The sequence below is a fragment of the Telmatherina bonti genome (genome assembly GCF_933228915.1).
Source record: "Telmatherina bonti genome assembly, chromosome: 19".
In the NCBI taxonomy this organism is placed as follows: domain Eukaryota; kingdom Metazoa; phylum Chordata; class Actinopteri; order Atheriniformes; family Telmatherinidae; genus Telmatherina; species Telmatherina bonti.
The window spans coordinates 18,813,537-18,885,625 of NC_136617.1; the positions used below are offsets into that span (position 1 = coordinate 18,813,537).

Genomic DNA, 72,089 nt, shown 5'->3' on the forward strand with positions numbered 1-72,089 from the left:
AAACGTGCATCTAGTAATTTTACCTTACCCATAAGCATGCATTTGAATACCAAAAAAATACATATTGTGCTCTTTTCTGTGAGGATGGCAGCATGCTTTAGGTGAGCTGTAACGCAGATGTCTCAATGCTCCTGCATGATGTTGCCGGCAGGCTCATCTCTTTTTGGAGACATCTAGAAGCAGAGGTCAAGAAAAAGTATGGATAGTTTGACTTCTGTCATATCATTTATTATGTTGGACAAAAAAAAAAGGGTGTAAATCAAATGAAATCAGAATCAAACTAAACTGTATTTGACACACAGGGAAATCTGCATCTCAGACAGTGTGAGTCAGAACAACACAAAAGGATGCTGCTCTACTACACTTCTCTTTTTTCCCTTGATGCTGGTGTGCTTCTTTGCATCAGCGTCTCCATATGAACAACGAGGGGCTGTGTGTTATGTGTGTATGCAGCAAGCAGTGCATGTGTCTGTGCGCAGGTGGCAGATACCCTCGGTAAATCATTTCAGATCCATTTATTCAGAAGCCTGTGTGCAGACGACACCTGCACAACGCTGCCAAAGAAGTGCCACAATGTCAGCGACTTCGTTTGCAGCTTTGACCCCCCCACCCCCTGGCTGATGTGTCTTTGTGAAAGTGCATCTGTTTGTGTGCAAGACTATGTGCCGTATAATGTGTCTTTATTTGTGTCTAGTGGTATTCCGTGTCTGTTTATGTTAGGCGGCTCAGTCAAATGTGTCTTACTCAGAGGCAGATAACAACAAGACGAGATATTCTTGCTGTGTTGCCTTCAGTGATTCCTCTTTGAATCTCGCTTCACTGCTGAGTGATGAGTAGATAATTAAATTACTTAAATGAACAAACTGATGCTAAAAAGGAAGAATTTCCACTTCTTAAATAGCAAATTAATTTTTAAAAGGCCTCAGATCAAATTAATGGTATTTTTAGTCCGGATTCATATTTTTTTATATGACAGCTGTCTCACTGTGTTCAAAATGAGCTCGTTTGCGTGTGTCATTTGCACGCTGACAGTCAGTTGTGACAGTTGTAAAGTGTTCTTGAAAAAAGCGCCCGACGCGGACACTCAAGGCAGCCAGACGAAAGATTTTGCAAGCTGTGATGTCTGTGTGTCAAATTACTTATCTCGCTAAGCATATGCTGGCACTTCAGAATCATATACTTCAAACCCGGATCCTTCAAAAGCGTCAAAAAAGGACTGTCTCATTCAACACATCAGTCATGTAGCCACTAGCAAAATGAGTGAGATGTCATTTGCACTCAACCAAAAGCTTCCGCAGACATTTAAAGACACTTTTGATGACTGTTTCAATTTGGAAAGACTGTTAATGATCTCGTCTCAGCTGCCTTTTGTGCTTCTTTTTTTATTTTCTGAAGATACAAGTGAATGACAAAGAGGACTTAGATGTGCACTTCAGCTAAAGCTTTGCCAATTATTGATTTGAGTCCTGAAGACAATTAGTAAATCTCTGCAGCACACATTATCTGGTTGTTGCCTGGGATTTAAGATTTTTTTTTTGAAGCAGAAGCCAATCTCAGGGTCAGCTCAGCCTCCCACTAATGACAAAACATGAAATAACGGTCACCACTGTCACACACTTTGATGTGAAAAACATGCCCACGCTTTCTTTGATTAATCTGAAAAGAAAATTAGACAAATAATGTTGACCTACTAAAAGCAAAGTAAAAAAAAGAGAAGATTTTCACTAAACACCTATTTAGCCGCTTCATCCATTTTCTTTTTTGATTTCCTCACACCCAAAAAACGCGCACTCTAAAGCCCAGATGCAACACACTTGTCCTATAACTCCAGGCAAATATCCCACTTGCTTTGTATCATTCTGAGTGTTACAGAAGGCTAAACTTTTTCATTGCGTTAATTGGCCAGTGTCATTCCTGACATTTGAATAAACAGAGGAAAAGAGGGAAAGCTGGGACAAATGGCGGCTAATTAAATTTGGCAAATGTGTGAGTGAGAGTGTTGCAAAGGGAGAAACCAGCTGCCAAAAAAAAAAAAAAGAGGAGTGACGAAACACCCAGTCTGACAAAAGCAACAACTACTTCTTGCGATGGAAAGTTAACATTAAAGAAAAGAGGGAAAAAAAATGTTCCTTGATATCTTCAATGGCACTAATTGGGTTTTATTCAGTGTTGGCTGTTGGGGAAAGAGAAGCAATGATTGGTTGTGTTTGACTTTAAGGCTTTAAGTGCAAGACATTTATCAAGTCAGAGGTTTTCATTTGGCAATATCCTTATCCAAATAAGAAATATTATTAAAGGGACCTACCATCTCATATCTGTCACTGTCACTGCTGCAAGAAGCATTATAAGACAAAAAAAAAACCAGATGAAATACTTATTTAGAGAAAAGTTAGACATTGAAACCTGTTTGAACCTTGACCTAGAGGTAGCGTTATGGCCAGGGCCGGATTAAAAGTGCACAGGCACCTGGGCCCAGAGTGTTCCAGGGGACCCCTTCCCTACCTCAACATTGTGAAAATTGTGAATGATACACTGTGAAACAACATTTATAACATCTCTCAGCCAACGGTACCAATAGCAATAAACTAGACACTGTGGTGTAATGATCTGGCTTATATGTACATTTTGTTTCATGTCCAAACTGCTGGTGTTTGCCCTCGGTGGGCCCTGAGTGGGCGTGGGCCCCTGGACCTGTGCCCATAATGCCCGTTGGATAATCTGACCTTGGTTATGGACCAGCACATCATACACCAGGGAGTTATCTTCCTCACTATTTCTGCTACACACAACTGTCTCGCCTTGTGTTACAGTTGTTCTCTGACCCACTGACTAATACTTCCACATGCGAACACTCATCCATGCAACCCAACCCCCCACCTTGCCTTTCTCGCTTTTGACCACTTGTCAGGGGATGTTTATGGGCCATTGTTTGCAGTGCTGATGATCATTGTCACTGGTTGATTCCATTACACATGGCTCTCTGATTGATGGGGCCCACCCTGATGTCCACTGATATGGGTGTCCTTGACCACCCGGGGCAGATGCAGGGGAGGGGCTAGTGGTGTGGTGAGTCTTTTATTTTTAGAAAGGATGTAGGTTAAAGTTATACTGGCTTGCTTGGTATGCAGGTGTGATGTAAAAGAAACTGTGGAGTAAAAATACCTCTATGACCTGAGTAAGCAAATTTTCATAAATTTGAGCTATCATGTGACTTTCTTTGCGGATCTGACAGCTTTAGGCCAAAATAACCCATTTGTAGATAGAATCATTGCTTAGTACCACCCAAGTTATTATCATTTTCTTTTCAAAGCAATGTGAGTTATTTTAGATTTTTATGACTAATAGTGATGTTGGTATTGAATAGAATAAGCTAGCTGAGTTTGGCTCCAGGTTAGGTTCATATTCAAGATTTCCACACAATTATAAGTGCTTATTTATTTATTTATTTAATTATTTATTTATTTCCTGTCCCCTAATTTCTGTATTTGTCTCTACAGGCGTCCCCCACTTATTCAAAATCAGTCATTTGAATGTTTTGTGTTTTCAGCTTTGTATGATAGAAAACATATCCTCAAATCAGATTTTTTTCTTTTAATGGCAGCTAATTAAATTTAAAAAAGTGAGTACAGGCTGGAATTGTGAGCAGAGAGTTGTCAAAGTTTACAAAGTGAAATAGTATCTTTGGATCTACCTTCTCAGATACCGTCCAGTACCTTAACTGAGTCCCAATCATTTATTTCTAATTCTAAGCAATGATTCCTTCTAAATTGAATTAATTGTTTCCACATCCCATAACGAGAACTGATTTTGACACTTTCATCATGGCCAGCAGACATGTGCAGGGTTCCATTTTCACCCGTCAACCCAGCCGGAGGAGCTGTTGTGGTCGAGAAACAGTTGAGATTCAGTTTTCTCACTATGTAGAGGAATTGATGGCTTTCAGCTCCTTTGCATAATTTTATTGTTAAAAATGTTAAACAATAGCAGTTCTACCAGAATAAAAACGATAACTTTTAAACTTATCCAAGAGGAAACTATAATTACAGCAGCTGTTTGATGCTGCTGTAATGACGATAATGTTATCAATAATCTGTGAATCAGAAACAGGACATGAAACTCTCTCAAGAAACTCTTAAGTCAAAGTTCAGTACTTTGCAACTTTGTCACATAAATATGGTTGGCACCGAGCAAAAGAGCTAGAATTACTACATGTGAAAATCAACAGAATGTTTCTCAAACTGGGGCTAAATCACTGACTCGACTGCAAGACCATAAACATAATAAGATTTGATATCATACATACAACGTGTCTCTGATGCTATAAAAAGAATATATATTATTTGACCAAAAATGTAAAATCATGTTAGTCATACTGAGGTCACATAAAAACTTAAACATCAAGTAATATAGTAGGGGATCATGTAAACCAATAAATATATTTAAGTTAACCCCAATAGGTCTTGGTGCTTAGTATATTCACTAAAAGTCCATATCTTTTAATTTTTTTAAAACAGTATGCCTAATCTCCAGAAAACCTGCTCTTACTCATACATTTTTTCTTGTTCTTTTTTTTTTTTTTCCATAAAGCATTCCCAGATGGTTTCCATGCTCTAATAGAATCTTGATATAATAACCCGAGCATCATCTGACCAGACCATTCAAGTAACTTAAAAGCAACATCTCTGGAGGATTTGGCCACTATACAGTTGTACAATGATCAAACACAGGGAAATGTATAATGAGCATAATGTGTTGAACAGTTTCTTACTATGCAGAATTATACTGAGGTCTATAATTCAGCTACCAGTAAATGTATACATGGACAGTGACAGTGGTACATTTAAATGACCAGGTGAAAGTACCATAGCTTAACTCAAGTCAGCATGTAAACCTATTGAAGGAAACAAAATAATTATCATCCACAATAAAGCATGCACCATCTAGTTAGGTTCCGAAAAAGCATTTACTAACAGGGTTCGTTTAAGATTATTAGCATTTATGAGCATGTTTCAAAGCATCTAATTCCAAAAGGTGTGATGCAGTTTGTACTATTATGGCTTATACAACTTAGAACATGTGTCATTGCAAAACATTTTAGGCTTATTGCTTTATTATTTATAGCAGTGAGAAAGGGGAAATTAATGTAAAAGTCCAAGGCAGGGAGTGAAATGTCACCTACACTATAAAATCCAACAAGTTAACCTTAATTTAGAAAATGCAAGCAAAGTCACAATTTAAATAACAGTTCTTGGAAATGTCATTCATGTACTTTCTCTTGAGTCCCGGCCCTAAAGAATAGTGCACATACACAGTCATGATAGTCATAAACTTTATTTATAAAGCACTTTAAAAATAAAGTTTATTTAAAAAAAAGGAAATAGAGTTTACCGTACAGTTCATATGAATATTTACATGAAATAAAACATTGATGCATGAGACACAGTAAAAAGATATACTCTGCCATTAAATAATAATATAAATTCTTTCAACGAGCCAAAAGAAAAGAAAAGTGCATATCAAAAACAGTCATTTATAATAAGTTAGTTTCTACACACAACAGTGAATTGTTTAAGATGCTCCTTGTATAGTCTTAGGTCTGAGCCAGTTAGAACAAGTCTCAAAGTGTCATTTTATTAATCAATCAATCAATCTTCAGTGTTTCTGTGGTGGTTTATGATTGCATTGCCTCCACCTGCCCACTTTTCAGTTAAACCGTTTTTGTGTGTGTGTGTGTGTGTGTGTGTGTGTGTGTGTGTGTGTGTGTGTGTGTTTTTGGGTTTTTGTGTGTGTGTGTGTGTGTGTGTGTGTGTGTGTGTGTGTGTGTGTGTGTGTGTGTGTGTGTGTGTGTGTGTGTGTGTGAAATTCAACAAAGCATATATCTCAAAATATATGAAAATTGAACAAATCCATCATTAAATTTTGTTTCTTAACTTTTTTTTTTACTTAATTTGCTCAATTTTAATTTAATAATTCAGCCTTTTTTTATAGAGCAAAGACAAAATAATGGATTTTTCTGACAGAACAGAAAAGCTGTTCTTACTGTATTTGTAGTACTCTAAAAAAAGAACTGAATCAGTGACTGAACATACATTGGATTTATATTACCTGTGAAGCATGTGAGGTTTTTTTTATGTTTATGTTTGGTAAGTTATTTTATTATTTACTTGTTTGTTTGTTTGTTTTTTGGTTGCCATAAAGCCATCAACTTGGCTGATTCAACCGGTGTTTTATCCAAACAGATTTGTATTCTTTCCAGAAGTTAAAAGTCTAAAACACAAGTGTAATTTTAAAGTTTAATATGTGATCAAGCACTGTAAATTTAGTCGAGAGTCATCTAATTGGCGAGCCTTATTCACAACATAACTCATAGCAGTTTCTGCAAAATGACTCTGGTCTTAATTATAATAACAAGTTGTGAGTGAGCAGGCTGTGTTTCGACCTTTCGTAGTGCTTGAGTTTCAAATTATTAAAATATCTCCTCTCCATCTTATTGAATTAGCACACTTAAGTCACTGCAACAGATGAGTTTGTAGTGAAGGAATCATTCAGAAGTGACACATCACCGGCAGTCAGCTGCAATTACCGCTGGGAAGAGATGGGTTTGGCTTTAACCAGGCTGAGGCCTGGATGCAATGTCGGTGACGGATTGGCCGTGATGTTGGGTGACGGAGGATGAAGCAGCATTGATAGCTAAAACATTTACCTCGGAAACAGTTATCTCCGTTTTTCACACCGCCAAGGCGTCATTGATCAGGATGATGTCTGGCGATGGGGGAACGTCGACTTGTTTAACAAGCTTCTCCAGCATTTCCCAAAAGTTGTCACTTAAAGACTCTCCATTATGAGTCTGAACAAAAACACAGTCATTTCACTCCTCAGATCTGTCTTTTGTCTGACTACTTTTTCTAAGGAAATAAGTTTTCCCAGATCAGACAAAATAATGTTCTAAGAACGAAATGCCGACACATTACGCTCTTTGATGAAAAAAATTAGCTCCGCTTTGCGAAATGTCTTGACGATAGTTGAGTCAGACTATTTCGAAAACTATCATCTGGACTGGATGAGATTTAGCCATGTTTCTTTAAAGGCAATCTACACAAAACAAAGCAGGAAAAGCTGCAGCCTCTAATAAAACTAACATTAATACTATTGCAAATATGCAAAGCTATGCAAATTGTATGCACACTGTCAGCTCACATAGTAGCTGTTCTTCATTCATTTCAAAAGCTACGACTGCAATTAGATGACAGCTGATTGAAATCATGTGCGTTTTATGATACAGTTACTTTTGAGAGCTGACAGGGTGTCGTACGATTCAATGACAGTATATTTTCGCTGCATGCAGAGATTAACTGCTGTTATTGACCCTAATGCAAACCAGCGGGTGATACATTTCAGACAAACTGCTTGCCATCTCGGTAATTTGCATGCGGTGTGTCATTTACCATATTCCCTGATTACCTAATGATTTATGCTTTAATATAATGCACAGAGCACTTTCAAAGCAGTGTGCGTGCCATACCTTTATAGTGACTTAACATGTCGGAGACAGAGAATTCAAAATGATAGTTTAAGGGCTGCAGGGAAAAGAGAAGTCTTATCAGTTAGGACTTGCTTTGTATGTTGGATTTTTTTTCCCTGTTCTTCTGGGAAGACAGGGGTGCAGTTGATGAATTCTTAAGCAGATCTAGCTGATAATTGTATTTCATAACTGTCATGCGAAGAGGGACTGTCCGCTGAGAAGCTATTTGTGTCACTGCATCCCCCCCCCATGCCTCTCTTTCTCCGCAGCCTCTCAAATAAAACTCAAATCACGACAGGGATTGTTAAGTCTACCTCCAAGATTATTAAATCCAAATGGAGAATTTATGGGTGACACTTCATAACAATTAATCCAAGATGCTTGATTAATAAAGTTCGCTCACCTCCCCCCCCTCACCCCCCACCCCCACCCACCCCCGTCTTGTTCTCCTCTTCTTCGCCCTCGCCGTCACTAAAGTTGTCCTGTTTGAGTGGGATGGAGATGGAGGAGGAGGAGGAGGAGGAAGAGGAGGAGGGGGAACAGACGAATGGGTGGCAGGATGGTTGTCAGGGACGGCATGAGTGTCATTCTTTTTGATTAATGGAGCATTGTGACCCCGCCCCTAACCCCCCCCCCCTCCTCCTTTCTCCCAGCATGCCCACTCTCACCTCTGCAAAGCCCCCACCTTCCCAGCCACCCCCAATAACAGGTAAAAATAGATGTGGGCCAAGTTACATTCTCCATTTGGATTCATACATGATCTGATAGGAGGGAATAACAGAGATGGAGATGAAGAAAGAAACAGGGGAGAGAAAAGGAAGTGGAAAGAGAAGGATGGAGATGACAAGAAAGATAGAAAGAAAAGAAGATGTAATATAAGAGGTTAGAAAAAAAGAGAGGAAGCAGAAATAAAGGATTTTTGGAGAATGTCACCTACATAACCTTGTCACCATGTTAAATCAGCTGAGATTAATTAGTTGAGTGAGACTGAGCAATTAGGTCAGTAGTTTGGGTGTGTATGAGTGTGTGTGCACAGTTGTGTGTGTGTCTATGCATGACTTTTTTTTCTAAATGAAAATTCTTTCATTTCCTATGAGTTAAAATACCTATAGATGGGGAGAAAAACTCCCCTTTTCCTCTTGATTTGCATCTTTTATTTTTTGACTCAACAAGAATGAATCAGACAAACAGAAACACAAACATGACTAAATGCATTCAGAGGAGCTGTTCGCTCTTCTATGAGGATGAAGAGATCAGAGGCTTTTTTTTTTTTTTTTATCCATAAAGTTGTGTTAAACCTATTGAAAGTGTGAACCTTTATTGCCTTTCAGTGAGCCCGTTTACAACATCATGTGACAGTATGGTCGACCGTATGCTTTCCACTGCTGCTTGAAACGGAGATCTGGACTGTGGTCCCTTATCGCAAAGTTGTGGCTCTAGGTTCATTTAAAGGAGTGCGAGAAAAAGAAACTCCTCAGACAAATCCTTGAACCAGTAAAGGCTTACAAAAGATCATATTTAACAATGATGGCTATATATTTTCCTTTTTGCAATTAAAGAGTCCCTCTGTGTAATTTAATGCTTCTTTTCAAGTGTCGGGTCCCCTGAGACTCGGCCTGTAGCTATGCCATCGCTCTTGGTGATTATCATTAATGAATGTCGGCGAGGACCATCCCTCAATGTGACTAGGGAGGAAACACAAGCCCTAATTAAAGGTTCCTATTCATAAATATATGCCTGGAACTACACAGATCGAGCGGCGCTATGCACACAAGTCATGTTAATGTCAGAAAATCACCTTTTTAAGAGCATTTTCTCCTTTAATGTACGGCACACCAGCAGCTGTGACAGATTTTAGAAGCAGAAGCCTGCAGCGAGGGATCTGTGCAACTTGGAGATCTGCAGATTTAAATTGTAAAGTGTGGAGCTGAAGATTAGGATGCTCTAATTTGACACACAAGAAAACTGATGACAATAAGACTTGACTTCCAGCTGCAGTCGTGCTGTTTAACTAAGCATTATGATACAGCTTGGGTGTGTTATCCTTAAGAGACCGGTGTGTTTTTGTTGCAAAAGGTTCAAGGGAGCTATTTGTTTTGAGGAGTCATAAGATTTAGAGAATGAAAACGTTTAACAGGTTCACCGGAAATCACAAGAGATTAAAACATTCTTTAGTGCTTTTGTTCTGGCATATATTTTAATCATTTAAATTACTCTAAATGCAGAGTGTCAGCTGCTCCCACAAACACAACTGGTTATAGTGTCACATCACTGCCCTTGATAAAGCTATCGGTAATTGTTACGCGGCGAAGACCGGGTTTGTATTAAAGATAATATTACACTTTTTAAAAAGGACTTTTAGAAACTCTTGTCGGAAGAAAGAGCTCAGAATGGTAAACATTTGGCTGCTTCTCTTTCCTCCTTAATGGCAGAAAAATGCTAATTGGAGTGCATGTGTCAGAGAAAACAAAAGACAAGGAGGAGGAGGAGAGGGAAGCATGTGTGAAGTTAGAGAGGCTGGTATTTTTTAAATGTGAAAAATGTCACTTGACTCTGCCCAGCTGGATTTTTTTTTTTTAGCAAGGTTGCTCCAGGAAGCAGGAAATTTGTCTTGATAAAATTTTGGCCTGCGTTGTTTTACAGTGTAGCTCGTGCTAAAAAGAAGCGGAAACTCAAATAGATTTTTTATTTTGGTCTACTGAGTTGACTTCTGATGCTCTGCAAATACTCTGCTAAATAATTTGCCCAGAGTACATGTAAACAAGCTAAAGTTTCACACTTCAAGCCCCTCCGAGACTCCAGTCCTTTAATAAACTTGAACTGTCACTGCTGTGCAGCATTTCATCACGTTCTTCATCCAAACTGGCAGAATAAAAATATATATATATATATATCTCAGTAGGGATTACAGACCTTTAATTGCATTGTCAAAACTACGGCAACATATCGTCCTTAAGTCACATTAAACAAGTGGTGTAAAAGCAAATCTCTATAAAATATCAAAACCCCTCTTTCTCTCCATCTCCATACTCAAACTTGGCACTTTAATTATGCAGTCTTATCTGATAGATGTGGAGATATAGCTCGTGTCAAAGTTTGAGCCTCTTCTTTATTAATTTCTTACTATATATTCTTATATTCAGCCTGTCAATGAGTGTCTGGAATCTGATAGGACCCATCATTGATTGAAGATTACTTTTAGATTATAAAGTGAAGTATTATCATAAAGGGGAAGCTTCTCATCATTGCAAGTGTTAACTTATTTGAAAGAGTCTCTAGGAAAAGATGACACTCTGTCTTTGTCTTCCAAGAGAAAGAAAAGGATGTGAGACCGCTGACAGCAAAAATTTGTGGTGCACAAATCGTACTGCACGCCACAACAACCCAAACTGGTTCACATCAGAGTTTTAGGGGCTGCAGCTCTTGGGTGGCAAGCCACAAGTCAATATATGCAACGCTACAGTAAATTTTTTTTATGACTATTAAGAAGAAAGCATTTAAACTTTAACCTTGATTTAAAGGGAAATGTTGCTGTTTTACTGACTAAATCAATCTGGGAAAATGTGGTAAAAGCAAACGAGTATAAAACGTATTTTCAACCTGCACTGAAACTAGTTTTTTAACCCATTACCAGCTGTCAGACAAAGACTTAAATTAATTAAATGCGGATGCAGCAGTGTGGCTCTGACACACATTAATTTTACCACAAAATAAAAGGTTTTTGTTAAAAAAAACAAAACATATAATGAAATTGAACCGTGTGACACTCTTTCAGGTGCTGATGATGCTGATGATAATTGAGGAAATGAGATTGTGAAGATGATGAAAAGATAGCAAAGATGAAGAGAAAGAAACAGAAGAACTGGATTAACAGGAATTTTAGGACTGTCTTTACAGCAGAATTTGTGTGTGTGTGTGTGTGTGTGTGTGTGTGTGTGTGTGTGTGTGTTGTGTGTTTGTCTACTTACTGAAACACACAGTGCCATGTATAAGAATATGAGTCATAGCATTATTTTTATTCTCGTGTTTTATTTGCTTTGTAGACATTACCATTTACAGTATAGTCTCGGCATACTTCCTCACCTGATTTGGCAACCCGCAGGACTTTTCTCTGAAATAAGTCGGCACAAACACCTCCTTACGTGGTCGTGTCAAACCTGGAAAGAAGGAGAAAAGGGACAAAAGAGAGACGAGTGTAATGTATATAGATACACACGAGGACTACACTGATGTTCTCTCCGCTTCAAGGGGAGTATTTTCACACAACAGGACGACGTGTCAGCATGCTGTCACCAGCCACAGTTAGGAAGAAGATGGGCTTCGTGTGCACAAGTTAGGGTTGGTGGGGTGACAACTGTTTGTGCGTTTGGCTTCAACAGACTGTTACGAATCAGCTCTGAGGGCCCAAATATAAAATCAAAATGTGTGTAAATTAGGTGGAGAGACGGAAAAGTAACAATGAGGGAGAGAGAAAGGTGCATCGGGTCCAGGATCACATCTTACACAAGTGCTTCCAGTGTAATTCCACACTAAAAGCCTGTAACCTTCAGAGGAGCAAATGCCATTTTACCGACTCATCTATATAAATATAAATCCTATATTCCAGCAAGGTTGAAATAACTGAAATGTATTTTCCACATCCAATTTCTCCACAGCTTCTACAATAATTAACCTTTAATCCAGCAGATCATTCTTTGACACTGAAATGAGGAACAAGTCAATCTTAACTTTGCTCAGATGCTCCTGCATTCATGGTGTAATTGCGTCCAATCTTTTATCTTCTAATTTTGTGGTTTATAAAGAACAAATATTTCTCTGAGCACAACTCTGGTGTGTGTAGATCCAGAAAAACAAGAAAAAAAAAAAGGGGGGGGGGGGGGGGGGAGATTTGGTTTAAAAAAAAAAAAAGAAGAAAAAAAGAAAAATTAACATTGAAGAAAATTTAGCTTTTCAGACAAACATATAGTCACATTTAAAACTGTTAACCTACAAGAAAGAAAAAATGTCAAGCCGGATGACACTGATTTATAATTAAAATGTAACTCCTCCAGTTTCTCTGCAGGAAAAGCAGGAAGAAAAAAAAACCGTCTGCAGCTCTTGTTTGTCTGGACATTTTGGATGGATACATTAGTGACGTAAGACGGCTCCGTCAATCAGCGGGCAGGCCGCTCTGACAGACAGGGACAGACAGATGTTGGGGCGGTACTTTGCTATCTCTTTGACCAAATAATAAGCCACCTCAGACATATTCGCCAGCGTAGATCATCTGTTAGTGCTGAAAGGCAGTGGCTCAGAACCACAAAGAGAAGCTTTTTAAGAGCGATAAGTACAAAAACTCACCAGAAGTCGCTTTAACAAGGAGGATTCGCATAAAGTTTAGAAAATCCACTTTCTTCTCTACTTACAGCCCAGTCTGGAGCTGTCGAAGCTGGATCAATAAAAAGAAATGAAAAGAACAAAAAGTGCTGGAAAACGTCCGATCGCTCTTTGGAAACAGGAGAAGAGCGCGCAGTTTTATGCCATCCGAGTTGTATCGTGTTTATTACCCCTTATATTCAGAAATAAATGTGGAAAAATCAAGCCATTCCCCCCTCTCTTTCCTCCTGAACATCCTTCCCAAGGCAGATTCTGTGGGATCAAGCTGCTTCATTTGAGATAACATTAGCGCAGTTGTGTGCTCTTTATAAACACTTTATGCTGGATAATAGTTAGGATGGAGAGTAGGCTATTAATGGAGTCTCTTGTGGATTCAGAGCCCCTCCCCTTCACCAGAAGCCTCGCTAAAAAAAAAAAGAAAAGTGTAACGAATCGATCTACAGCCTCCTTTTGTCCCACTAAAAGGGGTCACCGAAAATTGTTGACAATTTTGTGCAAACTTTGGAGACAGCAATGAACAACAGGGAAGAAATAAGTTTATGTTGAGCCTGAATTCCAGTGTAGAAACAAAAAGTTTTTGTTTAAAAATCACTGTTTGCTTAAATTGTAGTGGTAAACATATCAAGATGTAGGATAATACGTTTAATCAGTCAGACACAGATAAATGTGTGATTAGAAAGCTACCAATGTGAAGCGAACTTCAGTTCCAATGACCACAGTCTCTTTTATCAGACAGTGTTTTTAGTTGAAGCATCTCCTTCCAATATGTAATTAAAACTTTTCTTTTTCAAGTGGCACCTCTCAGTCTTTTGTCGGGAGAGCCCCCCTCCCCTCTTACAACACACCTTTAACCGGAATTGTGCGCGTGCGGCGGGCGCGGGCAGAAAAGGCACAGAAATTAGAAACATCCTGGTGAACAATCCGAGCGGTAGATTGACAGGTGGGCTCTGACTGTCAGGGTGACGCTTGTGGAGGGGTGGAGTAAAGGAGAGGCCGGAAAGGCAGCTGGATGTGTCTGTCTATCAGTGGGAGCTGTCTGAACGCACCGCGCATCACCAATGTGCGCACATTTCACTGCGGAGAAAACCCGCGGACGCTCCCGATCGCGTTTATTAATGTAATTATTACTTCTCTGCACCAAACTGTGATAAATCCAAGAAAAACAACAGGAAAACAGCAACAAGAAGGATCGCGAGTGAGTGTTTGCTCCTCAGCGGACGGGCCTGCTCGGTGTCTTTTGTGATGAGTTTCAGAGAAAATATCAAGTCTCCGTGTTGACAGTCGGAAGGTAAGCGTTTCTTTAAGTGTTTCACTCTCCGGATGTGAGCTGATTTGCTGAAGGATTGTAAAACAGTCGCACTTGAGTGATTGACAGACACCCAGTCTGTTTAACGTGTCACTATTTCTCCTCTTTTTCTCCCTTTTTTCCCTCAGATTTCTTCCTTGTAGCGGAGCTTGGAGAGACCGGGAAACTGGCACCTGGGCGGACGGAGAGAAACACTACATCGCCGTTTTTACTTGACATGGATCTTGCCCGTTTTCTTTACTTTTTATCCATATAAGAGGTATTTAACAATCGAGCGAGAGGTGGAAAGAGTTTTATTTTTTATGGAAACGCGGTTAAAGGACTGGCAGCTCTCCATATCTCTGCCCCAGAGACTGAAACCGAAGCTTTTTTTTCACCACATCAGCCTGACTGAGTTTTCCTCATCGGAAGAAGTTAACGGACGAGCCTATTTTTTCCCTCCAAATTCTCTAATCATTAAAAAAAAAGACGCATAAAGAATAAACCGTCCCTTCTTCGCCCTGCTAGGGATCTACACTTTATTCATATCATCCCACTTGAAGAGCAGAGGAAGCCCTGCTCGCTTGGCTTCACCCCCTTCACCCCACACACCCATCCCGTCCGTCGTTACACCGCTTTCCTCTCCAGCTCGTCCGCTTTTTTGATCTCTGCATGAAAAGTCCAGCGGAAAGTCCTGCAGCAGCATGCCGAGGAGAAAGCAGCAAGCGCCGCGGCGGTCATCAGGTAAGCCCCGACTCTGAAAACAAACACACACACACACACACCCCGCCGCCACAGCCTTCTTTTTAGGGCTACACACACACACACAAACCCAGGACCCCCTTAACGCATGTAAGACAAGTTTACACAGCAGCTGACAGGCCTGATGTAGCACGATCTAATACCAGCAGCGGGACTTCTGGGAGACTGTAGACTTTTGTCAATGTTTTGTAACAATAAACTCCCCCACACAGGAGTAAACAACCTGTACGTATAGATTCCTACACCCACACAGCCTTAATCAAGTCTCAGTCGTTCTTGAGAGGATGTTGTTTCATTTATGCATCTTTTCCTCAGAGCCAACTTTTTCCCTGTGAGACCTCAATGCTCATAGCTGCTCTCAACTTTTCTGGATCAGCAGTCCAAGATCTCCAAACCACAAAAAAAAAAAAAAAAAAAAAAAAAAAAAAAAAAAAAAAAAAGAAGCTCATTTTATCTGGTTTTAACAGGCATTTGATGTTTGAAAACAGGAAAAAAAGAAAGAAAGGGAAAAGTGGCATATTTTCAGCTTGTGTTCCACTTAGGGATTGCCGTCCTTGATTTGATGCTTGATTGATCGCCTGTCATGCGACTGCCTTTGATCTATTCATTCCTGATCAACGTCAGTAGATCGTTCACTGCAGAGACACGCATGCGTCAGGCGGATGGACTCCCTCCAAAGCTGAAAAAGAGAAGAAAAAAAAAACTTTTGTGCTCCCACCAAGGAAGTAAAGAAAAGACAAATTGAAAGAAAAGTTCCTCAAGCGGGATAAATACTCTGTGATTAATACCCAAGGAGGGGGAAGAGGGAACAAAGGAGGAGGAGGAGGTGGTGGTGGGGTTTTGAGAGGGTGGTGATGCATGGAGAGATCACACACAGATCATCCTCCAACTCTGCAGGGTAAACAGAGGAATCTGTGGTCACTTTGTTTTAACCCAACCTCAGTGTTCAGGAGCAGGAAGTGGCGTAAATCTTTAAGACTATTATGGGAATAAATCGAGCGAAATCACTAACAATTTTGCTCAGAGAGAGATTGTAGGTTAAAAAAAAAAAAAAAAAATCCAGCAACGTTGTCCCGTTAACTGTTAGTGATGAACTTTTTGGAGCTGAACAGCGTATAGCTACACTACATGCCTTCTGTGGGCATTTTAAAGACCTTAAAAAAACAAGTGAAATAAAATGAAGCACACATTCATGTTTTCTGTAATCCACAAAACCTCTTAAAAAGTTCACGCAAGCAACATTTTTCTGTGTTAACAGACGTTCTTTTGCATGTCACAAATGAAATGGGAGCAGACTCGTCTGGCCTACATGTTGTCGCCACTAGACGTGAAGAGTTCAGCAAGAGAATCGCATGTTTGCCTGAATCCATTTGATGTCCCTGGGAGATGTGTGTGTGTGTGTGTGTGTGTGTGTGTGTGTGTGTGTGTGTGTGTGCGTGTGCCTTTGCTAGTGTGTGTGATTGACACGCGTTTCCAAATGACGAGAGAGACGAGCCTTTGAAGTTCATGCGGTAATGACCAAAGCCGAATAAAACAGCTGTAGAATGTTAAGCAGGCGGTGGAAATGTGAGGTTAAGCAGACTTAATCAAGGTTGTGACGGGAGGACTTTGAACTCGGTGGGGCTGTAATTTCTAATTGACGTGAGGCTTTAGTGATGGATGGAGAGAAACTTGTTTGAAGAACAAGGCTGCTTGCTGAAAATGAATAGTGTCGGTTAATGTTTCTGCCACTATTTTTTTTCCCCCTTCCTTTGCTTTCCTGCGTTTCTACCCACTTGAGGTCATTTGGCTTCTCTCTGAGGTGCCCCCCCCCCCCCCCCCCCCCCCCCCCCCCCCCCCCCCCCATTATTCCGGCTCAGCTTTTAAATATATTGATCTGATTGTCTGTTTTTCTGACAGACACATACATCACAGGCAGTGAGGGTCAATCCCAACTTGGCAGGCTTTGTCTCTACATTATTTCCAGTGCCTGACATATGGTCAATCCAAAAAGTTTAACACCTCCACTGATTGTGAGGTGAGTGTGTGTGATTGCTTCCACACCTTTAAAATGCTGGCTTTTTTTTATTTTTTTTATTTTACAGTGCATTAGCAGATATTTCCACAACCCAGATTTGTCACTTTGGAGTTGCACTAAAACCAAATATTGGCATATGCTCCTCAGAGAGAGAGAGAGAGAGAGAGGGGTGTGTGTGTGTGTGTGTGTGTGTGGGGGGGGGGGGGGGGGGGGGGGGGGGGGGTTCAATAGCTCTTTGTGTGCCATTTCAAATGGGCTCTGTTTCCTCAGTCACAGTGATGATTTTAGAGCCTGTAATGGCGCTGTACCCTATCTACTTTATGACCAGTGACAATACATCAGTGTTCTTTCATTTGGAACCGCATTACTGCATCTGTTAGTTTTGGCAGTTGGGTTCAGTGCAGTGAAATCTGAGCAGCAGAGACTTTTGCTGCAGTCATTTGTCGTCATTTTCTCTTCCTTTTGTCCTCCTTACGGAACTGCTGTTGTGTTGATGTATTTCCCTAAGTTATTTAATGACGCAAACAATAAGCGAATATCAAAGTGACAATAATAACAAACGAGGCGATTACAGCCAGATTAATCTGGCAGGATTAGATCAGCTGCGTCTTGTCTGGTGTATTGCATATTTTACGTTACTGTAAAAATCCTTAAAGACAGAAAAGCAGTGGGGGTGTTCGTGCGGTGCCGGTGTGGCTTTCTTGCCTTCGCGTATAAGCAGGCAAGTAAGCAACGGAATGATGTGATAATTGATTAATGGCGTGATTTACATATCGCTAACAATTCTGATAATCGATTAAGCTGTTAGTTGTGCATAAAATCCCCACCGCTGAGCAGATTTGGCTCCTCAGAAGTGGGGAAGTGCTGTAATGTCTTGTTTGATATGGTGGAAAAACAGGCCTCGATGGCCTGTTGCTATGGGTTTTTTTACTTCTTTTTTTAAAAAGCATATTATAGATTAATTGATATATCTTTCTTTCTAGAAAGCGCTGCACTCCATCTCCCACTGCTCTAATAAATACAGGATCTACTCTCTAACCAAAGCATTCATACTTTTATCGTAACTGCAGCGATCACAGAGTCACATTATGCAGATTGCAGCAATATCATGTTAAAATATGGCATCGTTCTGTATTATAGCAGGATAATAAGTAATTACTGCAGTTTAATTAGTAGATGGGAGATACTGGCATACACAAAGCAGCCATAAGTCTGTATTTTCCTACTTTCTGAGGTCACAGCTCTGACTGCTGCTAGAAAATGAGTGGCTGCACGTCTGCTCTTGCTTTTAGTTTGCTAACTGCAATATCTTAAATCAAACACTCTGACTCCAAGTAATGAATCTGTCAATTAATCACTCCACATGTCGCCATGATTACTGGCTGACACTGCTTTGGAGTTTGTTCCATGAGAGTTAAAAAAGGTTTTTGCTTCAGTTTTATGACATCTCCTGTGCAACACTCATCTGTGCTGACTGAGGAGGAGGTAGATCAGTTTACAGTCGGATGGAGGAGGACACAGATCTGCATACTGTTGCATTTTACTGAGGGTTTAGCAGGTTTCTTGTCACTCTTCAACGCGAACTTATAGAAAATCCTTCTCGATCAGTGTATCATTGTTCTGATGAGGTGACCCGCTGATCCACTCTCTGACTTGGCCATGTGGAAATAGAGTTTTCCTTTGTTTGCTGTCTAAAGAGAGATGTTGGATGAACGATGTGGTTTGACCAAGTTCAGCACTCCAAATAAAATCACATCACTTGAGTTAAAGTCGTAATCTACAGATGCCATGCTTTACCCTATTAGCATGGGCTAGCAGCTGATTTCTGTACGTGGCTAAACTGGACACATTAAGTCAGCGTTTGTCCACGCTGAAGCCACAATGAGCGGATTAAACACGACGCACAGACACAGCTTCGCCTCCTGAGCATCTTCACTGACATCGACGGCTGCCTTCTTCTCTCCCAAACCGCCACTAACGCCGCCTCTGAAGGAGTCTCTTAATTACGACTCAGGGCGGGGCATTTCCTTTTTCTTTTTTTTTTCTCTGACGGCATCGTTAGTTGGGGTCCCTAATTATCCAGGTAGCTGACAGATCAGCGACGGGTCCACAGATTACTGCTGACAAATTCAGCAAGGTGTCAGGTCTGCAAGCTGCAAGCTTGATGAAATCAGCTCAGCATCACCCACTTCTCCTGTGCCCACCTCAGTCTTTTTCAGTGTAAACTCAGCAGTAGAGGTTTCTAACTGTGGCACATGGCATTTGGAAACGTGTAATTCAGCTTAAGTAGCCACGCAGTTTGCAGCAGAGGTGCCTTTTAATAGTTCACCGCGGATGAGGCCTTGAAAGACGCTTTTGATACGTTCTCTCTGATCTCTCTGCTAACAGCTCGCCGGTTTGTTTGACAGAACAGGAACAAAGTTCCAAGCCAAGCAGCGTTAATACATTTTGTTGTTGTTATTTGGCATTGTGTTCCTCGGCAGGAATTTAGCTCACGGCACATGTCAAGTAAGAAGCGAGCGCGAAAGATGACTATTAGAGGGTTGTGTTAGTTTTATCAGGATGCTTCTGATAAAGAATTTAATGACATTTGTCAGGATGTGAAGCAGCGCTGTGAGGGAAGAAAAAAATATTATTTGAAGTGAAAAATGTAGACGACAACCGAGCATGTTTGTGTGTTTACGTGTGTGTGTGTGAGAGTGTGTGTGCCACTGTGTATCTCAGAGCAAAATGACGATTTTTGGTGCATGTCTATGTGGCCATGAAACATTTAGATCCCGCGATAATGTGGTGTGTGTAAAGTGTCATTAACAGGTGACATTGACTGAAGGAGTTGTTGGATTTATATTCGCTACAGCTCACACTCCGCTACACCCGTAGTTTCATTTGCATGTGCTGTCGGAACCGGTAGGCCTTCAGGAAATCAAACACATACTAATGTGCGCACACGCACGCACGCAAAACTCCACTCGCTGTCCTCATCGTCGTGGAGGTTAAGTGACAAATGAAGATCGATGACTGCTCTCATGGAAAAGAGAGGGTCGAATTGGAAATATGTGGGAATTAGACGCGCCAGCCGAGTGGAGATGTAAAGGCATGCGGTGCTGCAGGCGCGAGGTAAAACTATCCCTGAGCTTAATGAGGTTTAGAGGAAGCCGGAAAAACCTGGGTTTTCGCTCAAGCACAACGCAAGAAGGCTTGAGAAGGAGAGCAAAAAGAAAACAAGGTCATTTTTACAGGAATAAAACTCAACAGCATTCCTACCGAAATACATCCTGCACCCGTGTTTGATCTGCTCAGATGCCGTTTCAAAGCAGCTGCAGAACAAGGTCCACAATGTAAAGTGGATATAAGTACAACCGCTGCAGCGGGAGTCGAGACACCAGTTGCTGAATACTCAGGAACATGGAGGGAAAGTTTTCCTGCTGATGGAGTGAAAAATGAGACAGTTAATTGAAAGATGAAGAATGAACAAACAGACAGATTGAGATTATGACATATTAACACACAAAATGAATGTGTTCTGCACAAACACGCGGCTTTCGCTTAGCATGTTGTCAGCAACCATGCTTGATAATCAGGTGCGAATATGAAAATATGTCATAAACAAAGACCAGGGTGGTATTTATTCATACTTTGTTTTATTCCCACCACCGATCCTGAAGATATTCAGATTATCAGCGTGTGTAACAAAGAGAAGCAGCAAATCTCATTACGTAAAATGAAAAACACAGTTTTCCTCAGTTTTGACAAACATCAAGACTCTAGTTAACGATTTCTGTCATCTTTAAAAACTAAGTTTCAGGCTTCAGAAACATGAACCCTTGAACAAAAGGTGTGTATTTTGTAACGTTCTCACCGTTTCTAAAGGCTTGAGCAAAGCAGCAAAAAGGCTGCGAGCTTTGAGACATCCAAAGCGGGCCAGCTGCATTTGCTTTTTCTTCACAAACATTAAACACAGTCAGTCTCTCAGTAAATTTAAGATTTAGTCTGTAGCAGTTGGGATAAATGTGGAGGGAGTATAAAGAAGAAGAGAAAAAGAGAGACACCTGGCTAGTTGTGATTTAAGGCAAGACAATGGGAGGTCCAGGGTGCGCTCGGAGGCCAATATGTCCTCAGGGGCGCAACCGTCTACCTCAGCTGTACGACTCTGTACACATTGTGTATCTGTTTCATTGTTTTCCCTGTTTTTTTCCATCTTTGGCATGAAGCATTCTGCATACTCTTAGTACAAATGCATATATTTTTCCTTAAATGATTGACCGTGTGCACCAGGTGGCCACTGTCTCTCTTTTTTTTTTCATAGTTTTTAAAAATTTCTCTACTTGCTGCCTTATAAATGGTGGAGAATGGTGAAGTTTTTCCATTCAGTTTGGACGGAAACGTGGCTGAAACCATTCACAAGCAAGTCATCACAAACAGCGATGTTATGACTGAGTTGCCACCGGATGCCCTGCACTGTTTGGCCTTGAAGTCGCGCTGCTTCTGTTAACTGGTCTCAAACATCTGGCGTGCAGCCGGGTGGGTGCGAGTCTGTGTGGGTGAGGTGAAGAACACAACAGAGTGGGAGAAAGAGGGACCGTGAAGAAAAGGTATTAAAAGTGACAGATGAACAAGACTTGGGGAGACGTTCCCCTGCAGCAGCTGTGACTGCTGCCATTCCTCTGACAGGTGTCAATTAAGAATTACTGCAGAGGCCCTGTAGTGATTTTTTTTTTTTTCCCCCGTGCAGCTGCCTGTCTATGCGCCTTTTTGAGAAATAGCACTTTACCCTTGTCATTGCGTTTGCGCTTTGCCACAGTCGCCCCAGAAAATGACTGCATGGCGGGCACTCAAATCAATAACCAGTGTATTAGCAATTATTTTGCCCATTGATTTATACTGGGGCAGTGACTCCCAATGTTGCGTTATTAGCTGCTGATTATATGTGACTGTGCTGTGCATGAAATGCATACTCTTGCTCTGCTGTTGCCAGGTAGACGTCGTGTAACCTTACAAGTTGAACCAAGTTCACATGTAGGGAGGCACAAAGACAGTCAAGTCCTGACATTGTCTCAGGAAATCTCTTGATAATTAAGAGTTTAATGCAACCATACTTCTATTTTTAGATTATATATTCTTGCCACGGTTGCCTGATTTTCTAAAACCAGTTTAAACAGCAGCCTATTTGCATGGATTTTATTAAAAGTTGGTGGAAAGATCGAGCATGAGATTGAGGTTTGAATGTGATGGACCCCTCCGTCATGAAAACGAGTGATGGAGTTTCCTTTTGCCCTCACACCTCAAAAGAGAGTTGTATGTAGAACATGCTGCCCTAAAACTGGGGAGGACCGTTACAGTATATCAAAAGAGGATAGGTACTTGTTTTTATGACACCACCATTGATAAAAGCCGGTCTCAGCATATCCAAACGACAGTCGTTGCAAGTGGGCAAAAGTCAGGGGGCGGAAATTTCTATCCCCCAGGGAGTGTTTAGCTGATAGTGTGGGCTGAGATGCAATGAATATCATTTTTTGGACACTAGTTTACTGCAGATAAGCCATCTGGGAATGGATACAGTTAACAGATGACACTATGTCCTTGAGAGCGGGCGCCGGGGAAGGTTATGCTGCAGACCAGTGCAGTGCCATCTCTCCTCCTTTTACCTCTTCATCTCGATCTTGCACTCCCTCTGTCTCTACCTCCCGCTGCTCGTTTTTTAAAGGGGATTACTGGCCTCCTCTTTCCCCCCCTGTAAGCCTTTTCTCATCTTCCTATCTGTCATCAATCTCTATCTTACAGACTCAATTCTACCCTACCCTGTTCATATTTTCTTTCATCTTCCTCCCTGTCTCTCACCCTCATCTATCGTTCTCTCACCGGATGCTCAAGAGGCAGTGAACTGGTTACAAGAACATGAACCCAACATCTGAAAAGGAGAGTGTAATACTCTCCTCTTTCAGGCCTACTGGCCTTGTTCTCATATTTCAAGATTCCCTTTTTTTTCTCAAATATTCTTGATTTCAGCAACCTCCTGCAGTCACACTTCTGAGTCATGAAAATCTAAAAGGGCACATAGCAGTGACGCCTTATGTCATGCTCTTTGAAGTTTGAACACATGACTGTCACATATTTTCCAAGAGCCATCTCCATTCCCGTTGAGCAGACAGTTTGTCCGTACAGTACGCGACACAGGGAAAGAATCAAAGCGTAATCTGTTAGTGTGGCTTCGTTCAGTTTGGTCTGGTGCTTCAGTTTGAAAGACACCCATTGACCTCGGTTTGCTTGGGGTTGCGTAGTGTAATCACTTAAACATCATCAGCCTCAGTGCGCTGCTTGATGGGCAGTTGAAAGGGGATATAATGTTTCGGGATCAGTTCAACAACACCACATGTTGCCCCTGAAAATTCCTCCCAAATCTTTCCAGAGCCGCTGCGCTGTCTGAGACAGTGACAGTCGCAGGGGGGGCTATAAGCTCAGCTCCGTCCCTCTAAGTCGTCTGTCTCTGAGAGAACTGCAGGAGGTCTCTTGTACACCGTCCTCTCTCAGCATGTTTCTTTCATCACTCAATCCCTCAACCGTCTGTCCGGCACACTGGCTGGACGTCCACCTGAGCATCTGTTTCTGATCACCTGTCCCTGTTTGTATGATGACCCTGTCGTCTCTCTCTGATCCATCTGCGTCATGTTTGCCTCTTCACAAAACTCCCCGATGACAGGACTCTACTTCTTCAAACAATGAATAATGTTTGTGTCTCCATTGACACTATAGACTGGTGTAACTGCAACAGAATGACCAATGTCACGTCTGCTTTAAACAAATGAAGAAGTTTTTCAAAAAGTGCTGATTCCTGGATTTGATCCTTATGGTTTTTTAGACAAGTCAGGGCAGGTTTATTTGTAAAGCACATTCCATGTACAGGAGTTTTCAAAGTGCTTCACATAAGATAATAAAAATAATACAAGAGAATTAAAGAAATTAAATAGTCACAGAAAACCCTAAAATAAAGAGGAAAAACAACAAAATTAATACTGAGAGGTTACGTGTAATACAGACGTCAGCAGGAAATGCATCATCATCATAATTACTGTAAAAGTCATCATCAACATCACTGTCAATGTTCATATACAAGAAAATATATTGAAAAGAAAACGATCCCATTTGAAAGTAGTGGAAAACAGAGAGGTTTTAAAATCTGATTTGAAGGAACGGTGGTTTAGAGCAGACTTCTGGTTTTCTGCTAGTTTGTCCCAGATTAGGAGCATAAAAACTAAATGGTGATTCTCATCCTTTAACTTGGGATGGAAAGGCCACTTGACCCAGGATAAGTGTTAGTGGCTCATATGGCATCATCTGATATATTTTGGAGCAGAAGCATTCATTACCTTATGCACTAGTAGCTAAATTTAGAAAAACAAGTTCTTTCGTGCAGAAGAAGCTTTTAAAGAGATCTGAGAACTGGAGTTCTGGAGTCTTTTGCATGACACTTATCTTTATTTTCAGCTTTGCAACTTTACTAAAGTCCCGTCATCACCCAAGACTGCCAGAAAACTATTTTTACTGTTAAGCTAATTAGCTGCTTTGTATGGCGTAAGAGATTTTTTTAATTTGACTTTGAGATTTTTCATCTAACTCTAAAAATCATTAAGATGAATTCAGCTATCCAAAAGTTTTAAAAGTAGCTTCAGGTATTAAAATCCCAGGAATTAAAAAGCATTAATCTATTGCTATGTCATTTGGTGATTGGAGAAGACCTTCGCATGTATTGCCTGCCATGTCAGTCTGTCCCACGTAGCTTACCATGACCAAGTATGAATTAGGAATTATTATTATTATTATTATTATTATTATTATTATTATTATTATTATTATTATGTCATGATTTCTATGATTTTCCAGCTCTATATAATCACACACCTCTGGCTGACCCTCCTCTTCACCTGTGTTTACAGCTTATCAGTGGGTTTACACTTAACTCGTTTATTGTATTGTCTGTAATGACTAGTTTCATCCCTTTACTAACATTACCGTCCACCTTACCATAAACATATGCTTTAGATTAGGGAAGGTCTGTGTAATATTTCATCGTGTAATATTTCATATATCAAATAGCTGAATAATTATAGTATATTTGCAGTTCATGCATAATTTTAAAATCTGCACATTGCCACTTCCGTCTTGTTCATGTGTTTAAATGAATCATTTCTTAGTGTATTTAACTTCCATTTGATTTTTCTTTATTAAATTGTTTTGCTTCTCCATCTTCCACTTCATTTCCTTTTTGTTATGCCTCACACTTGTCTCGCAGGCTTTACTTTAAAAGTTGTTCAGTATAGCCACTATTAGATTTCAGATTGTGAACATTAAACAGTGAGCCCAAGTAAATTGATAATAGATACCAGAACACACAAGTAATGACTCCGAACTAAAATAAGGCAGCCATCTTAATTATTGTTAATCTGTCGTGTTTTAAGCTTATTTACCAAATTTCATTTAGATTTGGAAAATCAAATTATGATGCCACAGTTTGAATGGTGTCCTAAGATTTGAAATTATTTGTGCTACTAAATCTCAGAAAGTGGTGAAATTTTATTCATCAGGACTTGAAAAAGTGGACCCATAAAATTCATCGAGGGTCCAAAAGCCAACACAGTTGCAGCTGTGAGTGGTATTTGCATTTGATAGTGTTTTTTTTTTTTTTTTTTTAATATTTCACAGAGTTGTTATGTTCCATAGTGCAAGAACTAAAAACAGGATCAGTCATCAAGGTCATATGAGTTTAACCTCCTCTGTTATTCATGATCTAAATAGCATACACACTGATGTATGAGCAAGGCAACATGATGTTCAGCCTGTTTCTAATCAAAAAGAGAAACAAATCTGTGCAGCTGCTTGATTTTTCCCAGGCTTAAAAAATCATCAAATAAAACAATGGCTTGTTTTTGTCAGCTTAGTCAAAGTTATAAAAAAAAAAAAAAAAAAAAAAAAAAAGCAGCTGTAGGGTGGATTGGTTTGTTCCAGGCTTTGTTTAAAAAAAAAAAATCTCTTTATCAGTGTGAGAAACACTAGCTGTAACTCGCCTGAGACTAGCTTATCTGTCAAAATGTGCACTGACAAAATCACATAGGTTTCAGTAAACGACTGCAGCTACTGTAGAAATAATGTTAATTAAAAATAATATTTGACGGGGGAATAAAGATGTGTTTTCAGTAGAGCTCTTTGGGCACGTCAGGAATGTTTAATTAAACTTCATCAAACTAAACAAGATCAAGGAGCAGACTGGTTTGCGCTGATTAACATCACGTTTATCACGTTCAGTCAATCAACCTATCGCATTGTTAGATTTACTCTTCCTCTCAGCACATGAAGTCATCCAAGCAGAAGTGAAAACAGGCTGAATTAACAGGATTTATGTTTTGATTTGAGAAAATAATGCAACCATATAGAAGCCCTCTTGTACCTGCAGATTTTACACATTGTATCAGAACAACTAAACTAAATGCACCAGAAATGTGTTTTTAAAGCAATAATAGTGCAATTTAAAAATGTTTTTCATTAGCTTCAGATTGAACAGGGTTAAATAAAGTTCCAGGGAGATATCTTGGGAGGAAGGTTATACTTCTGGGTGGAGCTAGCGGAACTGGAATATTTCTGAAAGGTAAATATTTCCTGCATCTTACTTCCACTTATCTGTCTCTATTATCTCACATATATCTTTAACAGTGGATAAAAGCTTTTTGGAATAGTTCATTCAAAAAAAGAAAACATACAATTCCAGTGATTCATGCTTGCTTTAGTCATACTTGCCGTGCATTGTGAGCTGTGGTCAGATGAGCTTGACCATGAATGGGGGGAGACTCATTCAAACTCTCCCAAAAAAACTCAGCCAAAAAGCACAATAAAATTGTTTCTGTTTCATAACAGCCACGGTGTAAGGTACAAATAATCAATAATACTGTTTCTGGTTTTATGACAGCTATGGTTTAAGGTACAAATGAATAAAAATTGGAAATGCAAGCAAACCACACTTCCTAGTTCATTTTTCAGTGTTAACTGTAGGGGGAAAAAAGGTTTTGCGCTGAAGAGGACTTGACTAACCTAGACCTTAGAAGAAATGCAAAAGATTAAAACTGTCATTTAAAACAGCAATCTTGCAAGGATTATCCTCAAATGCATGACATTATCTTGCATTCTTTCTGCATAAAATCAAGCTAAAAGCTTAATTAGATAAATGTATCCAACACACCAAATACTAGAGAAGCCCTTTTCGGCCTCAGACTGAAGACCTAAACCTCAGATAGGTCCGTCTTCTAGGCTGCGCTCTTGCTAGCAACTGTAGCAGTGCTGCAAGGACACGTTCCCACTGGTTGGCAGCAATCTCTGACTTTGGTAGTCAGGATGAGCTATGCTGCCTTCTATGCTTCACTGAAAGGTGGTCATACAGGCAGGAACAGTTGTGACTACTGCGTTGGGAGCTTAGCATTTAGGGTAAGCTGTCATTTCATTTTTCTTTGCTTAACAGGATCAAATCTAGCTGTTGTATTTTTTTTTCTTTTCAGCCTAATTCACCAGAAAGGTTTTTAACTACCTTGTTTAAAGTTCATTTAGGAGTTTTCCACTGAATTATGCATCACGTAGCCCTTCTAGCAGTGCATATGCTGCAATATTGCTAATAGTAATGCTTAATAACATTTTAATAGCTGTTTTTAACCAAATACAGGAATGTTTTAATCCATCTGAGCTCAGAGGAAATGATAGAAAAATTAAATGCTGCTGGATGTTTTTGTCTTGCAGTGGTTGATTGTAGCTGTGCTGTTGATGCACTAAAATCCTGCAGCCTTCCTCTGGTTATTTGGGATCAATTATGTACAGAGGAGCTGAGTGTCTACAAGACCGGGGCCAGAGAGCCAGACAGGACCAAGCAAAGCACCATTGTGTGTGCAAGAAAAGAAGCAAAAGAAGGATGGGGCATAAGAGGGTGAAAAAATGAGAAGAAAGGAAGACTGACAGCAGACAAAAAAGAAGGGAGCAATGAGGGGAGCCAAGGGAGGGAGGGATGAGGGAGTGGAAAAAGAGGAGGCAAAGCAACAGAGGAGTGAAAGAGAAATGACTTGAGGGGTTGAGGGAAGGGGAGAGAGGTGAATAAAGCGGGAGTGAAAAGTATCAAGGCAGTGAAGAAGAGAAAACAGAGTGAAAGCAGTTGGAAAGCAGAGGAGAGAGAAAGAGGGGAGGATGTCACCCATGGCTGCCACTCATCACTCACAGCTTAATGATGCTGTTTTTTTTCTCCCTTCTCTCATTTCTTCTCTGTGGGAGAGACGAGTGTGTGTGTGTGTGTATGTGTGTGTGTGTTGGGGGGGATTCGGCCCGCACCCAATCAAACGGGGTCATACAGAGTTCACAACCTCCAGGTGGGACCGTCCTCCACCGAGCCAGTGTTTGTGTGTGGCTGCTTGGTAAATGGTCTCTGGAACAGGAGGCGAATTAGAAAGAGTTTTAGGAGTTTAGAATAAAGCTTATTATAGTTGAGATGAAGGTAGAAAGAAAAGAGAAAGACAGAGAGAAAGCAGGCCAGAATGAAATGCTTCGTACTGCTCTGAGTTCATGCAGATTTTCATACTTGACAGCCCTGTAAATATAGCTGAGGTTTTGTTTTGCTATCCTGTCAGCTTCTCGGTATGCTTAAGGTTCAAATACTTTGATAAAAGTGTGTGTTAATGTAGTTACATGTTTGAGTGAATATGGGCATGTATGCTTGCGACTGAAACTTCTTCTACTCTTTTGCATCCGTATGCGACTGGCTTGAGTTTTGTTTCATTTTATGTGTCTGTGTGTGTGAGAGTCTGTGTGTGTTTGCGCTGAGCTCCACTTGCCCTCTCACTCATTCCCGTTTCTGGGAAGCATCAGTCGTTTAAAACTCAAACGGCAGGGTTTTTCCCTCACTCTCCTCCTCACACCAAATTTGGGGAACAGCTGGGCGGCCGTGGCGATGATTTGTCTCCTTCTACCCGTCTGCCTGACAGGTTGAGAGGATACACACACACATGCACATGTACTCACAACGACTCTGGGAGACGTAGACACTCACTTTTAAGTGCATATACACACAATTAAACAAGCTCAACGCCGCAGACAGACAGGCACAAACACATATGCACACACTTGCACGGAGGAAAAAGTAGACACCATTATAAGAGGCCGTGTTCTCAGGGAGCTGCCAAAACACTCTGATTTCCTTTAGCCTGGGCGGCCATACATCAGCTTGGGGCCTCCCAGCCCGGATGGCAGGGGCTGACAGAATGACATGTGTCATTTATCAAACGAGGGGCGCCAGGCCTCAGGAAAAGAACAGACCGCCGCGTGACAAAGCCCTCCAAGAGCTCTCCTCCACTCACAACGAGGCGAGTGTGTCATGGGATCGACACTGACAAATCTGCAGAGATAGAACACACATGGATACACGCTGACATCAACATGCAAGCAAAGGAAGCACACACTGAGAGGGACTTTCAGCCCAGATGCTAACCCACATTGTGTTCAGTCTGGTTTGCACAATTAGAAAATGTTGTTTGCTATGAAAAAAAAAAAAGACTTAAAAACAAGGCAAAATTTTTCTTGGTTTTATCATGAGTCCCATTTCTCTTAATTATCAGCTGCTAGCTGCTAAAATAAATTCAATCCCCTTCCTTTTACAGCCATTCTACTTACACACCGCATATCTTTTCTCCTTCATTTTCTTTTCATTCCTCTCTTTGTCCTAATCCCCCTCCACCCTTTTTTTACTCTTTCCATAGCCTCTTCATTTGTCTTCATAAGCCTAATTTATTTTCTCCGCCAGATGCAAGCTGACAGCCATCAGTCACTCGCCCACTGACGCACACACCTGACCTCCCGACATACAGACAAATACACTAACATGCACGCACAAATGCACAAAGCTCCCTTTGCACTTTTTATTCATTTACCCTGTCTCTATTACACGCACACACGCTCACACATATTACCTCACGCTACTCTGAGGTAAGCTCTGCAGTCACATACCCTCTGTTTTACCCCTGTCCTCCTCCCCCTCCCACCCCCAAAACCCTCCCATTAACATTACTGAAGATGGATGCGTCTTCATAGCGGAGATTGATTGCGGATATAGAGTTATGGTGCCATTTATGTGTGTGCGTGTAAGAGAGTGTGTTAGTGCTAGATGGAGGGCACTTTGGGAGGAGGCGTTGGGAGCAGAAATGTGAGGGAGGCAAGCTTTTCTCTCATTTCCAGAACCTTCCAGCCGTTCGTTGTCTGTCCGCAGCCTGATATTGTGTTCTGTTGAAGGATTGCTTCCTCTCTTCCTGCCTCTCTCTCTCTCTCACTGCTAAGCTGTTCTTAACCATTGTACACACATAACATCGCTACTGATACTAGTCCACTCGGACAGACCACTTCATAATTTACTGACTTTCTCCAGAGACCCTTTTTCTGCCCCTACACCCTCCTCCATCGAATCATTTCTTCTTTTGTCACTTTACTGCCATGGTCATCTGGATGGGAAAAAAATGTCTACACAACCAAATACACACAAACACCAAGCTGCTGTCTGGTTCAGCTTCTTCTTTACTTAGATTTCTTTTGCTACTTCACTATGGTATTCATCATGTTTGAGTCCTGAGCCAAAGTGTTGAAATGAAACAGTGCAACTTTGTTTAATGGAGCGCCAAACTTCTGCACTAACTCGTCACCTGAGCAGGCAGAATGAAATAGCAAATGTGGCGATGCATAAAGGATAATGGTTTTGATGGGACACGATTGCAGGAATTTCCCTGGTGACACATAGAGTTAAAAGCACTAAAATGTTTGGGGATGTTTGGTTGTCCCGAGCAGCCTCCTGCCTGGAGGGTTTGCAGTTCTAATTAATTTCCCTGAAGTGACTTTATGGTTTCTAAAGTTGTTATTTCTTTGTCTGTCTGTGTGCATGTTGGGGGAGAGATGTAAGTCAGGTCTCTGAGGTCTGGTTCTCACCAAGTCCCCTTCATTATTGTCTTCTTGCTTGCATGGTGTTTGGGTATGTTTCTGAATGCTACACAAAGAGGACCATGAGAGCAGAGAGGAGCTGATGAAATGTTTTGATGCAGCTAGACAAAATAAAGTGAATGTGGGCGTGTGTGATTCAGGTCTTACTCACATTGTTAGAACATAAATCTGTTTAGACAGTCACATTATGGGGACGCCTTCTTTATGGGGACAAAAAGCAAGTCCTTTAGGCAAGATTGTTTAAGCTAAAGGCAAGGATGTGTTTTAAAGAGGTAAAAGTTAGTCTTCTGTAATCATGACTGTAAGTGTGTGTATTTGTGTCAGAGTTGTATAAGTCCATGCTTCTCATGAACTAGTTCAAAGTTCAGTTCTCGCTAGTTAAAATGAATAGTTCATGTTCAGAGTTACATTTTTTAACTAGTTCAAGGTTCAGATGAATATTAATATTAAGAATATTAATTAAGAATATAGGAATATTAATTAAATAAGCTCAATTTAAATACTACACCTTAAATTTTATCAGACAATATAGAATTGCATGTAGAACAAATGTGTGGGCAGAGGACAAAAACAGTATTTTAGTGTAATTTGTCTGAGTAATAGTTTCAGTGTAATTGAAGGTCATATTTTGTCAAACACCAATTTCAGCATACCTATTTCCTAAAGATTTAAACAAGAAAAAAAAAAGAATAAAAATAATGTAAATTGATATCTCACTGGATAGATGCTCCAACTCTTTTTCACTAATTAGAAGTTGATGAAGCTGACATTCTGACTTTTTTTTTTTCATATATTTGCACAGAATTGTTAGATTTAATTTTCAGCCGTACATAATATTCTTTTAAATATTCGAACACAGATGAAGCATTTAATGTGGATGCTGCATCTGCAGTTTCTTTGCAGCAGTGTTGCCATGGAGCATTGCTGGTTTGTTATTTTGTTAGTACGCAATTAATCGTGGGTAACGTAGTGTCAAGTATGGCAAAGTATGGAAAAGTGAATATGTTTAGTGAACATGCTCTTTTTGTACTCATCAGTGCATACCAATGGTTTGTATGCGATGTTTGCCATCTTGAAATGTTAACAGTTTTAGGATGTGACACTTTTTTTATTTTCCCATAATGGGCTCCACATTCAAGGGGTTTCCATTCAGGAGCACAGTAAGGCCATGCCATTGTGTTTAAGTGCCAAATTACAAATTAGTCTCTGTTTTTCTTCTTGGTGTTTATGAAGAAGGAGTTGATTTTGCATATGTATATCTACTCTTTGAAGAGTCAGACTTGTTAATTTCAAAAGATTATTTACAAAATGGGATGACCCATTTTTTCAGCCTCAAGTGATTTACAGAAAAAAAAATGCTATTGGTTAATTAATAACCCAATTTTGAAAGATTTTTTGTTGAATTACACAACTGACAAGTAAATCAAAATACTGTAAAATGAAAAACCTAATTACACCTGTTTCAACAATGTGCTTTTTTCTTTAAAAGATTAGTGAGACATTTAAAAAATATTCATAAGCCTACAGGCAAAGTCTATTAAACAAGTTTTGATACTCAGTAACATCTGGCTTATACATGCAAATCACAGGAAGCAGTTATGGATATTTTTTGGCTCCGCTGTAATTGGTATTGGTGGGAATTCAAGGTCTATTACAGGCTTATTTTAGCCAAGGGTCTTGTACTCCTGGTTTCAACAGTTTTACAGAAATACTGCTCTGAAGCTAACAAATACAAGTGAGAATGTACCTCTCTGAAAGAAAGCCAGTTTTTCCCCTTTCTCTCTAATGACTGCAGATGTATGTTTTTCATTTCCAATATAAACAGAGCTTAATTGTCTGAGGATGCTATGTTTTATCAGTGAGCTTTATTTCTCTTGTGAGATGTAAGTGCTACTAGGCATAACTTGAATTCTGCGTTCACATTCAGAACTGAGGGGGAAATCTTTCTGGCAATGAAAAAGATGTGTTGGTATGAATTATTTTGATTGTAGTAACCCAGAGCTGTTTGCATTAGTTTACAAATTGTAAAATTTGCAATGAAAACTAAAAGAGTTAGGGAAATTTTTAGATTACTGCCAGTGCTATTGGAGTTAAATTCAAATTTGCAAACAATGACCAATAGGATATTTTTCCTAATGTCTTATGTGTGATATATATATCTGGAGACTTTGTAATTTGGCCTTTGCGGTATATTTTCAAGAATCTAATCTTTTGTAAAGTCTAGCACATTGATTTTGTTTGGCCTCTTATTACGAGGCCACAAGGGTGCATCTTTCCTGCTAAGAGTAAAATAGAATCATGTAAATTTAAGCGTCCGCTTATGCGTGTACTACTGTAGTTTTGTTTTTGCCCTCTGTGTTCCTGTGTTCCTTTGAATGTTTTGTTTCTTAGCTGTAAACAGAGTTGATGGCTTTGTGAATTCAGGGGAGAGCTGACATTACAAAGAAGGTTTATTGATGGCCTATGGTGCAATTGAACACAGACCAAACTGGTTAAGTGAGGATCTTTTTTTTTTTTTTTGGCCCTGCGCCTGTTCAGTTTCTTTTTCAATTTTAAATCTTGGCTTTATATATTTTTTTCTTTCTATCATACTGTTTAATTCTGTTGCTCAAATGCACTCTGATACACAACACACAAATACACATGTTCAAGCAGGCTGCACACACTTCCTCTTCTCATCTTCTTTGTTACACTAAGCTCATCGCTGTTGCCATCACTCTTCATCTGCTGTTTCCTCTCTTCCTTCCTCAACCTACTTTGTTTGTCAGTGTTCCTTCGGGACAGATTTTCTCCCATGAGTCATTCCACCAGGGTTCATTTCACAGCCCTTACACATTCATCCTTTACCCTAAACACTGACATATGCTGATTCTAAAGTTAATCTCCTTCACCAACTATGTCTCTACCTGCATTAAAAGCCATCAACAGCCACATTTGGTGTTTGGAGATGAAGTTATCCTAAACACTGGACACACCAGCTCAAACTGTGTTTCATCCCTTTTTCTTTTTCTTGTTGTTTTTTCCCCTGCAATGATTTTCTGCCTCTTTTCTCCACACAACTATAGTGATTTATGGTAATTATCCATCTTTGGGGTCATCCATCAAGTGGTTGTTGCTAGGCGATGGGAGCAGCTGTTGTTTAGTCGAGGGGAAGCTCCACTGTCAGGGGTAATGCAGGTGAATACAAAAGACGGCATCTACGCAGAAAGTATGAAACCGTATAATTTTGTTAGTTTGTCGGGTTCGGTGATTAATTCATTTAAGATTTAAACAGAACATTTCTCTGTCTAGTAATGTCCACATTTTATTAAAACAGAATAGACATAAGTAGATTAGGACAATATAGATATGTAAATCTTAAATTCAATATAGCAGCTTGTTCATAACAAAAATATTAGACATGGTGAAGAATCTGTTTAATAAATTACATCTGTCTGATACAGCCTACACTGAGTCACCATTTGGCGAAGGTTGAATAAATCTCACATCATTGTTAATTAGCAGCAGTAATGCTTTATCCATACTTTGCCTGAAAGCAAACCAGATGGTTTCAAATGTCTGTGAAGCACCAGAACAATGTTCAGTAGTTGGGTGTGGGGGGACTGGCAGGAAAGTTGTGCAGAAAGGGCTGGAATCTGCTGCGCCAACGATCTAACGGCTGTTATATTTTATCATAGCAAGTGAGAGCCAGCAGTTCAGAGAGTGATTTATAGATAAGTTATTGTAATGGGTGTCAAAATGGCTGACAATTCAAGAAAGAAATGCAAATGCGATTTATTTTACCACTGATCTTTCAATTTTAATGGTTGGTATCCGTTGTCTAAATTTAAAAATTAAATTAATTTATCCAAATCCATTGTTGAGCTCTAGCAAGGAAGTGCTAATAACTCCAATGTTCATTTTGTGTCAGTGATGACACTAAAAAAGTACAAAAAGTCAAACTCACCCAAAACTATCTTCCCCTTGCAGTAGTTGTAAAAGTCCTGCAACAGTTTGAAAGGCTTCCAGTGATCCCCTGATCAAATAGTGGTAACTCTGAAACAGCGTCAATACATAACAGAGTGTTGGCAAGTTTGCATTGTCCTTTCTTTTTGTGTCACATTTTAACATGTAGGATATAGAAATATGAAAGGAGGACGAAGTTTTTATCTGCATGTCATCTTTCCTAAACATTTGAAGTTCATTCGCAGACCATAATTGCTAGACTTCACTTTCATTTTCATTCAGTGTGTTTAGTTTATAACTGGTTGGGTTTAGGAAAACAACATGGTTTTGGTCAAATGTTAAAGGGTATACTTTTCTTTTCAGAGTCAAGCTTTTCAATTTTGTGGGTTGCTATGGTGAATATTCTCCATTCTCCATTAGGAGAATGCTGAAATAAGACATTATGGTTTTTTTAAGTATGCTCACTCTCACTTTGTGCATATGTGAGAGTTGAGGTGTTTTATGGGCAAAGAATAATCCCACAGAACAGCCATTTAACCGTCCTGGTCTCTTTCCCATTTTTTATTATTTTTGCATTCCTTATGAAAAAATATGCACAGTATTTAGGCCCAAAATGTTCCCCTGGTTCTCTATCTAAAAGACAAACACAAAGTGTGGCATTTCATATTATTGCTGTTGACCTTTTTTTGTTTAATCAAAGTAAGAAACAATTGCATTTCCATCTACGTGTCAGCAGGAAGAGCAGACTAATTTGTTTTCCCCAAACGCAAAAACTAAGGAAGCTGAAAAGGTAGATTTGCCCAACATACTATATGAGCCATTAGAAGCCCCAGAGCTACTGTGCCATATGGCGGACTACTCAATGTGGGTTAAATAAGGGAGCAACTGTGGGAGTTCTGTTAGGTAAGCTTTTTTCATCGGATCATGAAAGCTATAGCTAAAAGTATGCTATTAAATTTGCACCAATACTTAATAATGTTGCAATGGGACATATTGCAGGTCAATAGCAATGCAAAATATTTATATCAGTTAAAACAGGTAGAAAAAAACTTAATGCATAAAGTCTCGTTATATTCTCTTAAATTTTGCAAGAAAGAAATTCTGCAGATGTATCGACTTCATGTAATATTTTTCTTTTCTTTTTTAATCTCAAATTGTTTTGGTGTGCACCCAATAATGAAGTAAGTTGACAGCCACCAGCTGTAGCTGAGAGGAGGTCTGTGCCAGCTTGCCCCAGTCTACTCTGTCGTCAGAGTAGTCCAAAGAGAGTGTCAGATCCTATGAAACCACAGAAGCAACTGCACCGCATTGAAAGCAGGAGCAAGAATGAACAGGATGGGGGGAGAGCGCAGAGAGACAGAGATTGCCTGACATATTAAGCATTACCATAATTGGCTTTTCTACATGATAGGACAGAGGAAATAATAATGTCATTTTATTTACAGCCTTCTCTGTACTGAAATGCACACACACTCATGCACAGCGTACAGGTCAATGACACACACTGATCAGGCCTGTCCAAAGACATCAGAGGTGAGTGGCAGCGAATGGAGGGGCCGGTGACAAAGCGAAACAGGAGAGAGAAATAAGACTGCCATGCCAAAGCGCCCGCTTTGAAGGGCCGCTAAACGTTGTGAGGGAGTCTCGCCGGTCACCCTGCTGCAGATGCCGCATTCAGCACGCTGGGTAAATCAGCAGGGTGAAAGCTTGCGGAATTGGACATTAGCACTGCAAATGAGAGCCGGGATTGCCCTCTTCTCACAGATAACATGAATAAATGAAGAAGGTATAAAGGGCTAAAATGTGTGTGCTGGCTGAATGTATGAAAGGCAGAGGAGGGGAAAAAAGTTGGGTTGATTGCGCAAACACCATGTCTTGCCCAAGTCATCTAAGCTCGTCTTGTTTGATTTAAGAGATTCCATTTTTTCTTTCTGTTTAAAACAATGACAGTCAAGTAAACAATAGCTTTTTACTGTTGGCGCTCTCAAGCAAACTTATAATCATTATACGTGTACAGGTTGGTGTAGACTTGGGTTGCTGAATAAGGAACATAACACTTTATGTAGACATTACTTTTACTAGTACTCGGTCAATACAGTTTTGCATGTCTGCTTCGAAATATATATAAAGGGAAGTTATTTTGCATGAGTGAACTTTACACAGCTTTGTTCCTTTGGGGAAGAATGCAGTTTGAAGAAAGGAATGCATGCTTGTGTGTTTGTGTTTGTGTGTGTCTGTGACTGGGGGATGTCCTACTGTGGTGTCACCTGTCTGCAGAAGGAAATCCTGGACTTTGGGCACAACAATAGTGACAGGCTCCTCTCCAGACACAGATGGCTTCGCTTTCCCCCCACCAGCCACATTGCATTTCTGCTTGCACCTGACACACCATGACACTTGAGACATGCACAAGCACATGCACATACACGGCTCATGAGCCACACCCAGCTCATACACTAAGAAACTTTGTATGAAATTTGGAGGAAATTTAATAATTATGATTCCTTTTTCTTAGTACCTCATGTGAGCTGTTCAGCTTCTTTCTGTCCAATTTTTTCAGTCAGCTACACACACACACACCTCTTGTTCGTAGTCCTAAACACATCTTTTTTCCTCTCTTTTCAGAACTTCCCCTTTTTTGCCTATCCTTCCTGACAGCACAAAGTGGGCTTATGTTTTTGACTGACAACCACAACAGACACTCCCCCCTCCTCTCCTCCCCTCCAGCCTCCTGTTTTAATCCCCTCCCTATCCCTCTCTCCCTCCTTCTCCTCTTCCTCTTTTGTTCTGAGTGACGCTCGAAAGCCGCCGTGTCAGCATCTTTTCCATCTCTGATTGCCTTATTAGCCGGCGGTGGCACCCGCAGCTTTTCTGACACAGATGGTGAAGGAGGAGGCTCGAGCAGGGGGGGAGAAAAAAATGGCTGACTTGTGTTTGTTGTTGTTACTTTCCCCCCTCCCTCTATTTCTCAGGCTTGTTTGTGTGGACACTGACACCTCAGGCTGACACTGACACACTCTTGACACTGATGCCTGTCAAGGCAACATACGGAGGATGGCAGGGAAAGAGTAGGATTTAGGTTTTGGTGAGCTTTCCATGTGTTTGTACTGCTGTCAGATTTCTCTCACTTTGTCAGCAAAGCTGTTTTGTCTTTACTCGCCCTCCTCGACTTTGAATGGGCTCAGTTTGGAATTAATTTCAATGCTGTGAACTGCAATTTGATAAGAAAGATGAAGCTGGTTGAAAGAAGGCATTACAGCTGTTTTGGTAAAAGGCTAAAACATTTTAATTTGGTGGTCTGACTCTTTAGGTGATTTCAGTGGGGTCTGTATAATAAAAGAGCATAGAGTTGGAAACATAACCAGCACAGTAAAAGCGTAATTAAGAAGAGGAAGTATGTGTGAATGTTTCATCACCAAATGTACACACAGCTAGGTGTAGCACCTCAAGCCTTTCCCAGCAGTTAACTGGCACCTTACAAACATCAGGTATTATGTCCAGTCTGATTATGGGATAGAGTGCTACATGCTGTTTGAAGCTGACAGCACATCTGCCTCCTCACTGGAGACTGATTCTGGCACATCACACAAGTATCTTATGAAGGATGGGTTGAAGAAGATGGTTTTGCATTTTTACACCAGCACTTTTCCCTCTTTATATTCTTGAGCATCATATATCCAATTTTTTATTCTTTCTATTTAGATTTCTAATCTTCCACAGGTAAAAGTGAATATTATTTCCAGTTGTTATTATTATTTTGTGAAATTTGTGGGCTGTTACATGTAGAAAATAGCCTACCATTTTCCACTGATAAAACAAATTTTTCCTTCTTCTTTTAAAATGGCACGCTTGATGCTGTGAGTACTCGGGGAGCACAGGCAGTAACAACATGGCTTGTCATGTCCACTGGCCGCTTCCTAACATCATGCTGTGAGGACTTCCACAGCTGATGCCAAGTTGACTCCAGCCAACCGTGGCTTGGCAAGGCTGACGAGGCTGGCATTAGCTTTCAGCATCTCTTACTTGTTAATTCAAAGTATCTAAGACACATTAGGAGAATTGAGCAAATTGGGGATAGAAACATATATGGTTACTACACAGCAGAAAAATGCTGTATGAGTGCAAGCTGTATTCACATATTCATGTACTGAGAAGGGAATACAGTAGGTTTCATATTTAATAAATAGAACAAAAAATACTTGCATTTTGTGCAGTTAGATATTATCTATTCACTGTGTTTTATTTAAAAAAAATCAGAGTCCTATTCTACCATTTTTCAAGTATTATATAAAGTGAAAACATTTTTGCTAGGAAGTAACAATTGGCAGATGTGTATCATCTACTCAGAAGAAAAACTTGTACCTTGCATAATTTAGGATTGTGCTTGTTTTAGTTGTGTGTTTTTAAACAAAGTGGAGATGTTTTTCTACCCGTCTAAGCCCTTTACCCTTGCTGACTTGTTGTGTTCAACAGCTCTATTAGGCAGAGCAGTGAAGAGGACAATCAGTCACTGTCAAGCTGTGGATGTTTGCCACTTTATTATTGCAAACCTTTGTCCTCTGCTGGGACTATTGACAAAAATCTCTTTAGTATTATTGGATCCACCACCCTCATACAATAAAGTGATATGGTATGCCAAGTGTATTACAGTACTGATAGTCAAGTATCTAATATTACTTTTCTATCTATTTTGTTTTCTAGCTTATGGACCTGAAGATGAATTTAAAGTGGGGAAGACTGATGAAGAGGAACATCTGCAGGATGATGGCCTTTCCCTCGATGGTCAAGATGCAGACTATTTTTTCAATGACGAAGAGGACGCAAGAGATCATTATAGCTGCCAAAACTCTCCAATTAGCAATGGCACTAATCCAGATGCTGGGTATGCTTCTCCCCTCAGCACTACTAGTGATCAACTGGTGGAGCTCAAGACCACTTCCTCCTCCCTCAGTGATCAAGAAAAGGTAGAAGAAAAGCTTGGGGACAGTACTGAGTCTGTAAATGGCCTCTCATTACAGGACAGTCTGGCAAAAATGAAAGCTGTCTATGCAAATCTGATCTCGGATGCCTCCTGGTCCAGTATTGCTCTGGATATGCTTAAAAGTAAACAGGGGAACAATGTCCCAGCTAGCAATGGCAGTAAAAGCGATCATAAAGGGAGCAACGGGTTCCTAAACAGTCATGGTTCGAGCAATGTCCATGTGAAGAACAGATGTAGCAGTAACAACACCCCAAGCACTACTAATATTACCACAAGTAGCACCACTGCAAGAATGGTGTCAAGCGGCAGCAACAGTGGCATCAATGTAAGCTCTGGTGGCACTGGAGGATTAGCCTATGACTGGCATCAGGCAGCTTTGGCTAAAACTCTGCAGCATACTCCTTACCAACTCCTTCCTGAACCCAGCCTTTTCAGCACCGTGCAGCTTTACAGACAGAACAATAAACTCTATGGCCCAGTCTTTACTGGAGCCAGTAAGTTTCGGTGTAAAGACTGTAGTGCAGCTTATGACACTTTGGTTGGCCTAACCGTGCATATGAATGAAACAGGTCACTACCGCGATGACAACAAAGATTCCGAGGATGATCGAAGCAAGAAGTGGTCCAAGCCACGCAAGCGCTCTTTACTAGAGATGGAAGGCAAAGAAGATGCCCAGAAAGTTCTCAAATGCATGTACTGTGGTCACTCTTTTGAATCCTTGCAAGATCTTAGTGTTCACATGATCAAAACAAAACACTATCAGAAAGTGCCTCTAAAAGAACCAATGCCAGCCCTAACCTCGAAGCTGGTTCCCCCAACCAAAAAAAGAGCATTTCAGGACTTGATGTCTCCAAGCTCACCAGAGTCTGTTTCATCTGGCATAATTCTGGGAGAGTCTCCTAAAGACCAGAAAGTGTCCAATCCCTATGTCACTCCTAACAATCGTTATGGTTACCAAAATGGTGCCAGTTACACTTGGCAATTTGAGGCACGAAAGGCACAAATTCTCAAATGTATGGAATGTGGCAGCTCACATGACACCTTGCAACAACTTACAGCCCACATGATGGTTACAGGACACTTTCTTAAAGTTACTAATTCAGCCTCTAAAAAGGGTAAGCAGTTAGTTTTTGACCCTGTCGTTGAGGAAAAAATTCAATCAATTCCTTTGCCTCCTACAACCATAAGACTTCCTGCACCCAATGGTAAGCAACAGCTTGACTCTCCATTACATCCTTCTAGCCCTGAAGAAAGGCATGAGGAAATGAAAGATGACGAGAAGGAGAAAGAAAAAACAGAGGAAAGTGAACCAGAGAAGAAAATTAAAGAGGAAAAAGAGGACCTTTCTGAATTAGTTGATAAACCTGCAAAGGCAAGATCTTACCAATATCTTCGAGAGGAAGACTTAGAGGAGTCACCTAAAGGGGGCCTAGACATCCTAAAATCTTTAGAGAACACAGTTTCTAGTGCAATCAGCAAGGCCCAAACAGGAACGCCAACCTGGGGTGGTTATCCCAGCATTCATGCTGCCTATCAGTTGCATGGACCTTTGAAATCAACATTGCCTTTGTGTGCACAGGTTCAGCCATTGTTCAGCAGCACTAATTTGAAGTTGATGTCATCTGATATTGGCTCTATGATCCATTCACCAAGTAGCCCTTCTTCACCTCCGAGTCACAAAAGCAATGTAATGGCCATGGAGGAACTGGTTGAAAAGGTGACAGGAAGAAGTTCAGTAAAGAACGAAAAGGAGGAAAAACCTGCAGAGAACAAGTGTAAATCTGCTAAGTCTCCAGTGCCAAATTTTAAGGACAAACTAACTTCACCCAATCCAGAAAACCTCTCAAAGGCTGTGAAAAATACTACAGTAGAGGATCAGACTGAGCCAAGAGGTAATGGAGAGCAGACAGAGACTAAAATAGATTTACAGATAAAAACTGAGGGTGAGTCACCAAAAAAAAACATTAGCAATGGCTGCACTAACCTGAACATCATCACTGATCACTCGCCTGAGCAACCGCTTGTCAGCCCTCTCAGCGCTTTGCAGTCTGTCATGAACAACCACTTGGGAAAAGCTGCAAAGGTGGCCACCCCCTTCATGGAACCCTTTTCAGTGCTCTATAAAATGAGCAACTCTGCTCAGAATAGACAAGGAGAACCTCTAAGTCAGTACCATGATGACGATGATGATCAGCCCATGGATTTAACAAAATCCAAAAGCAGCAGTGATGGCACAGCTAAGGCTACCACTATGACATCACACAATAATATAAACAATGGAAAACCGACTTCCAAAAGTTTTTCGCAATCATCATCTCCACCTCTCAGAGAAAATGCTTTGATGGATATTTCGGACATGGTGAAAAATCTAACAGGTCGTTTGACTCCAAAGTCAACAACCCCATCTTCAGTCTCTGAGAAGTCAGATATTGATGGCTGTAGTTTTGAGGATGGCACAGAAGAGCTGTCTCCTATCCAAAGAAGGAAAGGCCGGCAATCAAACTGGAATCCTCAGCACCTCCTGATTCTCCAGGCACAGTTTGCCACAAGTCTTCGAGAGACACCTGAGGGAAAATTTGTGATTAGTGACTTGGGGCCTCAAGAACGAGTCCATATCTGCAAATTCACTGGTCTCTCTATGACCACTATTTCACATTGGCTGGCCAATGTTAAATACCAGTTGAAGAGGACAGGAGGCACAAAGTTCCTAAAAAATATTGACTCTGGCCAGCCTCTGTTTTTGTGCAGTGACTGTGCTTCCCAGTTCAGGACTCCCTCATCCTACATTCATCATTTGGAGTCCCACCTTGGGTTCACCCTAAAGGACCTCTCAAAGCTTTCTGTAGACTTACTAGAGCAGCAGGCAGTCAGTAGAATAGAAGACAAAGCATTTAGTTCTGGTCATACAGAGGAGGACTCTGGCTCAATATATCAGTGCAAAATGTGCAGTCGGACATTTGTGAGCAAACATGCAATCAAATTGCACCTTTGTAAAACACATGGAAAGCAACCTGAGGACCATCTCATCTTTGTGAAAGAGCTGGAAAAGTTTGATAAACAGTAGAGTCTGACAGAGCAGATAGCATAACAGATTACTGTTGCACTAAAAACCCTAAGCTACAATCTGTCATCACACATAGTGCCACAGCTGTATTAATGACAGAATATTTAATACCTTACACTTTTAATATTCAGTTTGTCATAATTGAAAGGAACTTACCATGCAGGGGCTCAAAGCCACATTTTAAAAGTAACTTTTTTGGTTGTTGCAACAGACATGGCACTATACAGTTAAGACTGATTGTTGCTTCTCCAATGCACTGCAATTTTTTTTTTTTTATCTGAGCCTTTAGGTATAGTTCATTGATTGTTTTAAAACTGGTCCATGCTCTTATTTTGACAACTGCTTTTGAGTAATTGTTTAGGATCAAAATATTTCAACACAGTCTGCATTTTATTTATAAAGCAATTTGTGCATGTTTTCATGTAAAGCAGTTTGTAATATTATGTATGATTAAATTCCAGCCATGATTACAAAACTGATGTCCCTGTTAAACAGTTGGACACAGCCAATTGTAAAGTGTTGATGGTGAAAGATTGTGTTTCAAGATGTTAAAGTGATATCAGCACTTTCAGTGTGTAAATTGAAGAATAAATGTATGAGTTAAAAAGGTCACTTTCATTTTCAGTTCCATATAACTCAAATTTGGGAACTAAATATAGTATTTGTTTCTATTTGTTATGAGATCACTTAAACATTTCAAAATGTTTTGAGTCCTTTTTTATCTCTAGCAAAATATAATTTACTGGTTGTTTCAATATGTACAGTATTTGCATTAGTAGGTCACCAACCTTATTGTGAATCTACAGTTGTAAAGTTAATGAAGTTTAAATCTACTATGAATAATCCAGTACATGTATGTCAGCATATCTTGCTCTTTACAGTTCAATATTATTTGTACTATGTGTATTTTTACAATGTTTTTTTCTAAAACAATAATGGGGGGAATGTATAAAGCTACAAAATATTGTTGGACCAAAAATGCCATTGAAAAGTCGGTCCCTCATTGTGGTTTACATAAAATTAACCTATTGGCATCTGATGCGATGCTTATGGCTGTGCAGAAAATTGAAAAGATTTGCTCTCTAATGACAAACATTTCCAGGTTTTGTCATTAATCCATTTATTCTGAATGGCATTCTTTTTTCCTCAGTTGTCAAATAAACTTAATGTCCTGGATTAAACCATTGTGTTGTGTAATTTTAAAATGGTGTGATTTACAGTAAAATACATTTTACACTTTTTCCATTTTTTTTATTTCACTCTTTCATCTCACCTCGTATGGGGTTTCCCACCATACCATAGCAAAATTTGAACAAAATAATAAAGATGAGTTTAGAATACTCTAGTACTGAATATTTGTGCTCGTTCATTCACAGGCTTAGAGAGGGTCCAATTAATTGTGCCTGTAATGATTACAATGTCTTTTAGGTACATTCTGACATCATCTGGCATGCATCAAAAGCTGTACACAAGTAATGCATAATGCAGTGGTGTCCAGCTCTGGTCTTCAAGAGCCACTATCCTGCAGGTTTTCGATGTTTCCTTGCTCCAACACACGTGATTCAAATATGTCATTATACAGAAGTTCATAGCCTGTTTAAGCCATCTAATTTGAGTCAAGGATGGTGAAGCAGAGAAACATTGAAAACTGCAGTACAGCAGCCCTCAAAGACTGGCTTTGGAACCCCCTGGTAAAAGGTCATTTTTCACTGGCGTTACTAACCAGCCATCTGACGACTGGACTTAATACATTCAGTTTTATCTATTGGGATGCACTGATACATCTGCCGAACATCTGTCTGCAATGATTGCCTAAATTATCAAAATGAGATAAGCAGAGACATAAGTATTTGACATTAAAATTGAGATACATGACAATAGTTTTCTGTCAGCTTGATAAGTTAAGTGTAATGGTGTAAAACCACCTATATAAATAAATAAATAAATATATACATATATATATATATATATATATATATATATATATATATATATATATATATATATATATATATAAAACTGAGCAACCCCTTCATGTTTACTTTGATTCATGACAGGTATGACGCGCTATTTTCAAAAGTATTAAATAAATGGGAGTTTTCTGAATAATTTCATATAGACACATAATCCCCTTCAGAGAAAAGAGGGTACAACACTGAAAAAAGGTTTTGACTTCATAGTTTAACATGGGGCTCAGCTTTATAGTTGAGCTGGAGAAGCACCTGATAAAAGAGGCCATGACATGTCTCCACTGAAGGTATTTAAGTCGACATGCTTCCACCCCACACAGCTCTTCAACACTAGCCTGACGCATTTCTCACACGAAACAATTCCAGTTCCAGTGCCCTGCAGTGTGCTTTATGTGGGGCGAGCGACAAAAAATAAAGAAAAAAGTTAATATATCTGTGCTTTAGTATACAGCATACTAGTATATGAAACCAGGATGACCAGCTTGTAGGGTCACCACAACCCAAACAACCAAATGTAGGACAAAGAGTTTGTTTTATAACAAATTAGCAATGTGGTAGAGCTGCTGAGAATTGAATTATTATGTTGTGTAGTTATGTTATTATTAATTGATAAACATTACTCAATATTAGTATTCATTATCAACAATACAAATAAACATTTTTGCTTGTATTGTTCTTAAGCTTGTTTTGTCAAATAAAAAGTTTAAACTTTTAATTAAAATGTCAGAAAAAAAATCCAAGCTGAGAACAAAAAAGGGGAAATAACAAGTCAAATGCAAACACTTAAATACTAAAATAGTCATTTGAAACTGGCTCCAAAAGTCCTTATAAATTCCCATACAGGAACAAACAGGTTTGCAGTCTGGTTGAAAAGGTGATTTTGGCCTATTTTTTTACCTTCTTTATTAAATACCAGGTTATGGGGGGTAAGATTTTTTGTTATTTAGGTTTTTGAAAATATGCTGTTAAATGGGCAGAGGTTTTGATTTCCCCAAAGAGTATTCATCATAATTTCTTTTTTTTTTTTTTTTTAAATGCACCGATTTGCATTACTGAGATAGCATTTAAAAGCTTGCCATCCTTTCTAAATGAGCATCTTATTTATTTTCTATATCGGTCCACAACTTCTCTTCTACCAAACTAGCTCTAGAAATAACACTGTTGTAAACTTGTTAAGAACTACCTTCATTAATGAAAACACAGTAGGAAAAGAAGTTTATCAATCTTAATAACATGACTTTTTAAAAAGCTTAAGGCTGTATTGTCAGCTGTGAGTACATTTCACTCACCTCTGGTTGGCCTACCTGCTAATATGAATTGTTATAGCAATCTGATATTCTGATGTATTAAACTTCTCTTTAGCAACTTTAGTTAAACTTAACTAAATTTATTATAAATGGTATGTGTGAATGGCGTTTAACTTATTTACTTATTAAAAGACCCAACATGAAGAGTGATCTATCCAGGAATTCAAACATTAAATAAATTATCAGTATTTTGATATAGCATCAGTGGTATTTACTTTTCAACAGTGACTGCACAGTCAGCTGCTTTCAGACATGTTTGGTAATATCCCAAACCTGAGAAACACATATGCTGAGTTAAAAGGAAACTAAAAGCTGTGAATAGAAGAATTTAAACAGTTAACCTATTAGTCATACTTTTGGTTTTTGTTCAATTTAGGAAATAAAGTTTGACTCCAACATTTTCAACAAGCTGTTGTTTAACTAAAAGCTAGATTGTTAGCTATCTCAGCTAACACTGATTTGCCTAGCTTAGCTGTGGAACTAAATGTGAGGAGCTTCCCTTTCTGCTGGTGTAACTTCTTAGATCCCATGTCATTACATTTTGTCAACCATTGCTCTAATGACATTTTCTTTTGTGAAAAAACAATGTAGTTTCTTTGCTTTCTCTGACATTTTGAATCACCTTTAATCCATTCCACGTCTGAGATGCCGCAGACAAAACATGGATCAAAGACAGTGAATGAATTTTAATGGAACAAAATTTTTTATTTGTGTTGCTACATTTAAAACAGCAGTTTTCATATTTTTTGTACCATAACCCCTCATCCCCCACCTCAATATACATTTCCTCACCATCCAAAACACACACATACACACTGTGAAAAAAATAAATAAAGGGAGCACAAAAGTAACATGTTGTAGATCTGAATGAATGAAATATTTTTATTAAATACTTTGTTCTTTCCATAGCTAAATATGCTGACAACAAAATCACACAAAATGATCAATGAAAATCAAATCTATCAACCCCTGGAGGACTGGATTTTAAGTAATACTCAAAATGAAAGTGAAAAAACACACTACAGGCTGATCCAACTTTGGTGTAATGTCCTTTAAACAAGTCAAAATGAGGCTCAGTTGTGTGTGTGGCCTCCGTGTGCCTGTATGACCTCCCTACAATGCCTGGGCATGCACCTGATGAGGCAGTGGATGTTCTCCTGAGGGATCTCCTCCCAGACCTGGACTAAAGCATCCGCCAACTCCTGGACAGTCTGTGGTCCAACTTGGCGTTGGTGGACGGAACGAGACATGATGTCCCAGATGTGCTCAATTTGATTCAGGTCTGGGGAATGGGCGGGCCAGTCCATAACATCAATGCCTTCATTTTGCAGGAACTGCTGACACACTCCAGCCACATGAGGTCTAGCATTGCAGGAGGAACCCAGGGCCAACCATACCAGCATATGGTCCCACAAGGGGTCTGAGGATCTCATCTCGGTACCTAATGGCAATCAGGCTACCTCTGGCGAGCACATGGAGGGCTGTTTGGCCCTCCAAAGAAATGCCACCCCACACCATTACTGACCCACTGCCAAACCGGTCATGCTGGAGGATGTTACAGGCAGCAGAATGTTCTCCACTGCCTCTCCAAACTCTGTCATGTTTGTCACATGTGCTCAGTGTGAACTTGCTTTTCTCTGCGAATTTGCGAATCTTGGTGTTCTCTGACAAATGTCAAACGTCCTGTGGGTATTGGGCTGTAAGCACAACCCCCACCTGTGGATGTTGGGCCATCATCTCATACCCAGAGGTGTAAAAAGTAGAAGTAGAGGTAAAAAATAAAGTAGAAGTCCTGCCATGTTTTTAGATCTACCATTGCATTTAGAACAGGTGTTTTCACTAACAGGCTCATCTACCTGCAGTAGAGCTGAGCTGAATAAATTCACCTGGTTTAGTGACTGGTTGGAAAGAGCAGCCGGACAGGACTTCTACTTTCTACTTCTACTTTATACACCTCTGCACATACCACCCTTATGGAGTCTGTTTCTGATTGTTTGAGCAGACTCATGCACATTTGTGGCCTGCTGGAGCTCATTTAGCAGGGCTCTGGCAGTGCTCCTCCTGTTCCTCCTTGCACAAAGAAGGAGGTAGCGGTCCTGCTGCTGGGTGGTTGCCCCTCCACGGCCTACTCCACGTCTCCTGATGTACTGGCCTGTCTCCTGGTAGCGCCTCCATGCTCTGGACACTACACTGACAGACACAACAAACCTTCTTGCCACAGCTCAAAGTGATGTGCCATCCTGGATGAGCTGCACTACCTGAACCATTTGTGTGGGTTGTACACTCCATCTCATTCTACCACTGGAGTGAAAGCACCGCCAGCATTCAAAAGTGACCAAAACATCTGCCAGATTGACACGAGGAATGCAACATTTGTAGCCCATGTCTAGGATTTGTCTCTGCGTAGTGGCTCTTGATGTGCCGAGTCCAGCTTCAGTCCACTCCTTATGAAGCTCCCCAAATTCTTGAATGGATGTTGCTTGACAATGCTCTCAAGGCTGCAGTTGTGCCTTCTGCTGGTGCACCTTTTCATTCCACTCGACTTTCAATTAATAAGCTTGGATACAGCACTCTATGAACAACAAGCTTCTTTAGAAATGACCTTTTATGGCTTTCCTTCCTTGTGGAGGGTCAATGATCGTCTTCTGGACATTTGTCAAGTCAGCAGGCTTCTCCATGATTGTGTAACCATCTGACCCAGACTGAGAGACCATTTAAAGGTTTAGGATACCTTTGCGGGTATTTTGAGTTAATTAGTTGATCAGGGTACGACACCACGAATTTCTAAGATTGAGGTTCACAATATTCTAATTTTCTGAGACACTGCATTTTGGGCTTTCTTTAATTATGAGCCACAATTGTCAAAATTTCAAGGATAGAATATTTGAAATGTTTCACTCTATGTGTAATGGATCTATAAAATATATAGGTTTCACATTCTAAAATGAGTAATGAAAAATATTGAACTTTTTTATGACATTCTAATTTTCTGAGATGTACCTGTACACAGGACTCAAACCCAGGTCCACCTCTTTACCCACTATCTCCCCCAATACTAAACCCATTTAACAGAAGTAACACTTTTTCTGAACTTTATTTTCCACTGAAGCTGTGAAACATGAAAGAACAATTGGCAAAGTAATTAAAGATGTACAGCTGATGTGGTATTATTGAAAATTACATAGCATTCTGATCAATAAATCTTCCAATTAAATTTTTAAACAATGTTCAGCTGTGTTTGCCTTTATCAAGATGTCTCATTTATTTTATCATCTGGTTATGAAAAATTTATTACATATATTTATGTTTTTTGTTTATTTTAACTACATTTCTGTAATAAATACACACCAAATTCACTTTCTGCTTTCATTGTTTTAATATTATCCTGATTGAGTACAGAACATAAAGCGCTGTGTCCACCTCAGTTTTATTTACTCAGTACATTCATCATTATGTTGTAAACACACAGCAGATATCTGCCTTTATATAGATGCTAAAACAAGTCATCTTGTCACTACAGACACAAAGGATTCACATATGACTTTGTCAGGCAGACAATGTTTTGATTGTTCTCATGACTCTTGTTTGCTTTAAGAAAAAATAAATAAACAAATTAAATTGGCTCCTTGTCATCACCATTATGAGGCAAACAGAGACTCACAAGACAACGGTGCAAATCTGACATTAAACAAAAGGCTGCTTATGACAAGAGGCGTCACGGTGCAGCCTGCTATCCATTTATAATAATCAACGTGGAACACTTGGAGTCGCGGTATGCTGTTCTGTTCCTGAGTAGTAACATCTGTACATCCATGACGTATTACATGTCAGTGTGATCCCTGTGATATTCATATCACGTGTACTCATGCCGACAGCAAGGATTCGGTGATTTAACCTCATCCTCTCTTGCTGCTTCCAGGCCACTTTTTAGTTGTTTAGGGTTTTGTACAGTAACACCTCACTTTCAAAACACACACCTTTAACAAGGCAGATTGCCGAGAAAAATCTCTCACCTCTATGGTGCTGTGAGAAAACCAGAGGTCATGCCAGTGGACCGGTTAAGAGAAGGCAACACTTTGCAAAAACTGATTCTGTTCCGTTTTAAAGCAAAAGGCTTTTTAATTTAACAGTGAAAAACAGTGAATTACAATGTTTACTAAACTTTTTTTTTCTGTTTGTACTACATTTACTATTTAAGCATGGGAATACTTTATCTTTCAGAGCTTCCTTTACCTTAATTACTTTTTAGACTAATTTTCCTGGTAAATAGATACTTACTCGTACTTTGTGAGGTAAATATTCACCACTTAAAGCAATTTAACACTAAATACCACATTCACACAGTATTTGTATTCTTATTATAGTATTATAGTAACAATAATATTATATTTATATAGCAGTTTTCTAAAGATATCTTATAAACTGCAGCAACAACTAGTGCTTTACACTCTCACACACGATTGAAAAACACATTGTGAAGCAGTGCGGGATTAGTGTCTTGCCCAAACCCCCCTTGGTCAATAGACCCCTTCTTTTCCACTTGAGCTAGCCGCTCATGCTAGTCATATAATTCTGATAAATCAATATAACCATCCAAAGGAAATACATTGCTATGCTGACAGAAATTTCCCTGTTTGATTTAGTAACAATGGAATAAAAACGCGCTGGCAAACATCAACTAACAATCCAAATAGCAGCAAGCATTTGTTTTACTTAATTCAGCATTGAAAATACAAATTTGATTCTAAATCTGCATTTAACTTCTTGATATGCTGCCATGATTTTCTGTCTCCTTAAGTTAATTACCTGACCATGTTGCTGATGTCAAGCATTTAAATCAATTTACATTTGTATAAATATAAATATTTGCTCCATCCTAAATGTTGCAACAACTTGAGGCTATGATCAGAGATGAGCCCACATGCTTCTCACTTAACAAATAAATATACCTGAGGTGTCAGACTAATTTCTACCTGCTGGAAGCATCCTGACAGCAAAACAATATAGCACCTTAGTTTTTTGTTTTTTTTTCTTTTTTTTCGTCAAAATAAGCCTCAATGCCAGAATTGAAGAGAAGCTGAAGGTTTAAAATCACCTGAGACATCTCATCATGGACAGAGACTTGAATCCGATTGCTTGTTGACACGTTTGTCCCGCTGAGATCTGCAGGCAGTCAAAAACATCTTGTAAAGTGTTGTGTACCTGTCAGGAAAGAGCCTTGTTTTGGAAGATACAGACGACATAATTCATCAGGCCGAGGCAGAACCTCTTGAAGAATGGAGAAGTGACAAAGTGGATTCTTTTGAGAATAATGATGGCTGCCGCCGTTCTGAATGGATGAAGTGTCTTTTAGGATCTATAAAAGCTTTTTTCAGTGCTGCAAAGCCCACAGGTGAGATGCACAGCAAGTCACTGCTGTGTCAGAGTATCTGAAATATTGAGACATTTATGTGTGTCTTTTTGGCAGGATCCTGTAATTTATCCTGCATTTGGTTTATTTAATACAATAATAATGTTCTTTCAAAAGTAAGAACACCAAAAGAAGGATGTGTGACGGACATGGCTTCCACTTCTTCAGCACTCCATTTTTAGTTTGTTTTTTATTTTGTGGCATTTTTCTAAAGCGCATGTCATCTCCTTGTGTCCCCTCTATTTATGGAAAAATGAGTTTTCTAATATCTGAGAAATTCTGATTCTGATAAATAAATGGTAAATCCATGTTAATAGCTCCACAAGAGACCTTAGGGGCATTGAGCGTGTTTCTGTGTGTTTACGAACAGACTGTTCATGTTCCTCCCGGAGACTGAACATGTGCTATTTAGCACCTCAGAAAAGGTAAATAGGTTACACTCATGGTGCTGTGGTTCCTCCCACAAATTCCTCATTATTTTGAACTATTCCTGGTTTTGGTTGCCAGGTTTGAATGTCAAATGTCGTATTTATTTCATCTTGAGCTGTGCGAGGAACCGCTGTCATGTGGTTGCGTTTAGACTCTTGGACAGTGTGACGAGTCTCATTCACATTCTGTCCAAACCTGACATCATTTGCATGAGAATAAGCCCAAACTCTGCAAACGTGACACGTCCCAGACAGGGGATCACAACTTGGCTGTCATATTAGGCCGGTAAATTCAGGTGACACGGATCCTGTGTCCTCATCTGGGCCAACCTGACAGTGGTTCATGTTCCCTGCTGTCTTTTTGTGAGGGGCTTTGTGAATGGGGAGGAGGGGGTTGCTTTTAATCAGCATGACGAAACCTGCCACCCCCTGCGTTCACACACACATGCATTCTTGAGAGTGGGCATGTGCTGAGGGGCAGTGGGCTGGCCATTATGCCATCATTAGTCCAAGCCTACACGGCAAGCTTCTGACACATGTCGAAGGAGCTTCATTCGACCTACAGAAGGTGCATCCGCATTATGCAAAGGCAGCCGTGTCTATATGAGCAGTGCGACTGTCAGAGGCTTGAAGAAGAACTGAGGGAGGAAGTATAGGGGCCTAAGGGAAAGAGCGAGGGGGAGAGACAGGAGGGAGAGAAGCTGCAAATCAATAAGACAAGTGAAGGAATCTGTTTTAAGTCATAACTATCGTCAGCGAAGCTTGATTTTTTTTCCAAATAAACACAGAAATTGGTTAAGATAATTTTGTTTGTTTTTCATCCAGAGAAAAGAGCCTTCATTATATGCAGTACGGCAGGACTACTTTCTAAAACTGATCTTATGGCGCAAGTTGCAGAATCCTGGACCATTGATGTCTACGTGTTCATACCACTAAAAACTTTGAAATACATTTGTTTGGTAGTTTTATTTCAGTGTTTGCTGTGTGCATATGTTCAACTACACTGTTCACATTGTGTCACCAGTCTATTGTCCATCTATCTATGTAATATACTCACATATTCCAATGTAAGGCAGTATGTGTGTTTGTGTATATTTAAGTGCATATTTTATGGAATGATATAGTTTTTAAATTTATGCAGCTCTCTGTTTCTTTTGTTATGTTTTACCAAAGTACATTTTTTCATGAGCTACTTTATTTACATTTTATATAGATCACTACATATAGACAGAAAATGTTATGACAGATTAAATTACTTTACAGCATATCTATGAAGCACTTCTGTTACCTCGATAAAGCACAAAGCAGCCAGAGTTGGAAGATTTATCCATCCATCCATCCTCTGGCTGTACCTGCTTATTCCAGTGCAGGGTCACGGGGGGTCAGGAGCCTATTCCTGCTGATATGGCACAGGAGACAGGGCACATTCTGGGCAACTCACCTGCCCATTACAGGATCTCTCTCTCTCTCTCTTGCTGTCTCTCTCTCGATCCCTGTAGACACACACATCATACTATGTATATTTAGTCGTTTCACATGTACGAAAATAACTAAATAAATGCACATAATGTAAATTTCACAGGTATGAGTGGATCATAGATGAGAACAAAATTTTTCTTTTCTTTAAATATCAGTAATAAATGAATGTGTTGTGTTTTGGATATTTAAATAACAGTATTCCAAAGTATCAGGTGCCCTGGTTTCCTCTTTTGAAGTTGGTGAAGTAGGTGATTCAGGAATGACAAACACAGTTTAAAACAAGGACTTTGGATGTTTTCCTTTCACATAGTCATGTTATTTACTGCATATGTCAAGTTCAGTTCATAATAAACCATTTATGAAGATAATGCAGTTTGGTTTGATAAACCCTGATTTCTGTGCTGTTCCCATAATTCAGTTCTTTCTTTTACTTGATGTTTATCGGTGGTTGGCAAAAGTAATTAGCGCATTTCTGCCACCATGTGGTCTGGAGTGTTGATCAGAATGCTTCCAAGAACTCAAGTCATCAAAACATTAGTTCATTTGCTACATCAACCCCCATCACCACCAGTCCAGTTTGACAACCACTGGCTTAAGTCAACAGTAAACTTGGGTAAATTTAACAGAGAAAATGTGGTAGTTGTGCTTCTACAGTAGAAGATATCAGACCTTTAAAAACACAAACTACCTCACAAATCGGCTGAGTAGTTTTTTTTTTCTTAATTTGGTAAATGTCACAGCATAATCTTTAAAGGCTTTCTTTTTTTCTTTTTTTTTTTATCCCTTTCTCATTTTAGTACAAAGCTGTTATTTCAGTGTTCTCTTGATTTGTACACATGAGTTTGAGTTTCACAAAGAGCCATGCTTGTTGAACTATAATCTTATCCGTGTGCTTCTTTGAAAGAACATAGCTCATCTGTCTTACAGACGCAAGGCTCCATTTTTTTTTCTAGCAAACACCAATCATTTCAAAGTTCTGATTTTGCTGCGTGTTCGAAATTATTGCCTGACTTAAAGGTTAACTGTCATCCCATCTGATGCTTTTGCACTTTGCTCTCAAGTCAAGATTCCCCGATGGTGAAACACATTGAAGTACACATTTGAGCTAGACTAGGAGATGTATTAATTGAAGAGCCCACTTCCCACTTAATGCCTTAAGCAGAAAGTAAAGTCTTTTTTTCAGTTCCAAAGATGAGCCTCTGCTTTCTTTGCCCACGTCAATATGATGATTTAGCACCAGGCCCCTGCCAGTCCTTTGTCACTTGGGCACTGCAATCTTTCTCTGTCAGTTGCCATGGGGAAGGACTGAGATTTGGGTTTTCCAATAAAGCTAAATGCATTGCCAACAGCACATGGTCCAATGGCTCATGAATATGAATGTACATATAAATAGACAAGATGAGGAGGCGGATGGATGTTGGCCTGTCACTTTTGCCTTGCCTAACATCCTCACTGAGCACGAGCCATGTCCTCGATCCTTGACACAACCAACGTCATGCAAAGTGAGAACAGGCTACTTCTCGTCATTACTGGATTAAAGACACTCCACACAGCATATCACTTTTATTTTCTAGCCCCAAATTAAGTTGCTATCATTAGCATAAATTTGACATGTCATTAATTAACAGTTATCCAACAATCATGATCACAGTAGGAGTGAGAGTGACAAAGAAATGACAGGAGGGCGGTGGAGGAGCGCTGAGATGGTGACAAGTGTGGACTTGGCACTAAACAGCATTAATATGACAAGTTAGTCTAATGAGCCAAACACACCCAAACAGCTGTTTTCATAGAAAAGACCGCCTTTATATGAGGAGATCTAATCTGAGACTATTACCAGTCAGCTAGAGAGATGTTTATCTTTGGACTTGAAGGCTAACACTGCTAACAGCAGAGTATGTATCTCCGATCTTGGGTCAAACAGTTTCACGTTGTTAAAGTTTTTGTACATTTCACTTGAGATGTCATGAACATGTAATAGTTGCTTTGAACAATATATAAAATGGTTCATTTCCTCACAAACACATGAAAAACTCATAAAGGCTCAATAACCATGTACTCCCATCATAGTATTTTAAGTCGTGTTATTTGTGTAAAATTAGTTATTCTTATATCTATTCTTTTGTTGCATGAGTTTATATATTATATGATGCAGTAGTACTGTACAGTACTAGCTTTGTTGCTGTGGGGCACTATTCAGACTTTTCCACATACTTATAAATCCGACTGGCTTAATCAGATCATATTAATGCACTTGGTACAGATATGAGAGGAGAATAGCATTATCAAGTATACCTACCTCTGGTTCTATAGGAGGGAATATACTACCTTATAGCCAAACATTTACCACCTTTTATCCTTACTTTTAGTTTATTTATTCTCCAAAGTTGACTATTTTCTCTTACAAATTAGATGCCCATCAACCATTGTAGGTATTTTCTGTTACCTGCTTTCTATTTCACTTCCAGGTCAAAGTTTGGGGCAGGAGCTCTTACATGTATCCAAGTACTAGTCTCACTGACTGTATTAAAGTTGGACCACTTTAACTTCCAGCTTTATTATGTGAGTGTATTATTTCCACTTATCTGTAATGGGAATAGTATTGGGTATGTTCATACTGTCACAGGTACTATAGACTAGTTATTGGCTTTTTGTTTAGTTGTTTAAGATATTTGCTTAACCTGTAGAGTAACCCAAAGAGCAGGATGTTTTTTTTTTTTACCCTGGATGAATTTCTATCTAGACATGTTTTGGAAGGTTGGGATGATTGATTGCACATAGGCTATAAGTTCCTACCAATGTTAGATTTAGTAAGTTGAAACCACACTGTGAGATATGGATACATTTCACATTCACAGATTTTAGCAGGAAAATCTTTGAGGATTCACCATATTGTTTTACATCACAACGTTTCTACGAGAATTGTTTGTTTAAAAACGAGCACGTTATAAAAATTTTTTCCTGCTGGTACATAGTTTAATGATGGTTTAAGGATTTTTCTTGAGAAACACACATAACTCTCGTCATACCTGTCCAGCACACAATGCAAGAAGTAGCTCTGCTTTGTTTGTCAAGACACTCACCAAACTCAGCTCTCCAACTCCTGGTTTAACTCCCACACTGTCACTATCTGGCTTGCTTCTCCACAGCCGTGGGAGTACTAACGCATGACATCTACAATGGCCTTAACGCAACACTCTGAGATTGAGTTCCTCATGTTGCCTGCGCGCGTCTCTTCTTACCTTCACTCTGAGTTAAACCAACCCCACTGCTGGGAAAGAGATGTGACAAAACCAGGGGGAAGGGAAGTGGGAAATAAGGAAGAGCCAAAGCCGATCTGCCACTCAGCGACAGGCGTTTTGACAATCATAGCCTGTCATCACTTTCTGATCAGACCTGTCAGCAAGAAATGCGGCAACACGACAGCACTGCAGAAGGAACATCCGCATGCCTACCCCTCCCTTCTCTTCCCCAGCCTTCCTCACCACACAAATTTTCAGAGTTGTGTTATTTATGTACACACATATCACAAAGAGACATGCAAACACATCAAATGTATCAGAAAGTGCTCTGTATCCACCCTCAAAATAAAACAGGTTGGGTAACACAGTATAGAGTGAATTAGCTGCACTCTGCAGGTGCTGCAGGGATGTCCCAAAGAAGCCAGATAAGGTGTCATACAGTGGATTCTGAGGCTGACAGATGGGGGATTAGAAGTTAGTTTTAGAAAAATGACAGTATTAAGCTTAATCAGTCCTTAAGGTACAGCATTCTTGCTTTACAAATGTTTAATTAAGAGCAAATCACAATCAAACACCTTCTCAATGTTCATGGCAGCACGTTTGCAGTTTAAAGCCAAACCAGAGCTGCAGCATTTTGGAAGCAAAATAGAGCTAAAATTGAAAGAATCACATTGAATAGAGCCAATTACTATTCTCTGTCCAAACAGAGAAAAACAAGAAACAGAGATGAAATAACATCTGTCATGTCATCTGAGCCTATCTGCCAGTCAGAGGAGCCAAGCTGCCATCTGTGGGAGTGATGGAAATAGAAAGAGATCTGAAAAGCATTTTTTATTTGAATTATTTAAAGACACAAAGTGGTAGGAGGACATTGTCTTACTTTTCTAAACATTAGAAAAGATAAATTTTCTGTCTTTTGTTTTGGTTTCTATCGTTTATACATATATATATATATCTATCTATATATATATATGTAGATATATATATATCTTTGCCAGTGCCTGCCCCCACCCTGCCCCCGCTGCTGTTCTGTACAGGCCTGAACCTGCCTGGAGGGCAGGATAACAGATGTGGAGGAAAGCTTCAAGTACCTGGGCATACCAAAGGCAAATGGCAACCATGAAGAAGCCACAAGGAACGCTACCACAGCTAAATACCTGCAACGAGTGAGGCAAGTACTGAGAAGTCAGCTCAATGGCAAGAACAAGATCTGGGCAATTAACAGCTACGTCCTGCCAGTGATCCGATTCCCTGCTGGGATAATAAGCTGGCCAAAGGAGGAAGCTCAGACCATGGATGTCAAAACACGGAAGCTGCTCACCATGCATGCACCATGCATGGAGGGTTCCACCCCAAGTCCAGTGACCAGCGACTATACAATAAGTGCAAAGAAGGAGGCCGGGGACTAGTGAGCATCAAGGCCACTATCCAAGATGAAACATCCAAGCTCCATGAATACATCAGAAAGAGGGCACCAAGGGATGAAGCCCTTAGTGAATCACTCAGACAATGGAGTCTGGAGGAACACGAGATGGAAGAACCGCCATGGGAGGAAAAGTCGCTGCATGGGATGTACCACCGGCAGATCACCGAAGTGATCGATATAAAGAAGTCCTATCAAAGGCTGAAGAGGGTTGGACTGAAGAACAGCACAGAGGCACTAATCATGGCAGCACAGGAGCAGGCCTTGAGCACCAGAGCGACCGAGGCCCAGATCTACCATACCAGGCAAGATCCCAGGTGCCAACCATGCAAAAGAAGCCCCTGAAACAGTCCAGCACCTCACAGCAGGGTGCAAGATACTGGCAGGCAAAGAATACATGGAGCGCCATAACCAAGTAGCCAACGTAGTGTACAGGAACATCTGTGCAGAATATGGACTGGAGACCCCTCAGATGCAAGATGAGCATCTGTAAACCTGTATAAAATATAGATGTTGGAAATTAACTTTTATGTTGCAACTGTTTTTTTGTTTTTTTTTTGTTTTGACATAATGATCATCTTTGTGACCATGTTTGTGTAATGACATTTATCCAATCTGCATAGGTTGTGCTATTTAATGGGTGTTCGGATTAAACATTTGTCCCATTTACAAAAGCAAACAGTGAAATTGTTACAGAATATTTTCTATTGTCCTGAATGATAAATCCAATCTGCAAACAGCATTAAACATGTGAAAGGCACAAAGTAAACTCCAGACTGAAACATGCCATTTTAAAGGTTTCTTTAGTTTCAACTCCACTGGGTTTCAACCCAGACGCACACACAGCTGCGTAAAAACTTTGATTTGAAGTGCTTCTGAGAGTCATAACAAAGACAATATTATAATCATATCATAGATTACAAAAATACAAGAACAAAATTTTAAAGTGAAGAGGGTTTCTTGCGATATCTTGCCTTTTTCAGTTTACAGTTTATGATGCTTGAAAACTGACAGAAGCTTTGCTATTATACTTTTTAGCGTCATATAACTTGCAGTGGATCAGTTTTGGATATGAAGTTTGGAAGGTGAGATTCAGTCCATGCTTCTTAGCTGCATATCAATTACCCCTGATGGTAATTTTCACATGAACAGCCACTAAAGCTGTAACTAACATATAAGAACGGGCTGACTGGCAGCTGTCATTTTCACCCTCAGGATGTGATAGATCCTTCCTGTCTGAACTGAAATTATTTAATCTCTTCATTTTGTCACACAGTGAATTAATTAGCTATTTAAATTGATGTGTTTTTAGTTAACTGTCATTTACAATAGATATTAAGATTTGTTCTTAAATTTAAGCTGTCATGAAAAATGTATATAAAAAAAAAACTTACATAATATTTATGTTGTAGAAACGGGACTAAACATTTAAGGCAGATCACATGGGATGCAGCACAGCAGCTCGTACCTGAAGTCGCTCTCAGGTGTCATTTCTGATGCATTTGTCTTATCAAAAACATGTTGGATTTCATGAATACAGATATTTAGAATTTTCAAAGCTCATGTTTTGTTCACCACTGATTAGCTGGTTGTAAAACTACCTACTGTGATGTGACATATGTGTATATAAACAAACCATTCTTCTGTTTATGTCATCATCGTATTCGCCTGATGGAAAATGAGTATGATAATAATAATAAACAAAAAAGAAAGAAAAAATACTAAGCAAGGAGTTTGGATGATCTAAATCAGGGCTACAAAACACCTTCAGGTCCTGAATCTTTTGTCTCCTTTGTTTTGTTTTTTGTGTCTTACACTTACAGCAACACAAACAAGCAAGCACAGCTTCCACAACCTTGCGAGTGACTGTTAGGCTTCATCTCATCTCTTTTTCATTCCTTTTCCTCCCACTCAGACATTGCTTCGACACACATCAGCCTCGTGTAACTACCCCGCTGTTTGATGATCCCATGTTAAGCACTCAGCAGCTGAGGACGTTGTTTGTGGCGTCTCGCTGTGTCAAGGTGTTTGCAGATATTAAGTGATTGTTACACAGAGACTAATTAAAAAGGTGCATTTCAAAAGCAGTAAATGAATATGCAAATGTTCTGTGTCTGTGCCGCGTTTTCTGAAGTGGTGATAACAATGTGGCTCTAAGCTCTTCTCTTAACTGCAATTTTCTTGATCCACCATGACAAACAAACAGAAAGTATAATCCTATTATTTTTTTTAATGGCACAGTTTTGTTTTCTCAAGGCAGTTGATGAGACAGAGTTTCTTCTTTTTTTTTTCCTTCTTCATGCACGCTGTTTTCTTCGCCATCACTGAAGGAACTTGAAATCAATTTTCAGCTTTTTCTGTTTCAGTTTGCGCATGTTTCTTTTCTTTTTGTCTTCTTTGTGATGTGTCTGTCCTTGTACTGGACAACTTAAGAGTGCACAGTTTTCTCCTCCAGGGCAGAATTTACATTAAGTGGCTTAGCTTCACAGTGGGTTATAATTTCCTGCCATTTTTTATTACGTGAGAAAGACACATCAATTTGTTGTAGAAGGCTTTCCAAACCTTGGAGTTTGGGCTATTCTGTTGTCTTTTCCATTTAAGCATGCAAATAAATGACTTAAGTGAACAGTTTTGAAGGTTTTATCCACAGGAAGCCCTCTGCTTTATTAATGTCATGCAGAACAGATTTGTGTGATGCGTTTGGTTGCAGACAAGAAAGTCAAACCAAATATAATATTTAGTCACTTTGCGCAGCTACAGCTCACTGCAGTCAGGAATATTTATTGTGCAACAGTGACTGTATATTTGAACCTGTAAACTATCTATTAATGTTCTGCATAGTTCCTAAACAAAGCTTTCATATGTTAACTAAAAAAAACTTTACATTAAAAGAATATGAAACACCTTTTGTGCCTTTTTGCTTACTTGAATAGCAAATTTATAAACATCTTTACCAAGTATGTATTATTCTATGCATTTCAACTCAATATGTAGAAGTTGCTTAAGGAACATTTTGCATTTTGGGTATGGATTAAGGGGAAAAAAAGACTGTGAATTGATTGTGTACAGAAGCATAAAAAAAGATGTAACTATTAATCTTGAAGAAACTAATGCATTTTAGGTAAACCTTGATTTCCTGGTGTTCATACACATTTATAGAGCTAATAACAGAACAGCCATTAGGAGAGCAAGCATGTATGCGATATCAGTAAAATACTAACATTTACTCATGAAGTTAGGTCAAGTAAGTTGTTTTCCATAGCGCATTTAGTTGGCAAAGTGCTGTAAAAGTTACACCAAAAGAAATTAAATTAATTGTCAATGACTTACTGATAAATATAATAATGAATAAAAATGTAAGTAAAATATGTACCAAAAAAAAACAAACAATACCACTTTCACTGTGTGAAATATAAATTAATAAAACAAAACCAAATTATTTGCCAATTTCATAAATTTATTTTTATTTCACCATATCTACGGACCTGAGCCAGGTGACAAAACTGAGACATTTTAGAATATCTTATTTTTAATTTGATTGCAGCAACACATCTCAAAAAAATTGAAAAAGTGGCAGCAAAAGGCTGGAAAGTCATTTTCATAAATAAAAATAAACAGTTTCTGGTTTCTGCTGGGATAGGCTCCAGCTCCCCTCCGACCCTAAATGGGTCTATGCGGTTTGGAGAATGAATGAATGAATGAATGAATGAATGAATGAATTTCTGCTTTCTGGTCTTTTGTCATTTTTAAGTTTTGGCTTGTTTCCTGTTTTATTTTGTAGTTTTTTTCCCCCTTGTTTATTCTGTCTCCTTTACTTCCTGTTCATGGTTTCTGGTCATTTATTGTTCCACCTGCTTCTGGTCTTGTAACCTCTCCATCTGTATTTTGTCCAGGCTGTTTTTCTTCATCACCAGCTCATTGTGAGTCTTAGCTGTCAGTTTTTCTGGTCTGTCCCACTGTGGTTGAGAGTTTGTTCTTCCAGTCCTTGTGTTCCACCGTTCACAGTTTGGTCTTTTGTTAGTTTAGTTCCCAGTTTTCCAATTCCTCATTGTTGTCTTTTTATTAAATGAACTTTGTTCATCCATCTACCTTTCTTTCTGAGTCCTGCATTTGGGTCCTTCCACCTCGTCTGCTGTGTCTTATCCATGACTGAATGAACTGGCCACAGCAGGACACAGTGGATGGTGGCTGAGAGCTGGACCTGGTGGTCTCGCTTTTGTTGGAACAGTTTCTTGTAGTGTATATGGTAGCAGAGCACACTGGGAAACTGGGTGTTTCTGAAGACATAATTAAGTTTGCTTCAAACAAAACTTAACTCTGGTCTTCTCCTGGTGATCCTGAGTTACTGGAAAATGTGAAGGTGGAGTACAGACAGCTTTGCCAGAGATGCAGCTCCTGTCTCTTTGGCCTCAGTCGTCAGTGCCCCCACCAGTTTCTTTGATGATTTACGAGGATGTGCCTAAAGAAGTCCTGGCCTCTAGGGCACCATTCAACAGACCTCAGTTTCCTTGTTCCACATCAGCACCCTGAGACACACCACCAGTACCACAGTCCATTCTGATAACCTCCCCACCAAGTCTTGCTCCCATTCTTGATTGGGGTCCAGCAAGCAACACCACGTTTCCATCTTTTCCAGTTCCTGTGTCAGAGGAGGTCTTAGAAAGGGATGGTCCTCCTTTGTCGCCTTGACTACCTGTTTCTGTGTCTAGGCTCATTACCTTTGATTCCTGCTCGTGTGCCTGAGGAGATTGCTGCTCTCCAGGTATCCTATGACTCACCAGTGCTTTCTCATCTCTTCTGTCTTCTGGATTCTGGCCATCTAGACATGGATCCATTACCTCGTTGGCCACTGTGGGGTGTCCTATCACCATATCCTACCTCCTGTCTGTCCAGCCACGCTCCAGAACCCAGTCTCTTCTCTGCCCTTGCTCCCAGCTCCCCAGAAGTCAGTTTCCTTTAGGCCTCGGCTCCCTGAGGGGCCTCTGTTTACTGGCCCCTTAACAGATTCCAGCACTGTCAACCTAGCTTGTTCCTTCTCCTCTATTTAAGCCACCTGTCTCCTTGTTTTGGGCTCCTTTAGTGTTTTCTGTTTGATTAAACAATCTTTGGTCATCCATCCACCTTAGTCTCTGTGAGTCCTGCATTTGGGTCCTCTCACCTTGTCTTCTGGGTCCTATTCATGACATTTGCCCCAATCTCACTTTAAGTGACAGCAGGTCAGTAATGCAACTGGGTGTAAAAGGCAGAGCCTCTCAGATGGAAAGTGGAGCAGAGGTAGACCACAGAATCCCAATGTTTTTGGGAAAATGTGTCTAAAACAAAAGTTTTTATTCTTGTGTGGGATGTAAAGAATCTATATGACCCAAGCTACAGAAGGTCTCCCTGTTGCATACACACATAGATTTGTGTCAATAACAAGCACTATAATTTCATTCTTGGTACACCACAAACCACATTTAGTACGATGGATGTACCGTAACCTATGACTTATCCTCTGAGGCTTAAGTTCTTTGTTTACCTGCTATTTAATCTTAATGTTCACCAGGCGGATGTGTGTACTGTCTGCAGTTATACAGACCAGTCTCTCATGGTGAAGAAGGAGCTGAGCCACGAGGCAAAACTCTCCATTTGCCGGTCAGTGTAAGAACCTATGCTTGCCTATGGTCATGAGATGTGGGTGGTGACCGAAAAACAAGATACACAAATACAAGAGGCCAACTTGAGTTTCCTCTTCAGGGTGGCCGGGCTTTTTCCTTAGAGATAGGGTAAGAAGCTTGGGAGGGCATTCAGGAGTGCATCATGTTGCAGGAATGTCGCCAAAGGTTTCACTTCCAGTTTACAGTAACAGGACTTGCCTAGTGATGCAAGAACATTTCATTTCAAGAGGCTATTGTCAAATCTTTGTGGGTTCATCCACCCAGAACTCTGTTATCGTGCAAATTAGAGGCCAGAGCTCAACAAAACTGTTGTGTTTTACTGTATCTACGTTGTAGTGTAAACAGGGCCTTAGCTTTAGGTGAAGCATGCCCAGGCCATGCTGGTCCATGTGGTCATAATGGTTAAAGGTTGTAGAACAGGCTATGAAGGGGACCCTGAGCACGTCACTTTGACAAACTGCTGTTTCAAAGGTCAAGATGCTGTTAGAATACTTTGACATGCCATCTGTATTTGTCAGGGTTTCTTATAAAATAAAAATAAAAATTCTACGGTAGTAAAACAGATAAAACAAAGTTTTGACAGTCACCACTCTGCCCGCTGAGTTTATAAAAATGGCCACTCGTGTTTGCTTTCATCAGCAGCAGCAGCAGTTGCTGCTCCTTGGATGTCTGACAAGCACATCCAGAGTTCAGCCACCTTGTCTGTGTTGACAGCTACAGCTTTAAAGGACATCAGCAGTGTTGGCTTCCAACTGAGCTCTGACTGGTTACAAGAACAAAGTGTGAGATGTTTCCTTTTAAAAACTCAGCAGCTTTAAATTTTCTGAAAAAGACTCAGAGTGCCATAACATTTAAGTTTTATCTCATCAACTTCTATGGAAATGTAAAGAAACATCGACTGACAAAAGATTTGGTTTAATTGCCTTGTTGAAAGGAATAGCAAGAAACAAAAGGACAAAAATGCACCAGTTTGACAGCTCCTTTCGGTTTAAGTAACTTTTAGAAAATAGCGTGTGTGCGTAAAGCCATGAAAACCTAAAAACTGCAATATGAGCACAAAATGTCAACCCTGCAAGCATGATAGCTTCAATAAAACACTTTTGCCATGGCTGCCTATTTTCTGATAACAGCCTATGGCACATTCATTTCCTAAGTAATACCTGAACTAAATGCCTCATTCCTCTTGAAATCCAAAGGCTTATAAATGTGTGAGAATTATTATATCGTTTCCTATACTGCATGCTGTAATCAGTGAATAGCAGTGTTTAAAAGAAAAAGAATCTGCTTGAATAAACAGCCCTGAGTGCTTATGATGACAATGTAGGAGTTCATTTTAAGAAGTGTACCATCTCTCCTAGAAATGAAGAAAAGTCAACATGTAATTATTGTGGAAGTGTTTGTTTGAATCTTAGTCGACAGAGGTATTTAAGAGTCTGAGCCAAATCCTCATGCAGTCTCCCTTGAACCCGACAGAAGACACAGAGACCCCTTTAATCTTGGCGGTAATGCACTGACAAGCCCCTCTGACGCACCTTTCATTTGAAATGTTTTAATGTCTCTTCACATTCTGCTCCTGTCGTCTCCTTCTCCGTTGGTTCTTCACTCTCCTTACCCCCTCTCTCTCTGGAGGTAGGCGTTGTCAAGCGTATTAAAAAAAATAAAATAAAAGGAGCTTGAACTAACTTCTGAGGAACATCAGTCCAACTTTAATCAGAATTTTAGTGCAGCTTTTTGGAGAGGTTCATTTCTTAAAGTGATGGCATTTGCAGGGTACTGCTCTATACCTCGCATACCCCGGGGACAACACAGACCAAGTGCTTCTCTGCTTTCATCCGTTAAAAGCAGGGGCACACAGGACTTTATGAGCAAGCAGCTTAACAAAGATAGACTATGAGAAAATGAGCTCTTGAGCACAGATGTGTGAAAAAAAGACACTTGGACTGAAAAAGTTCCATTGTTGTGGGTTTTTCTCATTATTTTGCATTTCAGTGTAGTCACTGCATGTCTCTGGCAGCGTAAATCTCAATGTAGCCATGTTTGCAGTCTCTTTCAATGGTATTTTGCAACTGAATCCCAGGTAGACCCTGACTTTGCTTGACTTCTTGGCATTTTCTCAGAAGATACAGTTGCATGTCTGAAGGCAGGGAAGTTTTCTGTTGTACAGAGCCATTTCTAAATGAGGGTGCATTCACATTAAGATAGTCCACTTCAGCTCGATCGGGGGTTCAGTTTGAGACAGAAACAACCTTCTTTCAAAACTGAGATTGCATACATTCTGCAGCTTTTCAAACAAATCAGACCTTTTTAAATAACATGTTCCACTCTTTGTCAGAGGTGGTCGTGCACCAAGAATTACGAAGGAGAGGACAAGATACACAATGAAGAACAGTCGTTCATTTGATGCTTAATGCAGAATAACTTTGACTTTAGTAGATAACAGCTAAATATGTAGCTGCACCGGATCTCAGTGGTCGTTCTTGATCACATTTCTATCGGATCTTTTATGGAATTCTTCTACATCTGACCATTTCTCCCATCCAGAGCCCCTATCGCTCCACACATGTACTTTTTGGTTGTGTTTACTAGCGATGCAATGCACTGAACCCACAATGCATTGTTTTGTAGTCAACTTCCTGTATTCTGCTTCAAGCAGACCGAGACCTAAATATGTAGGCAGTCAGAGCCTGCTTCTTTGATTTTAATCAGAATTCATTTGCAAGTATGCAAGAATTCACATTCCCCCAAATACAGCAGAGTTTACAAACGAACAAACAAACTGGAATTTGAATTTTAAAAAAATACTGATGTTGGTTTGATGCAACATCCAAAGATGTCATCCATGAGGGAAGTATGTTATGGTAGCATCTATGGCTTTTGAATGTTGGTTGACATTCTCTCTCCACTTCCAGTAACAGTTGAGAAGCAAAGCAGATCTATTTCCTTGCAGATCCTGAATAATCATAATAGACTTGATCATCAGTGATCCTTAATCTCGAGCACTTTGTTAATTGGACCATCTTAACTGTCTGACTGTCTAACTCTTTCAGACTTGTGTAAGAGGATTGAAATGCTTCACATTCTGTTCTTTGGAGACTGATTTGTCAAAAACTAGACAGGAGAAAGGTTTTGAGGCTCGTTTGGTAGGTATTAGACATGATGGTATTGAAACAGCACAGTTTCCCACTGTGTCCACCACAGGGGTCCACCACTTACCATATGGAGAAGAATTTAAATGTTGTAATGCGAGACATTTGGATTTTGCTTTAATTCCTAAGCACATCACAATTTATGGTATGTTTTAAGGGAATATATTCCTGCAAGTGGTCACTTTTTTCTTGTTCTTTTCTTATCTGAAATTATGTTACCGTATTTTTGCATAGTCATAATTACTTAAAGTTAGCAGTTCGGTTCACTTGAACTGCTCAGATTTAGGACACACAAGAGTGGATTTTAGCCACCTAAAAGAATGCAAACCCCAAAGGGAAGTCATAGTGGTCTGAGGAATTGTTGTATTGTTGGTTTGTATCATTTGTACATCATATAGTTATTTTATTTGACCGTACATTTTCTCTTGGAAGGTACATCCATGTTGCAACATAGTGCACATGTCATTTGGAGTTTGGGTAAGTTTGTCGCATCATTATGTTCCATTTTAAAATGGAGATGACTGTCAAATATCTTTCTAAATTCAGTTGTGTTTCTGTGTTCACAGAATTAATGGAACATATTATAATTAAAATAGTTGTTAGTGTATCATTACTTGTAAAACACAGCCGGATGGCATGAACCTTTTCACAACAAATAACAGTAATGCTGTTACAGTTTATCATCAGTTTTTAAGATACATTTCTTGTCTTTCTTTGGAAATGTACACACACACTAAAAAGGACTGCACGCACAGACACACACACACACACACACGTGTCATTAATATATTTCACTTCAAAGTCTTGGCAATTTTCTGATGACATTCACACTCCTCCAGGGTCAAACAACATTTCACTGCCTCTGTATCAATTATTAAATATTTTAAGAAGCATCCCACCTCCACCTCTGTCACCCCCTCGAGACCGATGCCGTTATCATTTTTGTCAGAGTCAGTTTCCATCTGCATTTGTCATCCCTGCACACATTTACGAGTTATCAATCGCCGTGTCAGGATGCAAAATAACTGATGTTCTTTGGGGCGGGATTGGATGGGACTATCTCAGGCTTTCAATCAATGCATATTCTCTCTCTTCCTCTCTCCTGTGCCACTACTCCCTCATAAATCTCAAAGCATTGTGGGGCTGTAATGTATTTGTGGGGGGTGGAGGCTCTGCTGTGGGTGCAGATGGGGTGGGGGGTCTGGATGACAGAAGCAGTAGTTATATTATCAAACATTACACCTTAGGGCAAACACGGTATCAAGGGCTTTCAGACTGTGTAAGCTCGGTGCAATGGCAAAGGAGGAGGCACAACTACAGCACACAGGACGAGAAGGGATTACTTTCTGTCGTCCATAAATCAACTCTCCAGCTCAACTAATCTTTCTGGCTGGATGGCAAAGTAAATACGCAGGGTACAGGGATGTAATGTGTGCTTGATGCATCTGGTTATTGCTGCCTTGCCGCTCCTAAGAAGGGTGAGAGGCACTCTGCCAGCAGTTACAAGTTTGTAAATGTACACTTACCTGCCTGCTATATCCTTCTTTATCTTGTTGCACATGATGGTAAGGGGTCAGCCAGCTTGGATATTGCATGTGTTCAAGTGTGCTATCTTTTGTTCCTGGAAAATGAGAACAAGTTTTAATCAATGCAGCAAAATAAAGTTGAGCTTTCTAATGAGCATTCTTGTCTTTCATTTGACAGGGCAAATGAGTCGATGCTGATTTTAAAGTTGCTTTATGAGCTGCATAATAAGACTTTTGATTCTTTCTACAGTTTAGCAGACGTTTCACAGAGGTAATAGATACCCAATGAAGGCATTACCTTTAGAGAATACAGTATACCACAGCACATGAGCCCCTCAGTGTTTCAGCGGTAGAGCGGTTATAATGGAGAGAAGCAAACCTCAGTCTTCAAAAAGGCAATTTAAGGTCAAATCAGACCTCAGGGAATCAAAGAAAGCCTTGGAGACATGTACCCTGTTCAGAGAAAATCACCTCTTATTGTGTCTGGGCTCACCAGATAAATTGTTAAGCTATTACATCTTCTAGTGAAAAGGATTTTGTCACTCTACTTGAGAACAACACTAGGGACCAAGGACCTTTAATGACTGAACCAGAAGAACAAAAAGTCAGGTATCATGTTAGAAAACAGTAACTGATCAAGAAGATAAATATGTGACTGTAAAAAAAAAGAAAAAGAAAGATTTAGGCTTTTTGTGTTCTCATGAAATGAAGAGAGATGCTTTTTCATTTGTGGTATGGTCATCAGGTATCTCCTTTTATTTGTAAAATTGTGATGTTTGCCATTTTCAGCAGGATTTTTTTTTTTATCAGCACATCCATCTGTTTTCATGTTAAAAGCACATCATTTTAAATGTGTGAAGAGCAAAAGTTGCTTAATTTCCTGTTTAAAAAAAAAACAAAAAACAGAGAGAATATTGTTTTTGGATATCTTTATTAAAAAATCATTTATAAAAAGAAACATCCATGATGAAATTCTTTCTGCTGAACTTATCTCTTATTTCACTCCTGAAAGATTTGATTAGTGGGAGTTCTGTGTGGCTGGAAACGGGAATCTATCAGCCACACTGTATGATAAAAGTAAGTAAATTCAGAGCCCTTGTAGTGTCCATCTTTTTTTCTTTAATATCACTCATAAGCTAGTATTATCCTGGAAATATTAAATTATTTTAATCTTTCTGCTTAGTCCATTTTCAATTGCATAAATGAAACAATTCATGAGTGAGGTGTCATTCAAAATTATGATGACATAAAGAAAAACAAACAAAAATATATTATTAGATAATTCAATTTAATTGGTGTACTACAGTTAAATCAGACAAATCATGATAACTTTGACATAGACTGACTAAAAATTCTGTCAGGATATGCTTGTCCATGTATCATTTATTATAAGAAATCATACAAACATATTGTGAGAGCAAATGTTCAGAGATACCATACACTTACAGGTACCATAAAGCAACTCAGGGGTCAAAGTTTGGAGTAGACAGAAGCAACAGTAGTGAAACAAGACAGCTTAACCAAAGCCCACATAGACAGGTTAGGAAAAGAAGAGGCTATTTCTGTTACTGCTTTAGGTGAGTGCTGTCATCTGGAGGAAAGTAATGCAGCTATCATGTGGAAGTATGTTTTAAAAAGAAAACACAAAGAGATTGAGGAAGAATGGGAGTTCAAGACCTTGGCGGCTTTAATGGACCTGTAAAAAAAGCTAAGCAGTAAAATTTCCTTGAGGTTTACTTATAACAGGTGTGATTTCATCTCTGGTTCACAGCTTGTAGGAGAAGATGGAATTAATGCATCACATACACTGGCTCCCAACACTTGTTAAAAACGTTTAGTAGTAACGTTTGATTACCAGGGCAATCACAGTTATCATGTGACCATTTGTTTATCCACTGCAAAGAATCCACTCTTTTTTAAATGCTTGTACAAATGTTTTTTTATATGACTCTATGAAACAAATGTTCATATGCCATCTTTTCAAGACATGTACTGAATCAACCTCTTAACAAATATGTTTGGGGAAACTACAGTTCTGTAACTGATGGCAGGTTTATTTTTCTAAATGTCCAAAAAGTCTATTTTAAAATTATAAGTCTAAGTCATTCTGCTTCTGTCAAGCTTAATATGGTTTGCAAGATAAAACCAGTTGTTGAGATTTAAATCACAATAACACTAAATTGTAAAGAACAAGCTAAAAGGTAAAGGAAGGAAAATTTGGACTTGATCATTTCTTCTGCAGACAAGGATCATGCATCACATGTAGTGGAACACATTGACCTTCCTTGCACATGCTAACGCACGTTCACCTCCTTTAGATTCCTGCAAACAGAGCTGTTTGCTTGTATGTTGTCTTCTGTGTGTCTGAACGTCATTGCCTAAATCCAGCTGGCCAGTTGCAATATTGCATTATTCATAAAACATAAACAGGCAAAATGGATTCCTCTGGTCCACTCCCCACCAAAGTCAGAAGATTAATGAGTCACTCTTTAGGTTATAATTCAAAGTTCATCCTCACATACATCATATTTTGAAGCACATAGATTATAAGAGAGAGAACATTTATCATATGACATGGCGAACACAAGCTCTCCTGCACGTATAACACACACGCACTCTCCCAGCACTTCTGTCTCCTGCTACACACACACACTCATGCACAAACATTCTTTTTTTATATAAAAATGGGGCCCCACTAGAGTGGACCTCCTCTTCACAGGCAGTTATTCTAATTTTATTCACACATCTCTGAAGCATTACGTTGCCATCATCAACAGATGAAAGATAATAGTGTAAGAAACTGGTCTTTTCTATGCTTCACTGCCCCACGCAAGATTATCATGCATCACAATACTCAAGCCATGTGACAGACATGGAGAAGTTTATTCAGCTTGAGGCAACATTTGACCCAAAAAAGTGTTTTTTTTAAAGTGTCAGAAAGCAGATAACATCAAAAGCAGATAACAAAGATACTTTTAATGAAATATGTTCAATTTTTTTTTTTTTTATTCTCTTCTCTAGTATTTACGGTTGTATTGTGGTGTGTTGTGGATGGGCAGTCAGTCAACAATATGTTTATGGTAAAAAGAAACAGAATTTAAAACTACTATGAAGTGAATCAGATCACTGAAAGCTGAGAAATCACAACTTTTATTTTTCCTTTCCAGGTAATACGAGACAGCTGTGTTTTACTTTATGAGACTGTGTCACACAACAGCAGTTGGAATCGGCACACTGATCATGCTGATCCTACCGGATGGCTGAAACAGCAAAGAGACCCAACAGGACATTATCGGAGGTAAGGATAATAAAAAAAAAAAGTAACTGACAACAAATAGGATGTGTCAGCATTGGACTTATTTACATGCTGGACAGAGCTTAGAGAATAGACCGGATGCAAAATATCATGCTTTGTTAGGAGGCACGCAAGTACAAAAATAAGTTCACAAGTGTGGCTTCAATACAATTAGTTTTACTCTACCTAGTGATAGAGTAAAACTGATGATCATGGTCATGAAACAGTTGACCAATGATGAGAGCTTAAAAACATA

The 72,089-nt window shown here is 39.6% G+C and overlaps 1 protein-coding gene across 1 annotated transcript; it reads left to right on the forward strand.

Annotated features, from left to right (window-relative positions):
• Positions 1 to 14,786: 14,786 nt before the first annotated feature.
• tshz1 (teashirt zinc finger homeobox 1) lies at positions 14,787 to 42,950 on the forward strand (the record flags this gene model as incomplete). The annotated part of the gene is made up of 2 exons (XM_079258425.1): positions 14,787 to 14,927; positions 39,607 to 42,950. Exons 1-2 carry the CDS (start codon positions 14,888 to 14,890, stop codon positions 42,948 to 42,950), a joined length of 3,384 nt encoding a protein of 1,127 aa, XP_079114551.1. The 5' UTR covers positions 14,787 to 14,887.
• Between the last annotated feature and the right edge of the window lie 29,139 nt (positions 42,951 to 72,089).